This window comes from Cynocephalus volans, chromosome 2 (genome assembly GCF_027409185.1).
Source record: "Cynocephalus volans isolate mCynVol1 chromosome 2, mCynVol1.pri, whole genome shotgun sequence".
NCBI lineage: Eukaryota > Metazoa > Chordata > Mammalia > Dermoptera > Cynocephalidae > Cynocephalus > Cynocephalus volans.
In genome coordinates, this window is record NC_084461.1 from 1,017,471 (window position 1) to 1,086,434 (window position 68,964).

At 57.7% G+C, this 68,964-nt stretch overlaps 3 protein-coding genes across 4 annotated transcripts in view; 2 read left to right on the forward strand and 1 right to left on the reverse strand.

Moving 5' to 3' along the window:
* Positions 1–9,771: 9,771 nt before the first annotated feature.
* Positions 9,772–25,289, forward strand: SLC6A19 (solute carrier family 6 member 19). Its single transcript, XM_063086057.1, has 12 exons — positions 9,772–9,973; positions 15,306–15,446; positions 16,631–16,768; positions 18,761–18,942; positions 19,588–19,698; positions 20,008–20,120; positions 21,974–22,102; positions 22,181–22,337; positions 22,511–22,715; positions 22,832–22,991; positions 24,713–24,875; positions 25,065–25,289. The coding sequence occupies exons 1-12, from the start codon at positions 9,772–9,774 to the stop codon at positions 25,287–25,289; spliced, it is 1,926 nt and encodes a 641-aa protein (XP_062942127.1).
* A 3,990-nt stretch (positions 25,290–29,279) lies between these two features.
* Positions 29,280–48,494, forward strand: SLC6A18 (solute carrier family 6 member 18). The gene is made up of 12 exons (XM_063086058.1): positions 29,280–29,439; positions 36,371–36,511; positions 36,892–37,029; positions 38,558–38,739; positions 40,554–40,664; positions 41,642–41,754; positions 42,636–42,764; positions 45,383–45,539; positions 46,159–46,363; positions 46,723–46,882; positions 47,078–47,240; positions 48,300–48,494. Exons 1-12 carry the CDS (start codon positions 29,280–29,282, stop codon positions 48,492–48,494), a joined length of 1,854 nt encoding a protein of 617 aa, XP_062942128.1.
* Positions 48,495–55,354: 6,860 nt separating this feature from the next.
* TERT (telomerase reverse transcriptase) overlaps positions 55,355–68,964 on the reverse strand; it is a 22,185-nt gene continuing 8,575 nt past the window's right edge. The window contains exons 5-16 of one of the 2 annotated variants that reach the window (XM_063087483.1): positions 68,824–68,964; positions 68,405–68,563; positions 65,043–65,138; positions 64,144–64,229; positions 62,791–62,904; positions 61,500–61,571; positions 59,203–59,391; positions 58,763–58,889; positions 57,986–58,047; positions 57,005–57,129; positions 55,927–56,064; positions 55,355–55,458 (exon numbers count right to left, since the gene is read on the reverse strand). The exon at positions 68,824–68,964 is cut by the window's right edge and continues 39 nt beyond it. In XM_063087483.1, coding sequence (XP_062943553.1) covers positions 55,355–55,458; positions 55,927–56,064; positions 57,005–57,129; positions 57,986–58,047; positions 58,763–58,889; positions 59,203–59,391; positions 61,500–61,571; positions 62,791–62,904; positions 64,144–64,229; positions 65,043–65,138; positions 68,405–68,563; positions 68,824–68,964 — 1,413 coding nt within the window. The remainder of the gene's footprint in view (positions 55,459–55,926; positions 56,065–57,004; positions 57,130–57,985; positions 58,048–58,762; positions 58,890–59,202; positions 59,392–61,499; positions 61,572–62,790; positions 62,905–64,143; positions 64,230–65,042; positions 65,139–68,404; positions 68,564–68,823) is intronic. The other variant, XM_063087484.1, reaches the window with a different exon arrangement.

Genomic DNA, 68,964 nt, shown 5'->3' on the forward strand with positions numbered 1-68,964 from the left:
AGTACCCCATGAGTCTGGCATTGCAGGCTGAACTCAGCAGGACATTGGCCGTGTCCAGGCCGCTGGCAGCACGGGATGCCCTGGAGGTCACCCTGGCCACTCGGTGTGGGAGTCGATGCTCTGGAAGGTCAGGAGGGGCTCACCTGGGGTCCTGACTGCACAGTGCCCAGCACCAGAAGGGGACTGAGGCCGACTGAAGAGGCATGGCAAATGGCAACTCACAAATAGCCAAGAAACATGTAAGAAATGCCAATCTGGCCAGAAATCAGAGAAAGGAAACCAGCGCTGTGGGTGCCGCTTTCTGCCAGTGCTTCCGAGAGCCCGGCGTCCTGGCACAGCTGCCTTCTGGAAGGCCATTTACATCTCCCTTAATCTCATAAGCCACTTCTAGAAAGACCCCTCCCAGGGGCTCCAAGATGGGGAAAGTTTTTTGAACCAAGATGTTCATTGCAGGAATATTTACAATAGCTAAAAATTGGAACAACAGAACCGTCCAACAACGGAAAAACAGCTAAACCCAGGCTGCCGTGCCCGCGCCAACACAGGGCTCTGCGCGAGCGGCTTCGTGGCACGGGAAAGTGCTCACACACGCGACGTGACTCAAGAGCCACGTGACGCCAGTTATGGACACACGTGCAGCGTGAACGCGGACCTGCAGCCGTGTTCTCGTGTGTCGGGAGAGAAATGCCGAATTAACTGCTTATAACTGCCCGTGGGTGGTAAAATCACAGCTGCTTTTCACGGTTCTCTTGAATTTGTATTGTATTTTGTATTTGTTCTGTATTTTCCAAATATGTCACAAAATATATTATTTTCATAATTTCAAAAGTTATAAAATACACATTTGTGCTATTATTGTTTATCTGAAGAGAACGACCTTCTGACGCTTCACCTGACTGAGGACATTGTCTTTGCCCACTTTCCCGGCTGTGGCAAACAGAGCAGAGGGGCTCCGTGCGCTGGACCCCAGGGCTTCCCACCACGTAGGGGACAGGGGGCCCCTGGGAGACGCTGGTCACTCCCTGTGCTTTCTGCCATTGTCACAACTCCAGACAGACAACAACCTGCCCCAGCTCCTCTCTGGGCTGTTCCCTCAGAGACCCCCAGCACAGTCTGCAACAACCGTTCTCTTGATAGCCCAGCAGCAAACAGACTCCCGCTGGGCCAGCAGCCCTGGGCAGGGGTCTGGAGCTGGGGATTCTCTCTCTGTCTCTCTCTCTCTCTGTCTCTCTCCATCTCTGTCTCTGTCTGTTTGTCTCTCTCTCCCCTCTGGCCTCCTGTCCTGGCAGAGATAACGCTGTTCCTCTTGTGCGTGGAACACAAAGGCGGGGGACTCCAAACATGACCGGGCTGACTCCCACATGGGTACAAGGTTAATCCTGCGGGCTTAGCTCTGGGCCCAGAAGTCGATAATCCAGGCTTAGGGGAGGCACCTGTATCCGGTGACTTCCGAGGTGGCTGCTCAGTCACCGGGGCCTCATAAACAAGCTTGGTTCCACCATGAAAACAAACTACCCCCGGAAGACAAAGGTTAATGATCTGCCAATCACGAGGTTCTCGATGGCCTTCCCCTAAGCCGCGTGTGCTCTGAAGCCCGGTGTCAGAGGACTTGAGAGGCGTCACCCGTGATCGTTTCACACCCTCCACACTTTCCTGCAGCTGGTGGGCCCTGTGAAGAGGCCACAGCTCCAGCTTCAAGCTCATCCCACTGCCTCTGTATGCTTCAGACACTGGGGTTGTCAGGGGACAGAACCAGGCCCCCTGTGCCACTGCTGGTGGATGGCTGTGCCTTCCTGCGATTGCTCGGCCACGAGCTGTTTGGACCCGGGGGTTTCATCTCCCCCAGAGCAGCACCGTCCTTGGCCTTCTGTCCACGGCTCCATCACACAGTAATTGTCCCTCTGCAGCGAGAGTGGCGGTCCCTGTGGGAGCACCCCCGGGACGTCTTGATGCTGTCCCAGCGGCTGGCTGGCAGCTCAGCCCCGTGGTTGCTGATTTTCAGGGAGCAGTGGGACGAGAGGGCTGTAGGGTTCTGGGGACATCAGTGGGGCCAGGGCTCGTAGGGGACCCTGGCCCTGTGCAGTGACCATGGGCCCTGCCTGGTGGGTCACAGGTAGATGGTGGCACATAGGTTGGCTGCATTCATCTTCCCTGCGAGGGGCTGGAAGGTTCTGAAAGGCTGGAGCCTCTGTGGCTGGTTTCCTTCACCACCCCACCCAATGGAGGGAAGAGAAACAGGACCACCCAACAGAGTCCCCCAGTGTGTGTGGAGAGAGGATCTAGGCCCCCAACTGCGACCATCAGGCTGCCCAGTGTCCTGGAGGCAGGGAGCGCCCTCTCTAGGGAGCTGTGTCACAGCCCCCCATGTGTCTCCTAAGGGCTGGAATGTCCAGACATCCCAGCCACACTGAGGTCCCTGCAGGGCCTGGTGGTATCTGAATGCTGTTCCTCTATGAGGACTCGATCAGGCTACCGGGTCCCTAAACCTCAGGTCCTGACCGCAAATTTGGGGTGAGTGGTACAGTTTGAGAGATCCCGGCTGGTTCAGGGTGGCAGCTGGGAGGCTGGAGCGGGGGGACCTTAGTGTGCTGGTCAGCAATCGGCCGCCATGGCAGTCCTGGCTGCCTCCTTCCCCAGGCCACAGGGGACCTTCTTGCCCCCTTGAAGGAACAGGGGGATGTTCAACTTGCTGGGGCTGGTAGAATGTGGGCAGAAGGGACTGTCCCTGGGTCCAGCCTTGCCAGCCTCAGCAGTGGTGGACAATGGGGTGGACATGAAGGTGCAGCTGCCCAGGTGGGCATCACAACCAAGGGAATGTTTGTGTGAGCAAGAAACAAACCTTCACTGTCTTGGACCATAAGGGATGTTTGTTACCACAGCGTAACCTAGTTCATGCTAACCAGCTGTCATCTTTTCCTGAACTCGAGAGGTGGGGCATCTTCTTGTAACACCAATGGGTCAAATACGTAAAGCTGAAAGTGTGCCTCACGCTTAGTAAAATCTGATAGACGAAACACAAGATGAATTAAGGAGCAAATCCCTTCTGAAGGGGCTTGATAAGTTCTCTGTTACATTTTAGCCACTTTTTAAAAAAACTTATGAAATTAGTAGAGATTTTAAACTGATGATAATAACTGTTGTTAGTGAAGGATGCGTGGAACACTTGTTTCCTGCCGTGGGAGTGCGGCTCAGCTTTGTGTGCAGCGATTCTGTGATCTATGTGCACTCGAAAGATAGAGACAGGTGTAGCCCGTGCCCGGTCACTCGCCTCCCAGCGACCTACCCCAAGTAAGACGCTGGAACCATGAATCTAGTCATAGGGTCAGGAAGATAAATACGAAAGCTCTAAATTAGTTTGTGGCAAACTGACTCTAGGAGTATACAAAATTGTGCATCACAGACAAGTTGGGATTATTCCAGGAATGTGAGGTTAGTTTAATATTTAAAAGTCCAGCTGTGTAATCATCACATTAAGAGAATAAAAGAGAACAATTTTTAATCATCTCCAAAATGTAGAAAAGAATTTCATACAATTTATCACCCATGTATAATTAAAAAAGAAGCTTCAGGGAGGGTGTTTGGGTGTGGTGGGCTGCAGGGTGGGGGTTTCTCTGGGAAGTGATGAAAAGCTTCCAGAGCCAATCGCGGCGGTAGCTGCACGCCACTGCGAGTGCACCAAAAGGCCATCGAATTGTGCTCTGTGAATGAGGGGACTGTACAGTGCGTGAGTTATACCTCAATAAAGCTGTTACAGAAAATTAAAAGAAAAAAAAGTAAGCTAAGAACAGAAGGGAGATTCCTTAATCTGATAAGAGTCTGTATAAAAATTTCCTTCATTCTCAATGGTTCCAGTGGTGAGACATTGAAAGCTTCCCACAGAATGGCACATGAGGCAGGATGTCCACTGTCAGTGACTTTGTCCAGTGTTGTGACGGACACAGTGCAGTAAGACAAGAGAAAAAAATGTAGAAGGATGGGAAAAAATTTAACAAAACATTTTCAGTCGACATAATTTTGTACTAGAAATATCCTTAAAAACCAATGGATAAAAGTATTAGAAAAAGATTTTGATACAAGGTCAATATACTAAAAGTAATTGTATGGTTATACATGCCAGCACTACACAATTAGACAACTGAAAGACAAACGTTAAAAAAACAATGCCGCTCGCAATAGCATCAGAAATAAACACCTAACAAATAAGTCCAGCGAAAGATCTTCAAGACTTCTGTGCAAAAAACTACAAAACATTGCTGAGAAAAAGAGATCAGTGAAGGGATATACCATGTTTATGGTTTGAAAAACTTAATACTGAAAGATTTCCATTTAAATCAATTTATAGATTATAGATTTGAGCACTTAGTCAAAATCCCAGAAGGCAATGGCAGCCCTGCAGAAGGGGAGCAAGGCTGGTCCTTGGATATCTTCATGACGCTGTGGTAGGCAAAGGCTTTTCAAAGATAGCTGATTAGATCATTCATATTTAAGGGCTTCTGTTCATCAAAAGACGCCATTCAGAGGGCGACAGGCAAACCAGCGAGCAGGAAAAAGGCCTGTGAAGCGCTGGCTTCCAGAATATCCTAACCGTCCTGGGAGTTACCAGGAAGGAGTCAGCACCCCCGCACACAGGGCATGAGAAGTGAAAGCAGCTCGGAGCGATCTACGAAACTCGGGGTCTGCTGAACACGGCAGCCCAGAGAGACAGGAGACCAGCTCCGCCCGTGTCCGGGTGACAGCTACATTTTGCATCTGGGCAGCTGTCTTCAGATTAGTTGCCACCCCGATGAGTAAAAATTTCCTGAATGCTGTCACAAGTTGGACAATGTGACCCTCACCCTTTCTTTGCTGTAAATTCCCGATATTTATGACACAGAGAGCAACGGGTAGCCCATCAGAAGCTCGTGGCATTTTGTGCACTAACACTTATGATCGGCAAACAATGCTGGGACCTCCCCTAACTTCTTTTCTCCCTTTAGAAATTTTTCTACAAGTTTTGGAAATAGAGGTGGTGGAATTCACACAGCATCGGAACGTGACTAATTCCACACAATTGCATGTTTAAAAATGCTTAGAGTGTCAACCCTTATGTGTATATACTTTACCACGATTTAAGAAAACTGGAAAAAAAAAAAAGAGGAGTCTATTTAAAATTGAAAAAAACATCTGCTTACAACTGTTGGCAGGTGGAGCACAAATCAAGGCAACTCGAATTTGTGTTTTCCCAGGCTGCAGTTCTAAACACTGGCCCAGATAAACTCTTCGTTTTATGTATTTTTGCCTCAGGTTCTTCCTTAGGTCAACAGGCATTTCACAGAGGACAGCGGGATGGCCAGTGCATGGAGCGATGCTCGGTCACTGGCCATTGGGGAAACACGAAAGAAGCCACGATGACTCTGTCCCGTGCTTGCCCCATGGCTAACGTGTAAACAGGCAGACAGCGGGCGTTGGCAAGAGCGTGGAGCAGGTGGAGCTCGCCCACATCCTGGGCCAGGCGGGGGGACCTGGCTCACCTGTTCCTGGAAACCATTGGGTGGCGTCTTCTCAGCTGGACTCCCACTCACTGCAGGAGGTAGCAGCCCACTCGGGGTGTGCACCTGCAGAAACACGGACACCTGTGGCAAGAGACCAGGACAGATGCTCACCGCAGCTTTCATTCTAACGGCGCAGACCGGACATCTGCCCATGACGAAGAACGGCACTTACCGGGGACACCACGCAGAGACAGCCTGCATGAAGGGACGCCTCAGGCTGCACCACGGCAACCCCACGAACTGAAGCCAGGAGCAGAGTGTGCAGACCCTGAGAGGTGGCAGAGTTAAACTATGGTTTCAGAACTCGACAGGGACAGTGGTTTCTTTTGGGAAGCAGGGACAGTGTCGGGAGGGCGTGGCAGCTCCTGGGGTTCTGGAACGTTCAGCTCTTGATCGGGTGATTGTCTGTGACGTGGATGTGCTTGATTTGTGAAAAGTCATAAACCTGCAGAAAGACTTTGTTCGAATATGATATTCACAATGGAAAATTACAAACATCAGAGATGTGCTCACTGGGGAAATTTTCTGCAATAGATTATGGTGTACATTCACTGAGTACTTTTGATGTTACACATCAAAAATTACACAGGAAAGAAAAACAATAAAAATTTAATTTAAAAAATAAATAAAAATTTAAATTTAAACAATTAAAAAATTTAATGAAAAGAAAATTCTCAAAACATAAGTAAAAACCATGCACAGACAGCAGAATTTCAGGTAGTGAGTGTGTGAGCCACACACATATTTACAAACTATAGAGCAAAGACCAAACTGGACTGTTTTTCTCTGGTGGACAGTTGAAGATGCTTCAGTTTTCTTTATTGAGCATGTATTGCTTGTGTGGTGAAGAGCTGTTGGAACAAAGCCAGGTGAAGAATAGTGTTCAGAGTGTGGCGCTGGGGGCGAGGTCCTCGGCTGCAGGACGGGCAGGCCACGGATGGTTCCTGCTCTGCGCGGACCCTCGACAGCAACCCCACTGTGCATGTGTAACTTTTCACAATTTACCCCAAATCACCTCTCCAGCCTCAAGGGAGGCATGTGGGCCCTAGACCGCTGCTGTGAGTGGGGCTGCTACTTTTGGGGGCCATCAGAGTTGTAGGACAGGGGCGACGCTGGGGGGTATTGACAATGTTTCGTGGCTCTTAGTGTTTCTGGTTATTTTTAAATACAATCTGAGTAAAAGCAGAAAGTTCACCAGGTGTGTTCATCTATTCCCTGAGCACCCCAGATTTTGGAAGGGAACTAGACCCTGTTGGGAAGACCAGGTTGGCCAATCTCCTGTGGTCCCTGGTGAGCTGGCCGGTGGTGGAACCAGCAAGGGAGTGGTGAGGCGGCGGGTCGGAGGTCCCCTGCCAGGGACAGCGCCCCAGGTCTCCCTGAGGATGTGTGTTGACTGAGGGCTCACGCAGGAGGCTCCAGGCTTATCTGCAGAGGAGACAGAGATCCCTGCCTGGGGCGCCTCACCTTCTGCTGGAGAAGATAAGCAACTGATAAGCTAAATCACCCGTGGGCACATTAGCAGGAAACAGTGCTATGAGAAGGAAGAGTGGGGGAGTGGGCCAGAAGGTACCAGGTGCAGCATTAAGCCCGTGGCCAGGGCCACCTGGGTGGGTCTATGCTGAGACTTGCTGGTAGGAGGGAGCTGGCCAGGTGGGCACTGTGGGAAGAGGGCTCCTGGTGGGGGAATGGGTGCAGGGGGCATATGAGAGGACCCCAGGGGCTTCAGGCAGAGGAGGCCAGAGGTCACAGGCAGGGCAGGCAGGACCCTGCTGGCCACCTGGAGGTTGCCAGCCTTTGCCCTTATGCACACAGAATTCGCATGAGAGGGCCTTGGTCACACTACCCAGAGAACGAACATGTCACCGTGGCCAACAGCCTTCGCGCCTCACCTTGTGGGCCTGTGTCCGGCCTTGGCGCAGAAGAGAGGTCTCCTGGTGCCCAGCAGAGCTGCACCTGTCCCTGCACCTGAGGAAAGTCAAGCCCCCAGGAGGCTGCCAGCCAGTGGGTGTACCACAGCCAGCCTGTGAGACCACATGGCAGAGGGTGGGACTGACCAGATCTCACTTCACGGCCAGCACACGGAGGAAGGCCCGGCCCGTGGCCCTGTGCAGGGCTAGTGGCCGATGCTGCTCGGGTCCAGCTGCAGGAAGCCACGGCACCTGTGCCTCACCTGGGGAGGCCCTCCAAACTGTGGGGGCCACAGAAAACACATGTGGTGGTGACACTGGGACCCTTTGGGTGCCTGTACACAAGGTGGCTCTGGGGCAGGAACCAAAGAAATGCCAGTCCTGGTTGCAGGGTGCAGCTCAGGCCCAGCCTGGGCACCAGGCCTCTTTCTGCCAGAGCTGTTTCCAGATATTTTCTCAGGAAACAACCGAGGAGTTAAATGTTGTGTCTGTCTCCCAAGTGCCGATCGGGGCCTCAGGGCACCGGGAGCTGTGGGGCGGATGGTCCAGGGGTTTGGGTCCAAGTCCATGTTCTGCCACTCCCGAGCTTCTCCCTGGAGGCTTCCAGAGGGACTAGGGTGAGGAGGACACGCCAGGTCTCCCTGAGCAGCCTCCCCCCACGCCACGCCTGGGTGCCTGCCTCTAGTCCCCTGGGGGCTCACTCTGGGCAGGTCCAGGGGGACCCTCAGCCTCTCCCAGCCCACCCCACCCTCGCTCTGCCTCACTGTCGTCCCCAGGCCCCCACCACGTGCTCGGCCAGCCCGCCGACCCTCTGTCCTCTCTGTCCCTTTCTGCAGCAGCCTCTGCCCGGTCCCTGCCCTCCACTCCAGTCTGAGCTCTTCTCGGAAGCCAGATGCTCCTAAATAGAAACACGACCCCTTCCCTCTCGCCCCCTCCCTTTCCCAGCGTTCTGGAGGCAAAGGTCAGGCGCCTGGACTCGCGCGTTCTGGAGGGACGCCCTCCCCTCCCGCCTTCCCCTCCATCCTCCAGCGGGGGTGGCGTGAGCCAGCCCTGGGGGCGGGGCGGCGTTACCGTCCAGCCGCGCAGACGCTGACGCGATAAAGCAGCAGAAACACAATGACAAAGTCCCATCCATTCTGGGAAGGCCACATGGGTGGAAGGAATATGGGTTGGGGGGCAATGAATGGAGTCCAGGTGGCCGGCGGGGGGACCTCCAGGAGAGCTGACCCCACAGCTGCCCTGGAGGGAAAGGCCTGCGGGGAGCAGAGGGGTCTCAGTGCTCAGGACTGTGTGGGTGGGGAGATGTGGGGGAGGCACAGGGGGCTGGATGAGCAGAGCCTGAGCCCAGAGGGGCATCCCCACCCACAAAAGCTCTGCTCTGCCTTCAGACTTGGCTTAACACAACCCCTGGGGGTGGGGACCTCTCCTTGTACCCCCCAGCTTTGAAGACCAGGCTGGGCCTGCTGTCCCTCCAGGCTCTCCAGGCCCCCGTGGTCATCCTGTGGCTTCCCCGTGTCTCCCTGCCTGACCTCTGCTCTGGGCCTCTTTCCCGTCGCTGTCCTGGTGCCCGGTTTGGGGCTGCCCCACACATGAGCCCGTGGATGGACAGAAATTCTGCCAACACAGAGAGCCTGCAGGAAGGAGCTGCCCTGGGGGTGGCCGGCAGTTCTGAGTCCCTGTAATGAGCCCAGAGTCACAAGGGACCAGTTGTATCTCAAGTGGCCCCGAGTGCCCAGGCACTGGCAGCAACGCCAGGCCCTTTGAGGAGCCATTTAGATCCCAGAGCTGGGGATGGGAGGGTCCAGGCTGGGTCGCCCTGTGTGAACGGGCGATGGGCCATCCCAGGACACCAGGATCCACCTGCCACCCCTAGGCTGGGGTGGGACCAGGGATGGCCCAGCTGTCCTCAGAGCAAGCTGCACAGAGAGGGCCACTTCTGGCTTCCTGTGGTGGGGGTGGGGTGAGTGGTGGGCCAGGGTTGGAGGAGCACCAGCACCCCCTGAGCCAGGCAGACACGGTCCATTGGCCTTGGGTCCTTTTTTCCTGTGGCTCCCTGTGGCCATCAGAGCACACGCCCACCGCCCATGGGGCTGCAGCTCACCCGTCTGCGTTTGCACAGGGGGAGGGGCAGGCTCCCATCGGTGGGCGGGTGGCTCCGCAGATAAGGCATTAATAGTCCTGCCAGACTCGCCCCTCGGATCTGCTGACAGCTCCTTTCTGCCCAGGTGCTGGGGTGAGGGGCCAAAGGTTCTCTATAAAGTGCAGGGGCTCCGCACCCAGCCGTTCTCCGGCTCCCGCCTGCTTGCAGTGCCAGGGCCTGCTCCCCGAGCACCATGGTGAGGCTCGCACTGCCCAACCCCGGCCTGGAGGACCGGATCCCGTCGCTGGGCAGGCTGGACACCCTCGAGCGGCAGGAGGCCAGCTCCCGGCCGCAGTGGGACAACAAGGCGCAGTACATGCTCACCTGCGTGGGATTCTGTGTGGGGCTCGGCAACGTGTGGCGCTTCCCCTACCTGTGCCAGAGCCACGGAGGAGGTAGGGGCGGCTGTGCGCGGCCTGGGGGCTGGTGTCACGCAGTGAAGGTCCCTGCCGGGCCCCAGCACCCACTCACAGAGGGGAGAGGAGACACCACAAGAGGAGGGGATATGTCACCCCCTTCCGCTCCTGGGTCTCAGGTTGTTGGAGAAGGAGACTTCCCTGCCTGGCCTGGTCCAGGTGCCTTGTGTAGGACTCCAGGGAGGCCCTGAGCTGCAGGACTTGGAGGTCCTGCCCTGTCCCTAAAGGACTGTCTGATCTGGGGGTGGGGGATACAGAGAAGGACAAGGTCTCCTCCAGGCAGAGCCCCCTGCTCTGAGCAGGGCAGAAGGAGCCTGGACTGGGGGTGGTACGGCCGGCAGGCAGGCACCGTATGGCCCCGTCAGAGAGAGGCGGGGGCTGGGCCTGGGCTGGGAGTGGGCGACCTTCAGCGGAGCCTGGCGGGTGTGTGGAGTCTGTGCTGCCTGACTCCAGGCTGGTGCCTGGCTGAGGTGCACATGGCCCAGAGAGGGGAGCCGCTGCCACCCTATGCTGACGCCTCCAGAGGTCCGAGGGCCCTGCCCTCCACAGGCCAAGGCTGTCCACTCTCCCCAGCTGCAGAGCAGCGCCCCCGAGTGCTGCGTCCGAGCCCTCATGGACCAGTCCTTCGGTCCAGCCTCCTGGTGGTCTCTGACCACACTTCCAGGAGGCTCTGGTGGCCCCTGGGGGCACACCTGCAGTACCAGCATCACACATGTGGTCCCCTCCCTCCCAGTGGCCTTGGACATCCATGAAGCACCTTCCACACTGTCTCCTCGGCCCCAGCCCTGAGGGGCCACTGCACACAGGGTACCCTGCATGGGGATGGCGGCTGCCTTTCCAAACCTGCTGCCCTCTCATCCAAAAGATGGTCTGGGCAGGTCCAGCTCCAGAAACAGTGTCTGCTGGGTGCTCTGGGTGTGTCCGTGGTAGGCCTGGTTGTGTGGGTTTTTAAGTAACCTCCTAAGTGACATGATCTCTCTGATGACATGATTCAGTAGCTGTCATTTTCTTTCCAACTTTGAAGGGCTTGCCACCTCATGCACGGGCTGTGCAATGTGAAAGTTCTAAAGAAAAGCAGAAATGGTCATTCCCGAATCAGCGTTATCCACCCGCAGTGTCGAGGGGTTGCGCTCTGTGTGTGGCGACGTGTTTTGTGCGTCTCTGGTCCAGCTGGGGGGCCCATCACAACAGCAGAGACGGCTGCGCTGACCGTCCCCAAGTCCTGCCTCCCCACCGGCCTTGGCCAGAACTTAGCCGTTGCCTCAGACACTCCTGGTCACTGTCCTCTTCCCTCCCCCAGGGTCCCTGTCTTGCAGGTGGCATCTGCTTAGCTTGTGGGAAGCTGAGCCAGGAGTGGAGCAGAGACCCCGGGAATTTCTTCCCCGCCTCAGGGTGGGAGAAGCCAGCTGCAGGGGAGGACAGGCCAGCAGGGCACCCCCTGCACGCAGGGACCCTGGTGGGGTGCAGGAGCCCTGGGGGGCCACCAGGGGTGGACCCACACTGCCGATGGAGGCGCAGGTGCTTGCCCGTCTGGGAAGAGGGGGTGGGACCCCCTGAGCTGTGGCATAAACAGTTATTTCAGTCTTTCTCAGAAGGGCTATTTCTAAGATCCCGATGGTGGGAATCCGATGGCGGGTCCCAGTACCTCTGATGGTCTCTGCTCAGGCTAGGATGGACAAAACCTGGGGAGCACAGGGCTTCAGGGCCCAGGGGACCTGTCGCTGCCGTCTGTGGACTGTGGCATGTGGTGCCCAGCGGGTCGTGCCACAGACTCGGCCCTGAGCCCGGGCAGCACAGACGGGAGGGGCCACGCAGGCCCTGGACGCAGGCTGCGGTGGGACAGTGGAGCCGGGCCCGGGCAGCACGGGCTTTGGGGGCTCCACTTCAGAGGGTGGCTCCAGCCGTCCCTCCTCCCCTCATCCCTGGACAAGCTGCCCCGCCTCTCTCATGCTCAGACTTTGGGGGCCCCATCTGCTGCAGTGACCCAGGCAGCACCTTGGGGCTCTGGCCGTCCCCACCGGCCTTTCCTGGTCACCCTGTCACATGCCGACCAGGACCCCACACACCAGACAACCAGCCTGAGAGCTGAAGCCCAGACCGCAGTCAGGTGGACCCAGAGCTGGGACAGAGGGACCTGAGCGCTGCTTCCTGTCCCCTGAGGGACGGTTCTGTGCTGTTCAGGCGACTTCTCGCTGGTGCACATGGTTCACGGGGAATTTAATACCTGGGCTGCATCGCTGGACGGCCAGGGGGCGGGCAGCCCACAGGTGAGACGGGCGCCTCTCCTCGTGTGGCCTTCAGAGCAACCATCACAAGGGCTCAGGGGAACACAGGGTCCCCTCTGCAGGCTCCTGGGGGGCGTAAGCCCGCGGCTGCTGCCGGGACAATGGAGCTGGGTGGTGTCCCTGGGGAGCCGCATCCTCAGACCTTCCAGCCTGGGTCATGATGCTGGATTTCCTAATTCGCGCTGATCGCCGGTGCCCACCACACTTGAGGGCAGGCAGCCCGTGTTTCCACCTGGCTTTCTTCCTGGAGCTCAGATGGCCCTTCAGGATTAAAAAAAATGTCAGCCAGAGCATGGTGTTGATAACACCAGGGTCCAGGGTCCAGGGTTGGATCCCTGTGGCCGTCTGCTGCCAAAAAAAAAAAAAAAAAAAAAAATGTACACACTCCTCTGAGTCTCCCAGGCCCACTAAATATTTGCCTCGTGGATGGACCTGGGCCAGGGGGGCAGACTCTTGTGGCCCTGTTCCGAGAAATGACATCCACAACCTGAATCACCCAAGGTGCCCAAGAGAGGGTGAGATTCCACTCACAGCCACAGGGGCCTGCCCTGAAACCACGATTCTCTGCGTGTGTCATTGTCACTGGCCTCGTGCCTCAGCCACTGAGGAGCTGCCCCACAGTTGGTCCCTCGTTGCAGCAACAGCACTGGTGGGGAGGTGGGGTGAGAGGAGCCCGAGGGGCCGTCCCTCTCGAGGAACACGAGGGCGGCCAACAGCCATCCCCAGCTGTCCCCACAAGCCAGCGGCCCGGGCTGCTCAGCGCCTGGTGCAGGGGCTGCACTTGCCTGCCCCACATCTGCTTATTCAGCAAACGTTCCTGAGCATTTCTCTGTGCCGCAAACACTGCCTGCTGGAGGGAGCGAAGGGCCGCTGCTGAGTCCCTGCACTCAGAGGACCTGCAGCTGCCGCCCCCTCCTTTCCTGATTTCTCAAGGAAAGCGGCGCTTCCGAGCAGAGTGTCTCCTGCCTTCTGGTCACTTCCCACGTCACCGCATCCCTGCCCCGCCGTTATCTCTGCCGCGTGCTTCCATCCGTGTGAAGAGCCCACGCCCATGGCTCCTGGTGCAGCACAGAGGTCCGGTCTCTGGGGACCTTTGGAACTGTGCCCTGCGCTGCCCCATCTGGCACGATCTATGCAGCTTTTCTGACACAGACGCCTCTTCTTCCCTGTTGCCCTCCCGCTGCACCTTCACCCCACAGTAAGCAGTAGCCGGGTTTACAAGAGAAAGATTCGTATTCCTGGGGCCTTAATTTGTAAAGAACACTTGGCGTGGCTTGAGTTCTTTGAGAGAGAGACTCCCAGGGGCTGAGCATCCCCTCATCTACCTCAAAGGCCCCGAGTGCTTGCTCTAAGCGGGGCACTGCTCTGGGCTGGGGATACCAAGGGGGGGGCACCCATCCCAGAAGCCCCAGGAACCTCAGGAGCCCCAGGACTTCAGGAGTCCCCAGGCCGAGTTCTGGGCTGCTCAACTCATAGGACGGGCTCCCCATGCGGAGCACGGGAGGCCCGGCTGCCTCCCGGGCACGGGGCTGGGATCTGGGGCGGGGCGGGTGTGTGCGGGCTGCCCGCACCCTCTGCTCACTGCTGACGCTGCTCTGAGCTGAGCCTACCCTGCAGCAGGCCTCGGACAGCCTCTTGCCCCGAGGAACTTCTGGAAGGGAGGGGAGCCGGGGTTAAGGGCAGCAGGGGGAGCTATCCAGGAGGCAGGACACAAGTGGGGGTTTTAAGGATGAGTAGGATGGCGGGAGGCCGGGCTGTTTAGGATGGGGACATGGAGTGGTACAGGAGGGAGGAAAGGACGGAGACTGGGGCTGCATCAGGGCCGAAGGCCAGGAACTCCTGGAGACAAAGGGCGCAGTCACTGCCGCTGGGTGTAGGTGTGAAGACAGGGTGCCAGGACAGGGAGACCTGCGAGCCAGGTCCAGGGGCACAGCCAGGGCCGCAGGCTCACCTGCAGGGACCCTGGGATCTCAGCAGAGCCTGCTCATTAGGTTAAAATAGGGAGAGATTTTCCCCTCTAGTTTTTTTCTAGGAGCTTGATTTGAAACTCTTCTGGGCAAAACCACCAGGAAGAAAACAAGTCTGTGGTTTCAAAATGTCCTTTCTTTGAGCTCTTAAGGCTTAGGCGCAGCTGCTGAGTGTCAGTGACCTCTGGGGCCACAGGTGTACAAGTCTCTGCCGCACTGTGCTGGAAGGACCGCGCCGCTGCTGGAGCGCGCTGGACTCTGCCTGCGGCCCCGAGTCAGGCAGGCGCACCCCCAGCCTCGGCCAAGCCCTTAGTGGTTGGCGCCTTCCCGCACTAAAGTGAGGGGGTCGGGAGGAGAGGGAGGGTCCCAAGCGCCAGCCTGTGTACGTGGGGTCTGCAGCGTGTGGTCTTCACCCCACATGGGATGGTCGGTGTGATGATGGCGGCGTCCACATCTGTGCGACGGCTGCTCTGTCCCCGGCCCCCACCTGTTATTGCTCCACTGGCAGGTGTCCGCGGGGCTCCCACTGCAGTCAGCCACGTGCTGGGCCCTGGTGCCACCTTAACTGAAAGAGTGAGGTCTCCCTTGAAGCCGCACGATCCCTGGCAGGGCGCCCGGCTCACGTTCATACCGAGTCGGCACAGAACGTTAACGTGCTGCTTTGGGACAGCGGCAGGTGCAGCTGTGGCAGGCAGTGGGAGCGCCCGGCTGATAGGCACGGGCTCTGCGGGCACCACTGCACTTGCCTGGTGTGGGTCATGGTGCAGCGGCACTGATTCTCGTCACTTATGACCACAGCTTCCCAAGGCCAGGCAGGGGATAGCAGCCCATTTGGCGGTTGGGGGTGTCCAGCCATGAAGGGGTCCTTCCGGAACGTGGAGTTGGCTCCCACCCCAAACCAGAAGACTTGCTGGGCAACTCAGTCCCGATCATGTCCAGCGGCGTTCTGTGGTCATGACAGAGTTCTGCAGGCCCTTCCTACAAATGCCTCTGCCCCAAGGGTGGCCTTTGGGCTCTGCTGCAGCCACCCTGAGGGCTCCGCTGTCTGCTCTGTTGCAGGGGCCTTCATGATCCCGTTCCTCATCCTGCTGGTCCTGGAGGGCATCCCCTTGCTGTACCTGGAGTTCGCCATCGGGCAGCGGCTGCGGAAGGGCACCATGGCCGTGTGGCCCTCCATCCACCCTGCCCTCAAGGGCATAGGTGCGTGTCCAGTGCAGCCCCTGCCTGGGGCCCTCCTTCTGTGCCTTCTCTGTCCCTTTCTGGGGAGGGGAAGATCTCAGGTTCGTCTGTCCCTGAGGCCTCTGGAAACTTCATTGGATCTATGATAGTGGACGTTGCAGTGCCCAGGCTGGCCACACCTGGACCCCAGGAGCCACCTGGGCCAGCAGAGGCCGTCCGAGTCCCCGCAGCCCAGGACATGGGAGGGGCTAGACACTGAAGAGGGCGGGTGCCCAGCTGCTCACCCGGGGCGGGCTTTGCAAGGGCCAGAGGCTGGAGGTGGCGCCGGCCACACTCTCTCCCAGACTCCGCTGTCCGTGTACCCACACTCGTGAGGACGGCCCCGCACTGTGTCCGGCTCCAGCTGTGGTCACTCATTTACAAACTCTGTAACCCGGGGATCACCCCAATACAGCCTCACCAAAGGGACACGGCTCATTTAGACCTCAGAATACGGGTAGTGGTGAAAGGTCTTGAGCAGAAAGAGGAAAGGCAGGGTCCGCTCACAGAAAGGGACTGTGAGTCCAGGAGGCGTCTGCCCCTCGGAAGCCAAGGCCGTCCTCGCCCGCGCTCCCGGCTTCTCCTGCAGCTGCAGACGCCTCTCCCGGTCCCCTCTCCCCGTCCCCTCTCCCCATCGCCCTCTTTTCTGCACCCCCATTCACACTCACAAGTTCACACGCACACAGCTGGTTTTCAGTTTTAAGTTTCAGAAAAGTATGTCCACGAAACACCTTTCTAATCCTGCTGAGTTGTCTCCAGATAAGTGAGAACATTTCCCATGGTGATTTCTTCTCCCTGTCTCCCCGTCCCCCCCATTAGTTCTCAATAGAGAGGCTTTCCTGAAGCTCACCCACCTGTCCCTGGCCACCGGGGCTCCCTGGCTGGGGCTCCCTGGTTGGGGCTGGGCCCGGTTGGCAGCCCCCTGCCCATAGGCAGAGCCTCGCCCACTGAGCACCTCCAAAGCTCTGTGCAAAGGCCCTGCGGCCACCTGCCTGGACTCACCAGTGAGCAGCGCAGGTGGGGGTGGGGATGGGGTGACGAGACCCCACGCTCTGGGTTAGTCAGGTGGGCGGCTCTACCTGCAAGAACTCAGCCCCCTCATATTCGGGAGTGGCTTTCGTCGGGGCAGCCCCCGCACGGGTGTCAGGCCAGCCCTCACCCCCCAGGCCTCGCTTCCATGTTCGTGTCCTTCATGGTGGGTCTGTACTACAACGCCATCATCGCCTGGGTCCTGTGGTACTTCTTCAACTCCTTCCAGGACCCTCTGCCGTGGAGCCAGTGCCCGCTCAACGACAACCACACAGGTGAGCCCCCGGCCGGGCCAGGGTCTCGGAGCCCGGACAGTCCCCCAACCCTCCTCTCCCGGCACCTTCTCAACAGGCAGATGGACACGCTTCAGGAGCACTGACACTCTAATTTCCTAAAGTGTTTCTCGGTCAAGTTCGGCAGAAGCCAGAGCACCTTTAAAGCAACAGGGCACCCAGCCCAGCAATGACCGAGCCACCCCTGCAAGCCCCCCGGTCTCCCCTGCGGGAATGAGGGAGTGCCACAGGCCTCGACCCCACCCCTCCTGCTTCCTCCGTCTTCCATCCCATTTCCTTCCCCTTCCCCTCTACCCCTCCCTCCCAACAGCTCCATAACAGCATCCTAGAATGCAAAATATATATATTAATAAATAAATTTTTTAAAATAATTTTAAAAAATAATAAAACAAAAGCCCCCAAAAATCATAGTGCAGGAAAAAGCCCTTGAAAGGGTAGCTCCTAGGTCAGGTGGCATGGTGGTGGCGAGGTGGTCAGGGCAGGAACTCAGGGAGCTGGGGTGGGCTCGTGCCACCGCGAGGGCTTCAGGTCACCAGCTGGGGCTTGTGGGACTTTCTGGGGAATGCTGCCCCTTGACACCTATAACAGAAATGATGTTGGGACTGACCACCTTCCATCCCCCGCATTCGCTGAGCCTCTATCTGCACAGATGGAGCTTCCTGCTGACCTCTGAGGACCCCTTCACTCAGGGAGGGTGAGTGGGCAGCCCCTGCCATGGCCTGTGGAGACGCATGCTCAGCTCACAGCAGCTGTCACAGCTGCACTGGGATGTGGATGGCCTGTTCCCTGACCTCTGATCCAGCCAACAAAGAGTGACCAACGTGGTGTCACTGCATGACCCCTCCAAGAGTGGTGGGGTCAGCCTATCAGGATGGGCCCCTCGGGATCAGAAAAGGACAGTCCCCATCCCCCAGCATCCCTCATGGCAGTGCAGACACTCAGGGCTTTTCCCACCTCTGTGTTGGGGGATCCTCTAGGATTAGACCTCTTCTCCCTTATAAGGGTCTCATTGTGGTCCATGAGCCTGGAGAAACCCATGGGGTAAGAACCTGTGAAGCTGGACAGTCATGGGCAGGGACCTCAGCCAGGGAGCCCCAAAGACTCCACAACTTCCTCAGTCACTGGGCTCCTTGCCTAGAGACACTGCTTCCCACAGTGTCCAGGGGCGAGCGGAGGCCTGGGGTACAAAGAACAACTGGGGCTGGTGTCTTTTAGCAAGCTGCACATGTGTGGGCATGTGCACACGGGTGTGTGTGTGCATATGCTCACCAATGTGTGTGTGTAGGTGTGCATGTGAACATTCAGGCAAGTACATGTGCATGTACGCGTGCACAGTGTGCATGCATGCCTGTGCATGTGCTCACCAGTTCGTGTGTGCGTGTGCTCACATGTGCATGTGTGCATGTGAGCATGCAGGCATGAAAGCGGGTGCATGTGCGCGTGCACATTGTGTATGTTTGCATGCTTGCCTCTGTGTGCTCACCAATGTGTGTGTGCATGTGTGGTGTGCATGTGAGCATGTGGGCATGCAGGTGAGTGCATATGCATGTGCACACTATGCCTGTGCATGTGCTCACCCGTGCATGTGTGCATGTTTGTGTGCACACTGTGTGTGTTTGCCTGTGTGTGTGCTCACCAATGTGTGTGTGCGTGTGTGGTGTGCATGTCAGTGTGCAGGTATGCAGGTGAGCTCATGTGTATGTGCACTGCACACTCTGTATGTCTGCATGCATGCCTGTGTGTGTGCTCCCCAACGTGTGTGTGCATATGCGGTGTGCGTGTATGCAGGCAAGTACATGTGCACGTGCACACTGTGTGTGTTTGCACGCATGCTTGTGCATGTGCATGCCTGTGCATGCCCCTGGCTGGCGTTTCCTCCAGCTCAGGACCCCATGGTGCCTGCCTTCCTCCTCTCGCTGGCTCATCCTCTTGGTGACCCATGCTCTGAAGTGTGCATATGGCTGCCTCCCCCAGGCTACGTGGATGAGTGCGCCAGGAGCTCCTCTGTGGACTACTTCTGGTACCGCGAGACCCTTAACATCTCCAGGTCCATCAGCGACTCGGGCTCCATCCAGTGGTGGATGCTGCTGTGCCTGATCTGTGCATGGAGTGTCCTCTACCTGTGCACCATCCGTGGCATTGAGACCACTGGGAAGGTACTGGGTGGGTCCTGAGACTGGCCACTGTGCTCGAGAGGATGGGGGGCCCATACCTGAGTCACTGAACCACTTATCTCAGCTCTGAGAGTCTCGGGGCTCTCCCCGAGCGGCTGCCTCTGCCCTCGGGCTGGCACCCATCTGTCTGGGAGGGGCCCTCTGTTGCCCTCCTGGGTTTGCTGAATCACTCAGAGCAGAGGCCCCGGAACTGGGTGCTGGCCAAGATGGCTTCAAACATAACTTAAAAACTTTGTGCCAGGGCCGGCCCGTGGCTCACTCGGGAGAGTGCGGTGCTGATAACACCAAGGCCACGGGTTCGGATCCCATATACGGATGGCCGGTTTGCTCACTGGGTGAGCGTGGTGCTGACAACACCAAGTCAAGGGTTAATATCCCCTTACCGGTCATCTTTTAAAAAAAAAAAAAAAACAAAAAACTTTGTGCCAGAGTAATACAAAGTATCCATCTGATTGGAAAGAGTTAGTAATAACAACAACGTGAAAGTGGAAGACGAGAGAGGGAGGCTCAATCTTCCCCACTCGAGGAGCGTGGCGCCCGTGACAGAGAGGAGGGTGGGATGTCCCGTGTGGCCCGGGCTTCTCCCTGCCGCCACTGAGCCCGCCCGTCTCGGCGCTGTGCCTGCAGGCTGTGTACATCACGTCCACGCTGCCCTACGTGGTGCTGACCATCTTCCTCATCCGAGGCCTGACGCTGAAGGGCTCCACCAGAGGCATCATCTTCCTCTTCACACCCAACGTGAGTCCCCGTGGTCGCCCTGGCTCCCATCGTCAGGGAGCAGCTGGCCTGTGCCAGGCCTGTACTGTGGCTGAAAAGGCTGACTGGGGCTGGGCGAGGGGGCGGCCTGTCTGTGGGCCCCCGACACATGCACACCACGGGGGTTGTTGTCCGTCCTGACCACCGCCTGGCGGCCTCACCAGGCCAGGGCACATCGCCCTCCCCTGCCTGCCCACGGAGGCTCGCGTCTCCTCCATGCACCTCCCCTCCTTGCCTTCCCACGGACCCCGGGCCACACGGTGCACAGCTGAGGGTCTGTGTCTGGCGCAGGTCACAGAGCTGGCCAACCCGGTCACCTGGCTGGATGCGGGGGCCCAGGTCTTCTACTCGTTCTCGCTGGCCTTCGGGGGTCTCATCTCCTTCTCCAGCTACAACTCTGTGCAGTGAGTGTGGGAGTGGGGAGGGCCGCACAGGGTGCAGGGGCGCTCGGCGGGGCCAGCCCAGGACGTGGTGGGGCTGGGGCCTCTGACTTTCTCGTGGCCTGGACAAGATGGAGCTGAGGGTGAATTATTTTTATAACAGCTTTATTCAGATAATTTACAAACTACACAATTCACCCATCTGACGTGTACAATTTAGTGGTTTTAGTACATTTACAGAGTTGTGCAACCACCACCTCTACCTAGTTCCAGAGCATTCTCATCACACCAGAAACCTCATGCCCATGAATGGTCACTTTCAAACGCCCTGACCCTGGACCCTGGCAGCCGCTGATCTGCCTTCTGTCTCTGCGGCTGTGTCGCAGGCACGTGGTCGTTTGTGTCTGGCCAAGCAGTGGTCTCAAGGTCACACTCTGCGGCACAGGCAGCCTGTGCCCCCTTACCCGCTCATCTATCGACAGACGTGCCGGGTGTCTCCACGGGCTATTGTGGATTATGCTGCTGTGAGCACTCGTGCAGGGGCAGGTTTGGGTGGACGTCAGTTTCATATCTCCCGGGGGCACGGCTGGGAGTGGAGCTGCTGGGCTGTAGGGTAGCTGGACGCTCAGCTGCGTAAGGAGCTGCAGGACGGTCTTCTGTGGTGCTGCATCACTGACGTTGCCACCAGCGTGGTAGGACAGCCCCAACTGCCCCACACTCCAACACTTGTCATGGACTTTTTTAGTCTAGCCATCCTAGCAGGCGCCGTGTGGTGTCGCCGTGGTTTGGTGTGCGTTTCCCCGATGGCTGACACTCCGGCTTCTGATGGAAACGTCTGGAGGATGGCGTTAGCCTCAGCTGGATGGGAAGGGTGGGGGAGCTGCCGGGGTTGGGTCGGGGGGTTGGGGGCTAAGCTCAGGCCGTGCTGAGTGGGGGATGCCTTTAGGAGACGGGGAGTCCTCAGCCTGCGGGCAGACAGGACTCCAGGGACTGGGAAGAGTCATCATACAGAGTCCGGTCCTGGTAGCCCGAGGCCGAATGTGGCCTCCCCAAGCACAAGGATGGAGAAGGGACGGGAGCCCTGGGCTGCAGCCGAGAAGTCTGGGGGAGGCAGGGGCAGCCAGGGCACGGCCTTTGGGGAGCCCCTAAGCCAAGGCAGAGGCCAGACCTTGGTGCCCACACCCGCCTGCCTCCTCGCGGTCGTGAGCAGGCAGCTCTGTGCACAGGCCTTCGGCTGTGCCAAAACTCCTACCCGAAGCAGCACAGACCCTGTGCCTCCCCAGGCCAACCAGGGATCCACCCAGAGAACTCAGGGTCTGGAGAACACCCTCCTGTGCTGTGGATGGCTAAGAGTCCTAGGGGCAATGCTCTTCAACTTCTAGAACTTTCCCCTCGGAACAGACTGTTGGGCAGTGCCCTCGAGGCCAGGTGCTGAGGAGGCCTCAGGTTCATGGGGGTTGGAGCCGAGGCGCCTGGGTGGCTGCACCAGAGGCCAGGCGGGGTGAGGGGCCCTGGCAAGGCCTCCTCCTCACGGCCCCTGGTGGCTCTGCAGCTGCGTGTGAGGACAGGCACAGTCCTGACCTTGTGGGCTGACTGTTCGCTTGCCTGAAGCCCGAGGCAGATGTGGCTCAGCTGGGATTTGAACCTAGGGCCTCTGGCTCTGGAGCCAGGGGCAAGAGCTGCTCTAGGGTCCCTGGGGCTTTATGGCGATGGGGGGTGGGGTGTAAAGTGGTGAGAAGGGGGGCAGTGAAGAGTCATTGCTATGGGCTCTGGAGCCCAGGATGTGGCCTTCTGGTCACCTTTGTGTCCTCAGCCTGTCACGGCTGGGACTGTGCTCTGGACCTGGACCCACCACGTGACGCCACTGTTGTCCACAGCAACAACTGTGAGATGGACTCGCTGATCGTGTCCGTGGTCAACGGCTTCACGTCCGTGTTTGCAGCCACGGTGGTCTACTCCATCATCGGCTTCCGCGCCACCCAGCGCTACGATGACTGCTTCAGCACGTGAGTGGCCCATCCTGGTCCCTCAGGTTGTGGCCAGGTCCCCGCCAGTGCCGGCGTCAGTCTTGCCGTCCTTTGCAGGAACATCCTGACGCTCATCAATGGCTTCGACCTGCCCGAGGGCAGCGTGACCCAGGAGAACTTTGAGGAGATGCAGCGTTGGTGCAATGCCACCGACCCCACCGCCTACGCGCAGCTGGAGTTCCAGACCTGCGACCTCAACACCCTCCTCTCCGAGGTAAGTCCCCGTGGGCTCCGGCACTGCTGGGCCTAGAGACGAGGTCTAGTCATTTCATGAAGGTTCTTGGACCCGCCTGGTCCTGGCTTGCTGTGGGCTTGGGGGACAGGAGAGCAGCACGGTGGGGCTGGGCAGGCAGCCCAGTGACTGTGCCGCCACCATGCACCATGCAGGGCGTGGAGGGCACGGGCCTGGCCTTCATCGTCTTCACCGAAGCCATCACCAAGATGCCGGTGGCCCCTCTGTGGGCCGTGCTCTTCTTCATCATGATCTTCTGCCTGGGCCTGTCATCCATGTTCGGGAACACAGAGGGCGTGGTTGTGCCCCTGCAGGACCTCAAGGCCATGCCCGCCAAGTGGCCCAAGGAGCTGTGCACAGGTGCGTGTGTGGGGCGGCCTTGGGCACCCAGGGGAGGCTCTGGCGTGCTTGTCCTCCCCGCCGCGGTGCAGCCCTGGGGGCTCTGGACCGCACTGTGCTCTCCACCCGGCCCGCAGGCCTCATCTGCCTGGGCATGTTCCTCCTGGGCCTGGTCTTCACGCTGAACTCTGGGCAGTACTGGCTCTCCCTGATGGACAGCTACGCTGGCTCCATTCCCCTGCTCGTCATTGCCTTCTGCGAGATGGTGGCCGTGGTCTACGTGTACGGCGTTGACAGGTAGGGGAAGGCGGCAGCGGCTGTTTCTGATGTGGGGAAGCCAAGTCATGGGAGAGCTCCTGCCGAGGGATGAGCATTCAGGGCACGCAGGGAGATGGACGCGGGGCCTGTGCACAGGACACCCAGACTGCACGCCCAGCTTCCAGATGCTCTAGACAAGCGTTCACAGCACGGGGCTGTATAGTAACTTAGGGTGCAGGAGGGAGAAGATACCACCACCACGAATGAAAAATTTATAGACAACACACCGTGAGCTGTCAAAAGGCAAATAATGTGCTAGAAAACCAGTGTGAATCCACACAGACAGAAAGCTACACCTCGTCAGCCGGGGAGCCCCAAGAAGGGCTGAGGCGGGAGTGGCTGTGCAGGCAGGTCACAGCTCATGGCCAGGAGACGTGGCAGCGCGAGTGTTGAGGGGGCTCAGTGTTTCTGTCTGGGTCTCCCAGAAGCAGCCACTGTGGGCTTGGATGCGAGCAGGAGGATTAAGGGCCGGGGACAGGGGGAATGAGATGGGAAGGGGCATCGTCTGTGGGTGACACGAACTTCCTGCTGCCAGCAGGCAGGTACCCCGTGGGACCTGGGCCTTAGTGGCCTCCTGCCCCAGGAGGGAGCTGAGTGTTTCACACCCATTCCAGGGTCCCCAGTCAGGGATGTGCCGTGTGTGTGTGTGTGTGTGTGTGTGTGTGTGTGGTGTGTGGGGGGACATGCTCCAGGCCTGCCTAGGAGGAAGGATGCTCTGGTAGCCAGACAGAGCCCCAGACAAAGAAAGGCGGGGGAGTGGGCACGTTAAGAAACCGTGTCCCTTTCAGCCGTCCACTCAGCTAACATGTCAGGACGTTTTCACCTGCCTTTGCTTGGCGGGGATCTGGTAGTGGGCACCACTGGTGGGAGACAGATTCACAGTGACTTTCAGAAATAATCTGACAGTGTCTATTTAAGCGTACACAAGCCCTGTGTCAGGGGCTCCTACTTTGGGAAACCTGCTCTGAATCACTAAGAGCACGAGTTTGTAGGGTCCTTGGGTGGGACGCACTTCAGCTCGAGGTGAGGGGGGACGGAGCTTGAACCAGCCCGGGGGGCAGCTGTGGGGTGGCCAGAGAAGAACAAGACGAAGGTTTGGACCGAGGCACGTGGGCTTAGCTGCAGGCCTGTGCTGCAGGGCTGTGCGCAGCAGTCTCAATGTCGCACAGGGGCCTGTGAACGGCCCGAGGCCGGCCCGCAGTCAGACACCCACTGCCCAAGGACAGGATGAGAGGCGGGTGCTGGAGGCCCTGTTCTGTTCTGATGTCCACAGACAATATCTTCTTTGTGCAGGAGAGATGTCCGCACAGTGGGCACAAGCCACAGGAGTGGTGGGGACATGTGCTTGAGGGCACAATGGCTGGGAGGGTTCTTGGTGGACTTCTCTCCCCCTGTGTCCCCAGAAGTACTGACCCCTCATTCTACATCAGTGAGTGCCCAGGACATGGTGAGGACAAGGGCCCCTCTGAGGTCAGAGGCTAGGGTGGTGGCATTGTAAGGCAGACAGAGGAGGTCTTCCTGGAGGCGTCAACCCTTTGCCTGGAAGGCTGGACAGAACTCTGCTGAGCAAGGCTGAGTGCGGCGTCCCAGAATGACACCATTGGTCCAGGCTGCAAGAAGACTGGGCCATCCTTTGTCTCAGTGAGGTTAGAGTCCTGGCGGGGTTACTGGTGACACTCTCTCTGGGCTTCTGCTTCCAGGTTCAACAGGGACATCGAGTTCATGATTGGCCACAAGCCCAACATCTTCTGGCAAGTCACGTGGAGGGTGGTGAGCCCCCTGATCATGCTGGTCATCGTCCTCTTCTTCCTCGTGGTCAAGGTCAACGAAGATCTGATATACAGCGTCTGGGACCCCAGCTACGTGAGTGCAGAGACGCCGGGCTGGGCTGGAAGAGCAGCCTGTCAGGCTCCCTGTGGAAAGGCGTGGGGGGTGGGGCGAGGGGTGCACGTGGCCATCGAGGGGAGCCCTGCATCTCCCCCCAGTCCCACAGGACCAGGAGGTGAGTCCTGGGCTCCTGATGTGTCTCCTCATCCCTGTGCCTCTCCCCAGGAGGAATTTCCCAAATCCCAGAAGGTCAAGTATCCGAACTGGGTGTATGCGGTGGTGGTCATCGTGGCCGGGGTGCCCTCCCTCTCCATCCCTGGCTTTGCCATCTACAAACTCATCAGGAACCGCTGGCAGAGGCCAGGGGACCAGCAGGGGCTGGTCAGCGTGCTGTCCACGACCTCTGTGAATGGGGACCTGAACGGCTGGCCCAAGAGGGCAGTGGACTGAGTTGGGGGGAAGAGGAACTGGCAGCACCCTGGAGTGGTGACCGGCTGCACATGTGTGTGCGAGTGTACATTCATGTATGTGATTCCGTGTGTTGTATGTGTATGTACATGCATGTGGGTGTGTGTTCATGCTGTGCATATATGTGTACGTGCATGCATACATGTACCTACTTGTGTTTCTCTGTGTGCATACCTGTGTATATGTGTGCATATGTGTATGCCTGCTTGCGTGTGGATGAGTGTGTATACATGTGTGTATGCATTACACATGCACATGTGCCTACACATATATATGCACGCACATGCGTTTCTATGTATACAGGTGTGTGCACGTGCATCTTCATGTGTATATGTGCACACATGCATGTGTGCAAGCACGTATGTACAGACATATGCATGCATGCATATCCAAATGTGTACACACATGCGCGTGTACACACACATGTGTATCTATGCAATGCATATGTTCATGTGTGTATACAGGATTATGTGTGCACACACATGTGTGTGTTTGTGTGCACATATGCACACGTGTGTATGTTCATGGCACACATGGCCATCACTTGGGCCTGGCTGCTCACTGTCCTCACAGACTTGGTGTGGCGTGTGCTGTGGGCCCTGGAGCAGACCCAGTGGGACCTTGCCACACCCACACGCCCTGTGGAGAGTCAGCCACGAAAGGCAGGGAAGCCATGCCTGCTGCCGTCATCTGTTGTGGACAGTGAGCAACAGGGTCGTGTGTGCTGTCTTGGCTCCTTGGAGTGATTCTCCCCACACCACCCCGTCCCTGTGGTGTTGGCCCCTAGACCAGGGACCACGGAGGTTGAGGACTTGTACCCCTTGACAAGGAGCGGCAGCTCAGAGGCCACGCTGGCCTCCTGGCCACGTCCTCCGGGTCCCACAGTCAGCCAGCCCTCACCGAGTCTCGAGTCTTGGCAATACTGTGGCTAAATGAATGCTAACCCATTTAATCATTGCTTCTGGCCGCCCCAATAGGTGAACAGTTAAATAAAACTCTGCTTGGCGCTACTTAAGGCAGAAACCACCCTGTGTGTTTTCTTAAGAGGGCATTAACTGTGTGAATTTTTAGCCAGATGTTGGAAAAGATGGGTTATACGGTAACTCAGCCTTGGCCACCATCGCTGAGGACATTCCATGTGTCCTAGGCACCCTCAGTGACCGTGACGCCCAGGCCACGCTCTCCCTTTCCCAGCACCTCCCGTCCAGCGGCGACCACAACTCCAGCTGTTAGCCCCCCAAACACTGAGTCTGTCACTGGTGATCCTCCACTCACGCCACTGACCTTTGTGCACCACAAGCTGCAGAATCCTACAGCGAGAGGGTCCTACATGTGCCACGGCCCCAGCCCGGGCGTGATGCTGCGCCCGGGCACGGCACAGAAGGCTGCAGCCACAGCTGCCGATGTGAGGCCCCACCTCATATTCCCTGAGCCTTTCTGACTCTTGACTGGGAACACACTGTCCTCTGGACCCCTGGCCCTGAGGTCCCCCAGGTGTGCATCGAGGGGAGTCCCCGTGCCCACGGGTGTGCCATCCACGTCATTTGGTGTCTCTTGATGAGTGTGTTGTTTTACAGGTTCTGGTGTCTTTGTGAATGTGAATGAAAAGCAGGGTTTGTGGGCATACAGTGTACTTGTTAAATAAACCACCTCTATTTAATGTTGTCGGGCTGCAAGTGGTTGTCTGGGTGTGGAAGGGTGCACAGGCGAGCAGCTGAGCCCAGGCCTCGGGAGACGGACACTGCAGGGTCCTGCTCCTGATTCCTCCTGTGGGTCTGGTTTCCAGGGGCTTTCCCTCAAGGAGTCTCGATGCTGTGGACCTGTGGCCCCCACCACGGGGACCTGGCTGCTCAGTGGGCTGGACAAGGCCAGGGTGTGACAGGTGGCTGGTGCCGCCCTCCCTTGCCCAAGGCACCCTGCGGCCCTGCCTGGCTGAGCTGAAGCCACAGGCAATGGGTGGGCCCTCGGCCTCAGGATGCAGGGGCTGCGTGAGGTCCGCTGGGCGCAGCGGTGGGCAGGGAAAGGGAGGTGAGAAGGACGGGGTCATCTGAGAAACGGCCGCGCGGGTGTCGCCCCTCCCCGCCCCTCACCTCTCCCCCTCCCCCTCCCCCTTTTCATCTTTTTTCTTTATCCCTTTTCTCGTTTTCCGTCTCATCCAAAAAGAATCTTTCCTTTAAAAATTCCATCACTTATTTATTGAAAGAACGTATTTTTTTTTTATTTGGCACACATTAATTGTATGTATCCATGGGGTACAGAGCTACGGTTCAATACGTGTGTGCAGTGTGTGATGGTCAAATCAGGGCAGTTAGTACACACATTTCCCCCAAACTTGTCATTTCTTTGTGGGGAGAACATCTGAGCACCTCCCCAGCCCTCTGAGCACACGCGTGACTCACAGTGAGCCGCAGATTCCTGGGCTGGCCGCAGCCCGTCGATGCTCTTTCCTGTGCAGCTGTAACTCGCTGTCCGTTTTTTCTTTTTTTAGCTCCCATTCTTTTTAGCATTAGAAAGAGTATTGTTAAAATGGTCCCCGTGGGGCCCACCCTCCTGGGACTTGTATTTGGAACTGTGGCCACAGGATGAGAGACTTGGTGGCTGGGGGAATGTGGGAACTGCAGATCCCGGGACACTTGCCCTGTCCTGGCAGAAGTGTCTGGAGTGAGAGTCCTGGAGTCCAGGGAGCCCCTTGAAGCTGAACTCATTCAGTCCCTCACAGTGGCTGCCACCCAACCCTGACCGCTGGCCGAGGACAGCTGTGGACGCAGCTGGCTTAGTGGGGGGGGGGGGCTTCCGAGAGCAGCTCAGCCAAGAAGTCCCCCATGCCCACCCCCCCTCACTCCTCCATGCTCCCCGCTCCATCCATGGTGGCCGGTGCCTTGCACTCAGCGGGGGCTCCTTGGCGTGGGGTTGGGATCTGGATCAGGTGCAGGCCCTGGGGGAGGTAGGGTGGGGTCTTTTCTGGAAAACTTCAGAGGAGGGACATCTAGAACCAGCTGGAAAGTTCACATCCAGACAATTTGAGAAGTTTGAAAAACAGATGTGGCTTGAAGACTAAACGTAGCACAGCATGTGAGTAGCAAGCACAGCCCTGGGCACCCCCTGCACGACGTGCAGCCGCGTCATGCACAAGCCTGTACTCGGATCTATGCAGCAGCTGTGTTCATAACCACCCCAAAGTGGAAACAGCTGGCGTCCTCAGTGGGAGACGGTCACCTGGACTGCTCAGGGAACACCGCTCGGCAAAAAGAGAAACCCAGTGTGGGCGCAGAAACAGCCTGGACGAGCATCTGCGTGGCAGGAGCAAGAAAAGCCAGCCAGAGGGCTGCGCATGCGTGACTGCAGTCACAGGCCCTCCAGCAACAGCAGAGTCACAGCGGCGGGGGCTGTGAGCAGGGCTCCTCCTGGAGATGGAATATTCTGGATCCCGAGGTATTCATGTGCACACCCAGGCCAAGGCTGTCCTAGGTTTTGCAAGATGTTGCCATTTTGGGAAACTGGATAGAGGGTACATGGAACCTTATCTGTGCTGTTTCTTACAATGGAATGTGGATCCACAATTATTTCGAAATCAGAAGGTTAATTAAAATAAAACAAAACAACTATACGTGCACCAGTCTCAAGAGTCCCAAGTGTCCCCAACAGGGAACTCGTGGCTGTTACTCATGTTGCTGGTGGTGGCCCCAGGCCAGCTGTTTGTGTGAGACACAAAACGTGGGAGAAGGGCTGGCGGATGCAGGGGGCCTTGTGCGGGCCTCGGGGAGGCACCGCTGCAGGTGGAACAGAAACCTGGCCCTGAGTTACCGATTAACCTGGCTCTCCTGGCTCTTGTTTAAACGGATGAGAACATACAGCTGAAGGGCTGTCTGCCTGGGCTTCCAAATTCCAGCAGAGGCTCCAGAGGGCTCCACGGTGCTGGGTGTGGAACGTGCCACCGGCCTCGCACCTGGCACTCCGGAGTGACTCGTTGGCATGGCCCTCGTCCCGGGACTCGGCCCGCATGTGGACGACCGTGGGGACGAGAGACCCAGGTGGGACAGCAAGTCACAGTACCTGCTGAGCTGCCTCGGGTTTGCTGTGGGGCTGGGGAACATCTGGAGGTTCCCGTACCTGTGCCAGGCCTACGGGGGAGGTAAGCCTGCCAACTCGCACAGGTGCACCCCACGTGCGGGAGGGCCGCCCCACTCTGATGTTCCTGGTGTCTGTCACCTGTCCCAGTCCTTAGGCAGGGGTTGTTCCTCCCAGGAATTTCCAGTGTGCCTTTATCCTAGGGAGAGCCAGTCCCTGGGAGCCCGTCTGATGGTGTCTGGGCCTTCAGGGACCTCAGGGCAACCTCAGGCAGGTGACAGAGAGCAGAATAGAGACACGGCTTGCCACTCGCCATTCCTCTATGGCGGGGCTGCTCTTTTGTCTTGAATGTAGTCGCTTCTCGAAGAAACCAGCCTGTGGCCATGGTTTTCCTCATCACCCCCTCAGCGTGTCCAGGCGTGCCCTCACCAGGCTGTCCCCCGGGTTCCTAGCATGACAGCGGGTGTGCCCCTTGCTTCTCCGGCTTTGCTGGTGAGTGATCCCAAGGCAGCGGTTCTGCTCGAGGATCCAGCGCTGGGCCGGGAAGCTCAGACCCGCCAGTTATTTTGTTGTTGGTTAAACACGTCACCCACAAAAGTGTGTTTGTAGAGGAAATGGGCACCCATGCCCTGGGGGCCCATTTCTCATTCGATGAACCTGTTTCTCTCACGTCACCGCAGATGTGCGTGGTCTCACTCTGCGCTGTGTGCTGGGACACGGGAGCTGAGCCGGAACATCACCCGATTCTGTCCCCAGGGGCTGCGGCCAGCCTTGTCCTGTCTGGGGCCGGGCTGGGATGCGGTCGACTGGCCTGCGGGAAGCGCTCTGCTCCTGCCAGCCCCGGGCTGTCCCAGCTTCTCTAGATGGGAGCGTGGGGGAGTCTCCGTCAGGGCATCCCTCCGGCCCTGCGCCCAGGACATGCACAGGAATGAAAGCCTGTGGGCGCGGTTTTTCTGACTGGGGGGTGGTCCTTCCGCCTTTCAAGGACAAACCTCCTGGCCATGGGCGACGGGAGGGGAGGGTCTGCGGGGTTGATGTCGGCTCCCCCACGCTGAGCAGCAAGAGGTAAAAGCACTTTCTGATGGCGCGTCCCTTGTTTTAAAGGTACCGCTTCCTTAAAAGTTTTTTGTTTTCCTTATTAAAAAACATTCATGGCATACAGACAATTGGAAATTCAGAGAAAAGGAGAGACAGGAAAGAGTCTCTTGTGACTGCTGCCCCAGGGGCGTCAGGGTCTCTGCAGGTTTGGGGTGAGGTGAGGGCTCGTCAGGCCTTGGACCTCTTCATCCTGACAGAGCCCCCTTGAAGGCCTTTTGAAAAGCACAGAAAACCCTACAGCAGGATGGAGGGTCCCTGCATTGCTCTGGGGTCTCCACTGCCTCCGTGTGCTCTGTCTTTGTAGAACGTCACCAAGGCGTGGAACAGGGACGGGACTTCATGCAGCACCCGGGACATTGGCCTGCTGCTGAGATGTCTGTCACCATTTTGCTAACCATGACCAGGTTACAGATTGTTTAGCGCCTGCTGTGCTGGGCAGCGTTCCGGGAATATACCTTCTCTAATCCTCATACCTGCAAGGCAGTGAGGTCACTCTGCGCCTCACGGAGGAGGCTGGACGTGGATGGCACAGGCTTGTCTCCCCACCCCCATGGGGCACTCCTGAGTCAAAGGGCAGCCTGTCCTGCCGCTGGCTGTGCTCACGGGCTGTGCAGGGGGAGCTCTCTTGTGAAATACTGTAGCATCTGTTTCCAGATATGAGATCACTTGTTCGAATGTCCCTAAAGGCTTTGCCGATGGGCATTCTAACCCTATATGTGAACCCCACCCCTCCTTTTTTGGTCTCACTTTAACCACCATTGATTATTCTGAAGATAAGACACAATTGTCAAGCAGATAATGTCTGGTATTTTAAATTCACATAAACCCATTACTACCAAAGGTCAGTATCATTTCCTTTCCCACTGGTAATAACTCGGCTTTATAAATTTTCTTTTCAAAGACAAGACATTTAAAGCAACATTGTAACAGAATGTAGTAAAACATTTAGACAAAGACAGTGATTTTATCACATAAATGTCATTTCATGGCGAGCTGCTTTTCATGTATTTAGCACCATTAAATCAGAGGATATAGAACCCATAAATACTAAGGGGTAGATTTAGGGTAGCTGCCTGGGGTACTCTTTAAACACTTGCTGTGTTTAAAGGTTTCAACCTAGGATGTTCTTACGACCATGCCATGGCTCTGGCTGGCAGCTACGGCCCAGCTGCACACTGAGATCATTTACTAAGCAGTCCATCAGTTCCTACAAGTTCTACAAGTACTGCCTTGTAGGTATGTCTGTCCTGGATCTGATTTCTGTATCTTACAGACTCTGTTGAGATATATGGATTCTTGCACCAAATTTACACTGTATTAATCACTGTAGTTTTATAATAAGTCTGAGCAAGTCCTTTTAGCTTATTCTTCTTTTAAACTTTATTGGCTATTTGCTGTAAAGCCACCACCAAGACCCTCACCAGATGTGTTCCCTGAACTTTGGACTTCCCAGCTTCTGAAACTGTAAGCAATCAATTTTGTTTTATTACAAGGTATCCAGTTCCAAGTATTTTGTGATAAGCAACAGAAACAGACTGATACAGAAAATTGGTACCAGAGAAGTGGGGTGTTGCTTATAAGAAATACTTGAAAATGTGGAAGTGGCTTTGGAACTGGGTGTTGAGGAGAGGCTGGAGGAATTTGGAGGAGCAGGCTAGAAAAGCCTAGCTGCTGGTGGGAGTTTAGAAGACAGGAAAACAGGGAAAGTTTGGAAATTCTTAGAGACTGGTTATGTGGTGGTGAGCAGAATGCTGATAGAAATGTGGACAGTAAAGGCCATTCTGAGGAGACCTCAGATGTAAATGAGAAGGAGCTTGTTGGAAATTGGAGCAAAGATCACCCTTGCTATGTACTGGCAGGAACTTGGCTGCATTGTGTCCATGCGCAAAAGTTTTATGGAATGTGGGATTTAAAGGTGCTGACTCAGGGTATTTGGTAGAAGAAATTTCTAAGCAGCAAAGTATTAAGGAAGCGGCATGGCTACTTGCAACAGCCTATGATGAGTTATGGCAGCAAAGGCATGACATAAAGCTGGAGTTTAAAAGAGAAGCAGAGTGTAAAGATTTGGAAACTTTGGAGCCTGGCCATGTGGTAGAGAAGCAGAGAGCATTTTCAAGAGAAAAATGCAATGGTGTTAAGATTAGTGCAGAAGAAAAGGATTATCAAGAGAAGGGGGAAAAAGCCCTGAAGGCATTGCAGAAGCCTCTGGAGCTGACCCTTCCATTTCAGGCCCAGAGGCCCAGAGAGACAGAATGGTCTTGGGGAACAGGACTGAGGTGCCCTCCACAGATTCGCTGCCCAGGACCACTCTGGGAAGCTGCTTCCAGCACCAGCTCCCCAGCTGCTTTGGCTGCTCTGACTGTGGCTAAATTGGCCCCAGGTGTGGCTGGATGTGCAGCTTTGGAAAATACAAGCTGGAAGCCTTGGTGGCATCCATGTACTGTTAGGTCTGCAGGCTTGCAGAATGCCAGAGCTGTGGAGGCTTGGGAGCCTCCACCCCAGTTTCAAAGGATGGATGGAAAACCCTGAGGGTCCAGGAAGAGATCTGTCACAGGGGAGGAGTCACCAACAACCTTCACTAGAGCAATGCCAAGTGGAAACGTACAGCTGGAGCTGCAGCAGAGAAACCCATCAGTGCCATGTGTAGTGGAGCCATGAGAGTGGGACTGCCATGGAGACCCTAGACCTGTGGAACTACAGAATGGAACAATAGCCTGGGAGAGCTGAAGTGTGGCCAGAGGCCAGGAAAGCCACAGGAGCAGAGCTGCCCAAGGACTTGGGGACCCAATCTCCACACCAGCATGTAGAATACATGGAACATGGTGTCAAGGTACATGATTCGCCAGCTTTGAGATTTAATGCCTGCCCTGCTGGGTTTTGGACTTGCTTAGTGTAAGAAATGCCCTAACTCATCCAGTGCCAAAGGATGGACATGGAGACACGAGGTACAGTGAAGCGGGACTTTAGTAGCAGCCTTGCAAGTCCAGGTGTCTGTGAGTGGGACAGGCACACAGAAAAGGGCTGTAGAAAGCAATTTATTCCCTAGTACGCACATCCCTGCCCCCACTTCCTCATTGGCTGAGTACTACGGGGTGCACAATCTTCTCAAATGACGCCTAAAGTGTATTACCCTCTTGCAAGGAATTCCTTTGTCTGGGGGCTCAGGACAAGCTTGTGAAAAAGGCCCAAGGCCCACTAAAGCCCCGTGAAGGGAGAAACACCAGGGACTGAAGAAAACAGTGGGGCTAGTAACTGGTCACCATCTCAGGACAGCCTTATCTGTTCAGCGACCCTCCGGGAAAATGAAGAAAACAAAAGGGGCTAATAACTAACTGCCACCTCAACAAAACACCTGTAGATAAGTCGTTCCTGAAACGGAGCACTCAGGTTATTTTCTCACACTTAGGACCTGTCCCCCTTTCTTGTGGCTTATTTCTCCCTTTTTGAATAGGAATATGTACCTCTGTTTGTGCCACCACTGTATCTTAGTAGATAACTTATATCGATTTCACAGCTGGGACTTTGAACCTTGGACTTTTGAGTTGAAACAAGTTAAGCCTTTGAGGATAAAATGGATACATTCACCTGTGAGAAGGACGTGAACATTGGGGGCCCGGGGCAGAAAGCTGTGGATTGATTGAATTGTGTCTCCAAAGTTCATATATTAGAAGCTAAATTTCACTGTAACTGTTGAGGGTGGGAAATCTTGTTATGGTAATTGAAAGGGGGAGGCCTTGAAGAGGAGATTAGATTGTAGGACTGTGCTGCAGTGACTGGAGTAATAATGGTGGTCGTGGGTGTGGTTCTGAGGGCTTTAAAAGAAGAGCACGTGAGAGTCTCTCTCTCTCTGCTCTGCCATTTTCTGCCATGTGAGACCCCTGCATTGCTGGAAAGCCATCGCCAAAGAAGACCCTCATCAGATGTGTTCCCTGGGATTTGAACTCCCCAGCCTCTGAAATAAATTTCATTTTCTTATAAATTACCCAGTTTTGGGTGTTCATGTTACAAGCAACAGAAACGGACTAATGCACTAGCACTTTTCCATGTGCACTCTTTAGTCCAGTTGTCCATTTCCAGGAAAGATTCTGAGGGTTCTGCGGGCATCATACGGACCTTCTACAGGGATGTGGAAAGGGTTTCCACCCTGACAGCCATGGCCACCCACCGTGAGGACAGCACAGGGTGATGGAGACGAGGGTCTGGAGCATCCTCTCAGCCCCTGCTGTCCCGCGTGGTCTTCACTTGGCCTGCGTGGATTCTCTTCGTAGAGGTCTGTGTGTGTCTGGCTCGGCAGGCTTTCTCTTTCTTTGCGACATCTTGTGAGTGGGCTGCACGGATGTGCTTGGCAGTCAGCAGCCTCCATGCGGGGATGTGTGGGCTTCACCCAGATTCACCACACTACAGCTGCAAACAGTGGTCAGCCATCCACAACACCATGACCCCTTCAGTGGACGTGCCAGGTGTGTCCTCTGGCTGTCTGAGGCTCATGGAGGACTGCACTGAACTTCCCCTAAGTTGTTCCACAGAGGTCCTTCTTATCATGCAAATTAACCCCTCCTGTCTTCAAATTCAGCAAAAGACACTCACCAACCAACCCCTGCTGTGCGTCCCGAGAGGAGGCAGCTCGGCCACAGCAATGCCCGCACTGACCAGAGCAAATTCCCTCAAAGCTGGGCTTGCGCTGCTCAGCCGAGCCTCCCCAACAGCAGAACGCTTTGATTTATTATGTAATAAAAGTAGTAAAGCAGAGCTGTTGAGGGACGCTGGAGAGCCCAGAGAGGAGCACCACAGATGGCAGATCATTGCCCGTGTAGGTTGGCATCTCGGGTCAGACGCCAGAAGTCAGCACTGGCCAGGCAGCTGACGCCCGGGACCTGTGTGCGCAGGTGGGGAAGACCTGCGAGTGGAGCCCCACAGACCCCAGGCTCGCCCAGATCACAGCCAGCTGGAGGGAAGAACGCAGCCACCAGGAGGGCTGAGACACTGACAGTGGCCTGGCGGTGAGGGGCCAGTTCTCCTCGGCCCCACGAGGCAGCACAGACCCGCCGTGCCGGGAGGAGCAGCAGCTCCCTGCAGGTGCCACGGCAGAGGCTGGGCAAGAGGTCAGGCTGCAGGTGCCGACCCTGCTCAGCCCTACCGTGGGTCCCCGAGGGTCTGTGGGCTCCGTCCTTGGCTCCCAGTCCTGCTCTGCCATCGCTGGCTTGTCCTGCAGGCGGGTGCGGCCATGTCCTCTGCTAATGGCTTCACTGGTTCTGGGAGCCGAGTCTCCCTGCATTCTTGCCCATCCTGCCATTTCTGTGGGCGGCTGTTCAGGGCTCCCAGGGGGAAGCGTGACGGACGCTGAGATGGCAGCAGAGACCCTGCGCAGGCGTCACAGGTCCCGGTCCAACAAAATGGCCCATTTGTTATATGAATCGAACCCGGGACCCTGGTGTTCCAGCTCCAGCTCTGACCAGCTGGGCCGACCAGTCAGCCCTTGGGCTGTTTCCACACCCGCCACAGCGTCCTCCCACGGACTCGAGTCGTAGCCAGTGGCCTCAGGAGCTCTGAGACGATGTCAGCAGGCACATCTGACAATGAACCTTGTCACAAACTCTGAGTAAAAGGGGGGGTTTCGATCAGACTTGACGTCCTGACTCAGGGGACAAGCTGACTCTGAGTCCCCCGGCCCCCCCCAGGACCTGGCCCAGGGCCTCGCGTCCCACCCCTGCTCCTGCAGTCACCTGATCAGTGCCACACCAACTGACCAAAATCAGATGCGGGTCTGGGTACCAGGCAGCACCTGCGGGTGACAGCAGGTCCTGTGTCCCCTCTTAGGAAGAGCATGGTGGTCCTCTCTGCCCCACGGCACCACCCGCAGCCCAGGTCTGGCGGGCACTGACCCCATGTCCTTGCAGGGGCCTTCCTCGTCCCCTACTTCATCGCCCTGGTCTTCGAGGGGATCCCGCTCTTCCACATCGAGCTCGCCATCGGCCAGCGCCTGCGCAGGGGCAGCGTCGGCGTGTGGACGGCCATCTCGCCCTACCTCGGCGGAGTGGGTACGCCAGCCCCGGCTCCCCGGGCGGGAGGGGGCACAGCCGGGGGCGGCCGCGGGAGCCCTTGGGTGTGTGTGAGAGGCAGACGAGGACGTAGGGAGAGTGACAGTGAGGCGTGTGTGGAAGGGCGTTCTGGAAGGACAGGAAAGCTGTCGCTACAGCTCAGGGGCGCGGAGGCCGCAGCTCCCCCCAACCTTCCCCCCGTCTCGGCCCTGATTTCTTCTGTTTTGTTTAATTTTACATTTTATTTTATTTTGTTCCGTTTTACCTTTTACTCTGCTTTATTTCATTTCATTTTTTTATTTGATTTATTTTAGCTTGGTCCTGGCCGGGGGGGCGGGGGTTGGGGGCGGCGGGCCTGGCGCTGAGGCCGGTGTCCGCAGGCCTGGGCTGCCTCCTGGTGTCCTGCCTGGTCTGCCTGTACTACAACAGCGTCCTCACGTGGGTGCTCTGGTTCCTCCTCAACTCCTTCCAGCAGCCGCTGCCCTGGAGCTCCTGCCCGCCAGCCCTCGACCGGACAGGTGAGGCTGCGGCCAGGGGGCCGGGTGCCACCCGCCTGTGTCCTGGCTCCCTCGAGGGACGCGGAGGGGCAGGTGCTGTGTCCCCAGGGCTCGCGCCGCCCGCCTCGCCCAGAGAGCGCGTGTGAAGCCTCGTTCTCTGCCTCCGCCGAGGGCCTCTGGTTACCGGCCAGACCCCGGGCCCACGGAGACCTGTTTGTTCTTGGGACGCCTCTTGGAGCCGTTTATGAGGCTCAGTTGTGGGAAGGCGAGTGGGGATGGGGTGGCTGCTGCGTGGAATTTAAGTCTTTAGGTGCAATCCTCAGCCAGGGCTCCACCCGGGGAGAGCTTCAGACGTGGATAAGTCGTATTGCCACGGCTTGCCCACGGAGCAATGCTCAGACCCTCGCTTCCTGCACGCCTCTCGCTGATGGGAAACCGGGTTTGGCACATGCTCAGCAAGGACAGCCTAGGAGACAGACGGCACCAGCAGCTGCAGTCACCTGCTCTGTCCTTCCTTGAGGGGCTCCAGCAGGAGCCCCAGCATGTGTCATCTGCAGCTGAGCACCTGGGCAGCTGTTTGTGAGGCCCGAATCCCTCCCACCCTGTCCCGGGGATTAGCTTTGGGGCCACTTAGGCAAACCCCTTGCCTTTTAGGCAGGATCTGAGGTCTAAAAGGGTTAAGTCCTCACCTGATACACATGCAGTTGGCAGGAGGGTTGGGCACGGCCTGGGTCTTGGGCCCTCCATCCAGCATCTGCCCCATAACTGCCCCCACATCTGTCCACATACCACCGAAGGGAGGTTTCCAAGAAAGGTGCCCAGAAAGTCCAGGTCTACCTCAGCCTCCCCCAGCCCCTCTAGTGCGACAGCACTAGAGTCTCCAAAGGAGCTCCAGGGCCAGCAGACGGTGTGGAGGGTGGAGCCCACAGCCTGGGGGCAGCAGTCACATCAGGGTGTTTGTGGTCCTGAGACTTTTTCCAGAAGGGGACCCAGCATTTCCCTATCACATGCCATCTCTGGCTCCCTGAGTCAGCCTGTGATCTTTTTGAGGAGGTGCAGGACACAGCAGGACAATTTGTTCCTGCCACAGCCTTGCTTTCTCTCCGAGTGCCAGATGACCCCACGTCTGACACGTGCAGCCACTACCACTCAGTGGTTCTGCACTGGCCTTGGGGCTCTCGGGTGCAGTGTTGAGAGGAAGGGAGTGGGCCTGTGTGCATGGTGGTGGTGCATCGGAGAGGCTGTGGGGCCACCTGGGCCCAGCCAGGTCGCGACTCTGACAAAGCTGACCTTCCCTGCGAGGTTCGTGTGGCCTCTGCATTTTCACAGCCATATCCATTCTCTGTCTCAGCCTCAGGCCCAAAGAGAGGCAAGAGCGGTGCTTGGGCCTGATGAAGGCAGCTGTGAGAACCGACAGGGGCTGCCGGGCACAGGAGCAGCTCAAGGGAAGGGCTGGCTGTGTGGTGCTGCTGTTTTGTGGTGGTGCTTGGAGCAGCAGCATGGATGGGCCTGAGCCTGTGGCCAGCCATGATGGGTCCCCTGATTCCAGGGTTTGTGGAGGAATGCGAGGGTAGCAGCACCGTGAGCTACTTTTGGTACCGGCAGACACTGAACATCACGGCCGACATCAGTGACAGCGGCACTGTCCAGTGGCGGCTGCTGGTCTGCTCGGCCGCCTGCTGGGCGGTTGTGTACCTATGCATCAGCAGAGGAATCGAGTCCACAGGGAAGGTGAGAACCATGGGCTGGACCCCCTCCCCAGCATCCTCCAGCTGCGAGGACTCCTCCCCACCTGCCAGTGTTTGCTATGAGCCTGCAAGCTCTGTTACAAGGAGTGTAAGCCTTTAGGATCACTGTGTCTTCTTAGAGAAGTGATCCCTTTATCTCTATGAAACAACCTTCTTTATCCTGGTGACATTCTTTGCTCTGAAATAGAATTTATATCTAAACAGCCACTTCAACTTTCTTTTGACTGTGTTAACAGTGTTTTTTTCATCTTTTTTCTTTTAACCTCTTTGTGTCTTTACATTGATAGTGTTTCTTGTAGACAGCATATAAGTGGATCTTGCTCTTTTACCCAATCTGATAATCTCTGCCTTTTCTTTGGGGTGTTTTGACCATTTACATTTAATGTGATTGTTGATGTGCTTGGGTTTAGTTCTATCGTTAGATCTGTTTCTACTGGCCCCACCTGTTCTTTTTTCTGGTTTCTCCTTTCTGAGTATTTTTTTTATTCCACTGTATCCTCTTTATTGGCTTTTTAGCTCTAACTCTTTGCTTTGTTACCTCAGCGGCTACTCTAGGGGTCACGGCACATGTCTGCAATTGTCAGGGTCTGTCTTCAAGAGAGTTGCACCACCTCATGTGCAGTTTAGAACCTCATTGTCTTTTACTTCCATCTCTTCCCTCCCAGCCTTTGTGCCAATGTTGTCATACATTTTATTTATAATATGGTATAAACAGCAAACACATTGTTATCAGTTTTGTTTTAAACAGGTGGTTACCTTTCGAAGAGACTTATATCGTGAGAAAAGCTGTGTTGGTGCACCCAGTAAGAGGGGCTCCTTGCTATTCTCTGGGGTCAATGTTGCATGTACATAGAATCCTTTTTGGTGGCAGCACTAAGTCCATACACCCCGGACCTGCCTCCTGACCGTGGGTTGCAGAGCCTTTGCATAGGATCTGAGTGCCGTGTGTCCTGTGCCTGTCCTGGGTTAGGTACCGAAATCACAATTCCTCTCCTGGAAGGGTCTTCACGCTTGAGTGGATTGGAAGGACTGAATTAGACCAAGCAGTCAGTAGGCCCAGCAAGCCAGCCAGAAATTCCAAATAATCCTATTATGGAAGCCCTTAAAAATGCATCCCAGGTGACTCTGCAAAGCCCATCTGTATGGGGGTATGGGGGTTATTTGTAGATTTTTTTCTCATGAACCCCCCAGCATGCAGACCTCTGCCACTCTGGACCAAGAACTGGGGCTGGGCCTGTGTGGGGAAGAGAGGAGTGTGTCCCCTGCCATGCGGCCAGCTGAGGACACCAGGATGGAAGGAAGAGGACGTTGGGGGCTTAGCAAGGGCTGTGGGCAGAGCAGGAGGGAGGCTGGAGGGGGCTGAAGTGGAAAAAGGACACGAGGTCAGAAATGAGGTCACCTAGGAGAGAAGAGAGTGGAGGCTAGAGCCGCTGGGGAGGGGAGGCCGGGAGCAGAGAGGCCAGCGGAGGGAGAGCTGGGGAGGGGGCACAGCTCAGGCCCCCTCAGGGGCCCAGCCCCTGTCATCAAGGAAGGCTTGCCCAGATGGTCAGTGCCCACCTTAGCAGACCCTGCAGGGCCACAAGCGTGTGATGAAGGGACACACACATGGCTGTTCATAGTGAGCCCCAAACACTCTGAGTTCAACTGAGCCTGCACCCCACAATTCCCCAAAGTGCCCCGTCCCATCCCGGCTGTGTTCTGGATGAGAGACTGTGCTCAAACACTTGGGACCCTGCTCTCTAAAGGCCCCTCTGTGTGACGAACCCTCTAAAGTCTGACACCTGCTCTCTTTCCAAGGCCATCTACTTCACAGCCTTGTTCCCGTACCTGGTCCTGACGGTCTTCCTAATCAGAGGGCTGACGCTGCCCGGGGCGGCAGAAGGGCTAGCCCACTTGTTCACTCCCAATGTAAGTAGGTCTCGTCGGGGTCCTGGGCCTCCAGGAGACACACAAGTCGGGGGCGACGGCCCAGGCTCGTTTCATCCCCTCGAGGTGTGAGTGGCTGAGCCATATGGCAGCTGCCATGCAGGGGCCAGAGACAAGGCCGGCCTGGGAAACGGTGGGGTGAGGGCAGGAAGGAGGGTCGTGAGGGTCTCGGGAAGGCCAGGTTTGGACTTGGGCACCTGTGGGACGTCCAGGTGGAGACCGACGTGGAGACTGAGATGAGCGGGGTTGGGGGACTAGGGCTGGGGTTCAGGAGAGAGGCTGGCTGGGACCAGACACCCATCCTAGATCAAGTGCTGGGCCCCTGACCTGGACCCCACCCCACTGGAGGCCTCTCCCAGTCACAGCCTCTCAGGGAGCCATAGGACCAGAGGTGCTGCCTGCACCCCTCCTAGACCATTCTGTACCATCCAGGATCCTGGCACTCCCTGCCCCATGTCCGGAGCTGTTTCCAGGGGCTGTAAAACACACCCCCCAGGCATGAAAAGGACACTGTGTGTGGTGTATCTGCCCAGAGACCTGGTGGGAGCCAAGGGAGGTGCGTGGGTCTACAGGGTCCCTGTAGCAAAACAACCAGGGCTGTGTGCATGTGGTCCCAATCCTTTGGATCAGCCAAGACCAACAGGTCTGAGAGAGCAGAATAAACGTTCCCAAGCAGGAGTCGGCTCACACGCATTGCCAGCCCTGAAAACCTGTGCCTGCTAAGTTAGCACACGGGCCTGAGCCGTGGCTTCTTCAGCCGCAGCACAGCAGGGGCGCCGTGGTGGCTGTGGTCAGAGCCCCACTCCAGGCCCGCTCCCTCCCGCATGGCGCTGACCAGTTCCTGGTGCTTGAGCAGCTCACGCTTCCCAAAGGAAGCCTTGGGAACACTCTAGGACAGTCAGAGCTGCCGCTGGTGAGGCTTGCCTGCCACACATCATCGCTCTCCCTACATGTTCCAGGTGCAAATTCTCCAGAACCCCCGGGTGTGGCTGGATGCGGCCACCCAGATATTCTTCTCTCTGTCCCTGGCCTTTGGAGGACATGTTGCCTTTGCGAGTTACAACCCACCGAGGTAGGCAGCAGGCTCAGGTGTGGATTCCTTTATAGCTGCGGTGCCGCCCCCATGGAGCTGTGGAGAGATGTGCAAAGCACTTTTTATCTCAGGATCACGCTGTGGGAAGAGGGGGCTTTGTGCTGTGTCATGGGCTCCCAGAGACTGGGGTTTCTGCAGTTACCAAGTCACCCCCAAGAGGGGGAGGTCCCCTGAGGGCAGGCAGGTTAGGACCCTCTGTGGCGGCTGCAGGAAGAGCCAGACGCTCAAACGCAGGATCGAGGCTGTAACTGGGTGTGATGCTGACCCCCACGTGTGTAACGCATGAGGACTTAAAGCTGCAATACAGTGTGTGTCAGCCTTGACAGTCACCTGAAATGGGTTCCAGGTTGCTCCCCCATGCAGACGCGCACACAGGCTGCTTCTGTGAGGGCCCAATATACACGAAGCTCTGCAAAGGGCAGTTCCACCGATCATAAAACACGTGGCCAGAACGCACAGTGGTAAACTCCAGACAGACCTCATTTCATGTGGCCTGCGAGGTGGGAGGCCGTGGTGGGCTCTGAGTGGCTCCACCTCCAGCAGCCTGCAGGGCTGAAGTGTGAGCTGGGCTGGGGGTGCTCTCAGTGTCAGCCACACCCCACGCCCAGGTGCTCCTGTGTGCAACTGTCCTCTGGAGATCCTCGAAAACACACTGTGTTCCAGGCCCTCTACCACGCCCTGCCCCTCAGCCCCCTGTCACCCCCAAGGCCTGTGAGGTGGCCTGAGTGTTTCAGACCCCAGCAGGCCCAAGGTCATCCCAGGTGGGGAAGGGCCAGGGTAGGATGCCCCTCCCCGCTTCCTCCCCCGAGCGAGGCCTGGTCATGACCCACGAAGCCCTGAGATGGGTGTGCTGTGCCCAGGAATGACTGCAGGAAGGATGCCGTGGTCATCGCGCTGGCCAACAGCATGACATCCCTGTACGCATCCGTCACTATCTTCTCCATCATGGGGTTCAAGGCCACAAAGGACTACGGCCGCTGCCTGGACAGGTGAGCACCGTCACTCCACTGGGCTGTGCAGGGCACCGCTGCCCGATGGGTGCCTGCCCCTAAAAGCCCAAGTCCACCTGGAACCCCAGAATGTGACCTAATTTGAAAAAGGGTCTTTGCAGATGTAGTTAAGGTAAGGATTGAGCTGAGAGTATCTTGGGGTAGGTGGGCCCTGAATCCAATGACGGTGTCCTTATAAAAGACAGACCAGGACATACAGACACAGAGGAGAAGCCACAGAGGGAGTGTGGCCCTGCCTCACCTTGATCTCAGACATCACAGCTCTCCAGAACAGTGAGAGAATAAATCCCTGTTGTTTTAAGCCCCCCATTTATGGTCATTTGTCACGGCAGCCCCAGGCGCCAGTAGTTAGGATGGTCCTGCACTTGGAATTACAGTGTCACACGGACAACGTTGTTAAGGCTCTTGGTCACTGCGCAGGAATGGACTTCCAGGCGTGTCTTACTGACAGTCCACCGGGTAGACAATCACGGTCCTCTGACATGGGGCGATTCTGCCCCCCACCAGGGACATTTGTAACGTCTGGAGACAGTTTTGGTTGCTGCTGCTGGCCGGAGCGGGGAAGGGGACACTCCGGGCATCGGAGGGTGGGGCCGGGACTGGCGCTGCACAGGACGCCCCAGAGGGTGGCCGCCCACACGTCCACGGCACTGCGGGCAGAGGCAGTGGTCTAACCACGCACGTCAGCAGAGGCAGGGCGGTGACGACGGACAGCCGCAGCCCACGGCCCCGGGCTGCTGAGCGCACGCGCACCTCCTGGAAACTTCCAGTAAACAGCAGGGCCCCACTCAAGGGCAGAAGGGACGGCTCTTCCAGCTTCTTTGGCTGAGTAAGGAGTCGGGATGGGGTTCAGCGAGAAAGCCCCTCTTCTTTCCTCGCGACGTAAATGCAAGGAGCACCGCCAGGTGGTCACATCCCAGCCTGGCCTGTAGTGCTGCGCAGAGCAAAGCCAGGGACTGCCACACCAAACCAGGGTACAGTCCATTCCCGTTGTGCACGGTCCTGTGTCCTGCGAAGTCCCTCAAACACTGAGTCAGCGAGTGCTGAGCCTTCACTCCAGGGGGACACGGGGTCGGTGTGTTAGTTCATTCCTGGTGCTTATAACAAAATACCTGAAACTGGGTAATTTATAAAGTAAAACGACATTTATTGCTTACAGTTTCTGAGGCTGGGAAGTCTAAAGTCCATCTGGTGGTGGTGACAGTGACCCAGGGGTTTCACATTGCAAGATGGTGGGAGCAGAGAGAGAGAGAGAGAGAGAGAGAGAGAGAGACAGACAGACAGACAGACTCTCCTCTCCTTTTAAAGCCCTCAGAACCACACCCCTGACCACCGTTATTAATCCATTCACTACTGCACAGTCCTACAATCCAATCACCTCTTCAAGGCTCCACCTTTCAATGACCATAATAGGATTTCCTACCCTCTTAACAGTCACAGTGGGGCAAGTTTCTAATACATAAAACTTCTAATACATAATACATAATACATAAAACAATTCAAGCTTCAGTGAGTTTTGGGGGACATAATTCAATCCACTACAGTCAGGTCCCTGCAAGCCTCTGGTCACCGTTTCAACCAAACAGCACACAGCCTGGTGTCCGTGTGCTGCTGCTTAGAGACGCCTTACCTCATACGAAGTGTTGACTCATTAACCCTGAACCCACGGCCAGCAGCGCCATCCCTCACGCCCTGACGAAGTTTATCTGACACGTGGGCCTCCTCCGCCATCACAGACCCTCTTGCACTGAGGAGCACAAGACAGCACCTCAGCACTGTGCTTGGGGCCGTTTTAAATGGCAAAGTCACCAACAGAAAGCGCAAAAATGTGGAAACCGTGGCACTCCATAGACTGCAGCAAGGACACCTATTTACAGTCAGAGCTGAAACAGCAAGGCCGGGCATGGCCTTGGGCAGCCTCAGCCGGGAACTGCATGTGGGTGGCTCAAATTTCTTGTCACTCTTTGGATGTCTGAGAAGGATGCACAAGCACACCGGTATGGATTCGGGGTCATGAGCACATTCTGGTGAGTCATGAGGACCACCTGTACGCACGACCTGCCCCGCTCCACGGAGACCCCCAGCTGGCCATGCAGCCACGTGAGGCTGGGGATGGGGGGTGCGACCTCTCTCTTCAGGATTGTTGTGGGGGAGCTGTAGCCCCCAAAAGGCATCTGCTTGGGGTTGATTTGCCCTGCCCTTGAGCACGCTCCCGGGGGTTCCTTCTGCCCTCGATCCTTGGACAGAAGGAAACTTGGACATGGAGGAGGGCAGAGGGGATCCAGGCCCAGGCCCTTCCCAAGAGACCTCCAAGAGCTGGTGTCCCCCCAAGTGCCACCCCTCAGTGCCACCTTGGGACCCACAAGTCAACGAGGCCAGGAAGCTGCCACCACTCCATCTGCACCCACAAGGGAGACTCCCTGCCCCAGAGCGCAGGAGAACCTAGGTGTCCCCACCAGATGCTGGACCTGCCACGGTGGGCACATGACCGCCAGCCACGCTGCTGTTCCTCCCGGCACCAACTGAGAAGTGTCCCTGGATGTGTCTGTCTCCAGCTAGTGCCAAGTGCCCCCCACCAGCACCCTCTGTTCCTGCAGGAATGTCCTCGGCCTCATCAACGAGTTTGACTTCCCAGAGCAGAGCATCTCCAGGGACGACTACCCGGCTGTCCTCGCACACTTGAACGCCACCCAGCCAGAGAGGGTGGCCCGGCTCCCCCTGAAGAACTGCCATCTGGAACACTTTCTGGACAAGGTACCCATGCACCCAGGCAGGCCATCTGGCCCGTCCACAGGAACTCCATGGGCAAGATGGGCTGACACCTCGCTGCAGATAGCTGCAAACATTTCCCACAGGCCTGGGGGGCAATGACAAAGGCTCCTAGTCTGTCCCTGTGCCTTGGCTCGCCAGGGCTCCCAGAAAACTCTGCAGCCTCACAGGCAGCTGTGGCCAGCTGAGCACCTGCCCAGTAGGCCTGCGGCCCAGGCTGACCCGAGAGGCTCAGCATTGCACAGACCCCGGGAGAGAAGGGGTGGCTAGAGCCAGGCCGTGGCTAGAGTCCAGCCACGCTCAGGGCCAGCTGATGTTCGGGGCCCAGGCACCAGGTGGGGGATGGGCAGCCAAGAGGCAGGTCCTCAGGCAGCACCTCGAGGGTGCCCGGCCCCACAGCCGTGGGTTCCACACTTGCCTGCGTGCTGCGGGTGTTAAGGGGGGAGTTCCCTTTCCCGCAGAGGTACACCTGCGGCCTGTCTTCCCAGCGGGGCAGGGCCAGGAGCCTCAGCCCCTGACACCAGCGGGGTGGGGTGCCTGCGTGTGTCTCATGGGCACGTGCATGCACACGCGTGTCTCAGCATGGGGGCTCCGTGTGCTGCAGAGCGCCTCGGGCCCGGGCCTGGCCTTCATCGTCTTCACGGAGGCCGTCCTGCACATGCCGGGGGCCCCAGGGTGGGCTGTGCTCTTCTTCGGGATGCTCTTCTCCTTGGGCCTGTCGTCTATGTTTGGGAACATGGAGGGGATCATCACACCACTCCTGGACCTGGGGACTGTGCCCAGATGGGTCCCCAAGGAGGCCCTGACTGGTGAGTGGACAGCTTGGCCACCAGGTGGCCGTCCCACCGCCCGCAGCCTCACTGCCCGCTGTCCTCTCCTGCCTGCTGTCTAGATGCCCCTCCTCCGTGAAGTGCTTGAGGGGCCCCATCTGAGTCCCCGTAGAAGGCTGGGCCCGGCTGAGTCCTGCGAGTCCGGATGGCCACCGTGGGGAGCCATGGGGAGGGGCGGGGCGGGGCCAGGGCCCCCTCCCTCAGCAGGTCCTTCCTGCTCTTTGGGCACAATGGAGGGAAGAGACCGGGGAGGACAGGGACTGAAGGGGAGGACAGGGAGACCTAGAGAGCCAGGAGCTCGGCCGCTGTGCTCCCCGCACCTGCCACTGTCCCCCCAGGGCTGATCTGCCTGCTCTGCTTCCTCGCTGCCATCTGCTTCACGCTGCAGTCTGGAAACTACTGGCTTGAGATCTTTGACAGCTTCGTGGTTTCTCTGAACCTGATGGTTTTAGCCTTCTTCGAGGTGGTCGGTGTCATCTATGTCTACGGAATGAAACGGTGAGCGGTTTTCCACAGGACCCCTCCTCTGGGACCCCACCAAGGTGGGACACGGGGCAGGTGTGGGCACACCACAGCTGCCTGGACCCCCGTGGGCGCTCTGCCCTGGGGCATCTGTGAAGGCACCGAGGTTCGGGCTGGGGTCAGGGACCATCAGCGGCTGCCTGGGGGGAGCCTGAGCCCAGGTCTCTGCAGGTTCTGTGATGACATCATGTGGATGACCGGGAGCCGGCCCGGCCTCTACTGGCAGGTGGCCTGGCGGGTCGTGAGTCCTCTGCTGCTGCTGGCCATCTTCCTGGCCTACATCACCCTCCTGGCCCAGAAGCCACTGAGCTACAGGGCCTGGGACCCCCGACACGTAAGTCATTCCAGTGGGACCTGGGAGCCCTGAAACTTCGAGCTTGGCCTGGCCCCTGCAGTGCCATCTGGGGCCCAGATGACCCACATGATGCACATTCTTGCCCTAAGTGACAATGTGGCCTGGTCACCTCTGCCTGGCAAACTGGGGAACTATGGATATAAATAAGACGGTCTCCCATGGGTCCCTGGAAGTATCACAGATGACTGCTGCCACTCCGGGTGACCTTGGGCAAGGGCCTTGGTCAGTGCAGTGAGGTCCCAAGCAGTGTCCCTCCAGCACCTCCCTCAGGGACATGGCCTTGTGGCATGTTTCCTGTGTGGTATGGGGACAGGCAGCCACAGACTGCCTGTTCCCAGTCCATGACAAAAGGAGTCACTGGCTCAATGGTCAGTTTGGCTCGAGACTGCTTCTGCGCTGTGACCGCACTCTGCCGCCAGTCCCTTCCCTGCCACGGGCGGCCTCTGAGCGTCACCAGCTCCCTCCCAGCCGTCTGTGTCCTCGCCGGTGGGAGGCTCAAATCCTCGCATGCCGCCCCCTCCTCAGGAGTGTGGACACAATTTACTTCCACCTTCTGTTTAGAAAGGGGAACTCCCCCAGCAGAACACCAAGGCTGCGAAGGAGAAAAGACACTGTATTCTTGGAGGAGTTCTCAGAAATATTGTCCTCTTAGACTCAACACGACTTCCTCATTTTGCCTCACAAGAAGTGCCCAGGTCAGGTGGGTGGTGTTGCCCCACCTATAGAGAAGGAAGTTGGGGACACAGGGTCCGACGATGCCCAGTGGGTCCAGAACACGATGCCCAGGACCGTCTCTCAGTGGTTCCCCCGTCCTCCAGGAGCAGCTCTGCCGAGGCCCCGGGAGTAGCCATGAGCGGCCACGCACCGTGGCCACATGTCCCGACCACGCCATTTCTATCTTCATCAAGCTTAGAACGCGTGAATCTTGCTCCCGCCTTTCAGGGTCAGCCTCCCTTGGTCCAGAGTGGCCATGGTCCGAGCGAGGCTGCCCTTCCCAGGACGGTGCCCAGCTGACCGTGTGGCTCCCGTGTCCTGCAGGAGCAGTTCCCCCTGCGGCCGGAGAAGCTCTACCCGGGCTGGGTGCAGGCCACCTGCGTGCTCCTGTCCCTCCTGCCCGCGCTCTGCATCCCGGTGGCTGCACTGGCCCAGCTGCTGGCCCGGCGCAGATGGAGGAGGAAGGAAGTGCCGTCGCAGGACACGCACCTGAAGCCACAGGACGGCGGGCCCTGCTGAGGGGGCAGCTGTGTCACTCGCGGAGCTGGCCCCATTATATGCTTGCCTCGCTGACACCACGTGGTTGTTGCTTCCTCGTGCCGCCCTCATGCCAGCCCCATCACCAGTGCCCATGCTGCCCTCCTAACCAACGGGACACAGAGAACCGTCCCAGGAAACACACAGGCCCGGTGCTGCACGTGGTCACCCGACCCCTGAGCCCCGTCTGTGTGGCCACTTGCTGCCCCCACCAAACCCAGGCTGACTTGGGTAGCTGTGAGTGGTCTCAGTTGACAAAGTTGCAGGCACGTCCCCCGGCCCAGTGGGCCGGGCAGCAGGGTCTGGGAGCAGGCCCAACGTAATGCCCTGGTCAGGAGTCACAGGAACCCAGCCCCAGGGCTGGTCTTCAGGGAGAGACGGCCCTTCCCTGGCTGAGCTCAAGGAGGGAAGCCCCCGCCAGCCCCCTTTCTTCCCCAAAGCCCTCTGGGGTCGCAGGAGCAGCCCGTCACCACACACATGACATGCCCACAGCAGGAGCACACATCTCCTCACGGAACCCAGGACAGGGTCACTGGGTGTGTGCCAGCCAGGGCAGGGTGGGGTCTGGCTGGAGCCACACTGGGAGGTCGGCAGGACTGGTCTACTCTTCCTGACGTGATTTCTGAGGAACACTGCCCCTCGCTGTTTTATTTCCCAGGGTGTCAAATCTGTGTTTGTTAAGAAGGCACAAAATGCTGATCAGTCAAGGCTCCTGTGATCTTGGGTCAGAGAAACAACACTCACTCAGTCACCCCCACCTCCTTGGGTGCGCACCTGCCCACCCGCCTCCCTCCGTCCCTCCCTCCTCCTGCAACAGCACCACAGAACCAGGACCAGGTCTAAGGCGTTGGGCCCTGGACACACAAGTCCATTTCTGACTTGCCACACAGGGACCGTGTATGCCTTGGCCTCCTGCTGCAGGAGCAGACCCCCGTGGAGACCCAGAGCCCCTTCTTCTTAGGGCCCTGTAAACTAGTGCCTGGTCAGGAGTGCTGTCCATGGTGCTGAAACTCCCAGCAAGAAGGCATCCTAGTGGGTTATAAATGGCCTATTACACGCATATGTGCTGGGAGCCGTCCTTGCCCCGTAGCCAGCCTAGGCCCCAGAGTAGACAGAGGCCCTGAGTACAAAATGTGGAATTAACGCCCTGAGCTCACAGTAGGGGAGAGTCCTCTACTGTCCTCCATCCTGCCATCATGATGCCTCCCACACGTCTCACGAGGTGGGAAGGGCTCAGGGATGCACCTGCCGCAGGAGGGTCCGCTGCTGGTGGAGCTACTGCACCGCTGGTCTCAGCCTCCCAATCCATGTGAACCTCACTGCAGCTCCCCGCCTTATCCCTACTAGTCCACCTCTTTTCCTTGTGACCACCACAAAATGCAGTCAAACCAAATGGCGTTCACTGGCCCTCAGAAGTGGCTAAGTGCAAGGGTGGGCTTCAGGCCCTGCTAGATCCAGGGGCACGCAGGATCCACAGGACTCTCTCCACCCTTCAGGCCTGCCTTCAGCATCTCAGGCTTATCTGAGGTCGTATTCTACGTCCAAACCACATTTTGAAAATAACTAGAGCGCCAAGCAGGTGCCCCCACTCTCCAGCCGCTTTCCTCCTGGCCCTGCTCCAGCTCTGGTCTGAGGCTAGGATTGCATCCGGGGTGTTGACCTTCTAATCCTTGGGGTTAAGGTACTTCTGTATCTCAGCGGCTCCCAATGGAGACAGCTGGCTGCAAGCCATTGAGGCAGATGGTGTCCCTGCCTACTTGTGCGAGGAGTAGTGGGGTCGGCCGTCCCATGAGCTGATTCCCAGTGGAGGGTGGGCCAGGGCTGAATCAGCTGGTCATTGACCCCGAGGATCCAGGGAGCATCTGACAGAAAAGGGAGGCTCAGGGGCCAGTTCTCAGAAAACCAGAGGGCCTTGCCCAGTGGGGGCATCAGTATATGGGAGACATAACAAATGTGGAGAAGGGGAGGTGGGAAGGCTGCGGGGGTGCAGCTGGAAGCAGCCCCCCCCCCAAGTGTGGGCCTGGGTCTGCACAGGAAAGACCCCCCTGTTGTGGCCAGAAAACTGGGGACTAGGAACATGCAAGTCCAGATGGTAATCCAAGGGCTCTGTGCCTTGCCAGAGAGGAAAAAGCAAGCTCCCAGCCCCCACCAAAGCTCTGCTCTTCCACGCCTATGAGGCTAGGAAGAGAGACCCAGGCCCCACCCTGACACTCTCCAGGGCTGCAGGAGGGCGGACTGTGGAAGTCGTTCATCCAGATGGCAGCTTGGAGATGTGTCAGACCATCCACCAAGCCCCAGCTTGCCGGACACCACGCTTCACAAACCCAGCTGTGTCCATAGCCGCCTCAGACCCTGGTCACAACTGGTCCAGACTGGAGAGGCTCTGTCCCCACCTCTCAGCATGAGGACTCTGCCCAGCAGCGCCAGTCCATCAGGAGCTTGATATTGCTGCAGAAGCTCCACCACCCCAGACCTTTGATCAGCATCTGCAATTTATCCAGTCCGCCCCCAGCCCCAACCCCCACCGAGCAATGAGGGAAGAGCCCTGCTGAGGCCCTCAGGGCACCTGCCTGCCTGTGCTGCTCCCCTGGGGAGATGTTTGTTTTCTATTTGCCTTTGTAACCAATTGCCAAAACTTGGTGGTTTAGCACAAATGTATGGTCTTGTATTCCGGAGGCCTCCTCTGGGGGCACTGTCTGCTTGGCCAGCTCGCAGCTTCTGTTTGTTCCTGGGCTTGTCCCTCCCTCCACCTGGAACCCAGCAATGGCTGGTACAGTCCTTCTTGTGTCCCCACTCTCTGGCTTTCTCTCCTGCCTCCCTCTCCCATTTTAAGAACCCTCGTGATTATATCGGGCCCACCCAGACAATTCAGGACGACCCCACCTTCAGGTCAGCTGACTGGCACCGCAATTCATCTGCAGCCTTAGCCACCAGCCACGCCGGGCAACACACTCACAGGGTCCAGGGATTAGGACGTGGGCATCTTTGGGGCTGGTGTCATTCTTCTGCCTACGACAGTGCCTGGGGGATTCTAAAGCCCACTGAGGTCTGGGAAGCCCCTGGCTCCACAGGGTCCTTCCCAGGTATCCGGCCGGCTGGCCGAGCCAACGCCGAGGGTCACGGTAGGCGCGGGAAGGGCAAGGATGGGGCAGAGGGAGAGAAACCACTCACTTTTTTCGGGGGGTCCTGGCTGGTTTCCCTACGTCCACTTTCCCTCCTGCTTTCTTTTCACTCCTTTCTACTTAGAACCCCACCTGCTCCGCTCTGTGGAGCGTGCGGGCAAAGGAGCTGCATGGAGAGCTGGTCCTTTTCTTTCCTCTGCCCCGAGGAGACTGGACAGTCTACACAGTGGTTTTAAAAAGGGATAAATCAGAATAAGAGTGCTTAGTGAGTTAAGCTGCATCCAGTCTACACCTTTTTCAAGGGTTAGGGTTTGACATGTCGGTACAAATGTGAGTGGCCCTGGGTGATGTGGCAACAGGGACACGGCATTCCAGGGCCTTGGGGGAGACCTAACTGAACAAGACCTAACCCATCGGTCTGCCTGTCACTGAGACATGAGAACAGGCCCAGGTGTGGCCGCGCCCTGCCCCTGCAGGTACACCCAGCACGGGCTGAACTGTGGCCTCTGCTCCTGTGACTCCCGTCCTGTTCTGTCCAGCCTTCTGGCAGCGTCCTCCATCCTGGGGCGAGGGCAGCCCTGTGCCTGCGATAGTGACGGCCCCACCGGGCTGGCTGCCAGCACGCGTCATTGTTCACCTCTCCTGCGTGGAGGCTCCAGGCGCCCGTGTGCACTTAGGACGCGCTCCGTGGACTTGGGTCTGCCATAAACACATCAGACTGACAGTGGGATGGTCTCCACGGCCACAGCAGTGAACACGGCAAGATCCAGTAGCCATAAACTTCAATGCAGGCACATCTGGGCTGTGTGAGTCCTGGAAACCCCATCCAAGTGCACTTAGTGGGATCCAGCCACGTTCCCCACCAGGGACATCCTGGAAGCCTCTGGAATTGTTCACAGCTGTTGAAATTTCATGTGCCGCTGCAGCTAGCTGAGGGCTTCACACTGCCCAAGCTAACTCCTATGGTGGGGGCTGTTTCTTTTCAAGATCACACCCTCTGAGCTGCCCCTCCTGCTCTCTGTGAGGTCCTTCTGGCTCTTTCCGTCAGTTGAAGGATGTTTGCAGCTGGCCCGTCATGCAGCTGGTGTCCACCCCAGGGGCTGCCATGTTGGCAGAGAGGGCTCCCCGTGTGTGCTCCGGGCACACTGCGTGTCCTCGGGGTTCGCTCTGTGTGCTCTGGCCTCCCTGTGTGTGCTCCAGGGTCCCTGCATGCCCTCTGGCCTCCCTGCGTGTGCTCCGGGCTCACTCTATGTCCTCTGGGCTCCCTGCGTGTGCTGTAGGCTCGCTGTGTCCTCTGGCCTCCCTGCGTGTCCTCTGGGCTCGCTCCGGGTTTGCCCCCAACCTGCTCTCCAGCCTCACTTGTCCTCCCCAGCCCTAGCTCCAGACCCGGGCTGCTGCGTCCCCACATCCCTGCCCTCCTGAGGCCCCTCCACCCACCTCCAAACTCCTTAGCAGGCTGTGGACAGAGCTGCCCCCAGTCCCACAGCCCCCAAACTCAGCAAGGCCTCCTGCTGTACCCCCAGCCGTGGTCCTCAACGTGCCCCTCCCCCAGCGGCATCATCACCTGGAACTTGTTAAAATGTAGATTCCCAGGCCCCACCCCAGACCTGCTGAACCTGACCTGAGGGGTGGGCCCAGCCAGTGTGATTCCACAAACCCAAAAGACTCTGGAGGCTGAGGTCTGAGACCCCGGTCTCACACACCTCCCAGGTCACCTGAGGGGCCATCTGCCCTCCCCCCTCAAGTGGCCACTGAGATCTGCTGCCTACCAGGGGCTGGCCATCTCTCGTCACGCCCATGAGGGTCCACCTGTTCTCCCTGTGGTATTCAGTGCAGCCCCTCCAAGGCCGTGACCCTAAAACTCAAATCTTTGCAGAGTCCATCCCATCCACCTCCCGTGGATCCTTCCTCTTCAGACTCCTCTGATGCCCCCACCCCAGTGGGGAGGCCCCACTGTGGGTCTCAGGACCCTGCCCAGTTCTGTGAGCAGGATTCCACCTCAGCCCCGTGGAGGGAGCCACGACCCTTCTGGCCGGTCCAAGGACTCCCCCTTGGGGACACAGCTCTCCCACCAGCACCCCTCATTTCCATAACACTGTCCTGACACATCTGCCTGTGTCCCCTCCCCAGCACCCGGCTCCGCGCCAGGCATGGGTCAGGCATACCAAGCTGTCCCCTGGGTGGACAGCAGCAGCATGTGGGGACCTGCCCATTCACCACACGTTGCACCTCCACCTGCCCTGGTGTCCAGACCCTGGTGACAGAGGCTGGAGACTGGACGCGGTGGTGGGCTTATCAGCAGGACCCCACTGCATCCATGGCCCTCCACTGCCCCACCCCACAGAACCCTCCAGAAAGATCATAACTAGTGGCCCACTCTGAAGGCCAGATTCGTGTGACTTTTAACCTGCACTGAGGTGCTCAGGAGAAATGTCAGGTTTTGTGAGACAGTGCCCCCACCCACAGTCACTCACTGACAGCCCTGGGGGTCTGCAAGAGGGAAGCCCGTCTGGACCACAGATTTCCTGCCCACCAGGGCACAGAGCTCGGCCACAGGTCACCTGCAGGCAGGGTGGAGGGCCCAGGTCTCCTCCCCCAGGGGACCCCTTGCCCACCTGCCACCACCCTCCATCCCTCATGCCTCAGGTCACCACCACCAGAAACCCCCTCAGACAGCAGCCAGGCCATGGGTCTGTGGTGACCCCAGCCCATGTGTGTACTGCTTTTATAACTGCGTGCAACTGTGCTCACGTGATGCACATTACAATTCAGAGGAGACATTTTTAAAAACTGAAAACAGAGATTCATTATTTTCTTTCTGCAGACCTCCACGGGGACCTACCATGGAGACCCCGCCAGGTGCAGGGTACTCACCATGCACAAGCCGCACCTACAGCCACCTTGACATTTTGAGAGCTCCCCAAGTCTTCACCGGTGTCTCCACTTGGATCATGGGCAGGGAGCACACGCCTGGGGGTCTGCTCACTTGGCAGAGCCACAGGACCCTGAGCTGGAGGGTTCCTGGGGTGCTGGGGGGTGAGGGGTAGGCAGAAGCCAGCTGGGAAGTTGGGCAGTGAGAGTGCAGGGGTGGGCGCGGGTGCTGGGGTGCAGAGCTGGCATGGAGATGTGGTGCTTGGGGCACGGCTGGGTGGGGCCGGGGCCTCAAGCTGACCTGGCCCTTCGCTTGCAAGGAGAGCTTGATTAGAAGTGGACTCTGGACGTGGATCAGGGTGGGGTGCAGCTTCCAGGTTAGCGGGAAGGAACCCACACCCGCTAGGCCTCCCCGTGTTCCACACCAGGGGATCATGATGGGGTGTAGAGCAGAGTCCTGAGATAGCCCCCACTGTGAGGGGTGGGGGTCATAGCTCCTTGACACCGAGGGCCAGGGTGGATCCTCACACTCTGTCCAGACAGGCCCAAAGCACCCAGCCAGGTTCGCCCGCCTGGCTCTCCCGGGCAGTCAGTGGCTGAAGGATGGATGCCCCAGGTCATGAGGATCTTGGTGGGCAGGCTCTGTTTCCCTAAGATCACCAGGAGGGGACCAGCCCCCACCATGGGAAGAAGTGCATTGGGACAAGCTCCTGCCCTGCAGCTCAGGACTGGGGGTGTTGGGGAAGTGGCCAAAGCCTCCCAGTGGCACCCCAACTCTTCCCTCGGACGCAGAACCAGGCACAACCGGGGCTGCTGGTGCCCGAGTCCATCCAGCTGGGAGAAAGGCTGTCAGTCCAAGAGGGTCTTGAAGTCTGTGGTCAGGGCTGGGTTGGCCGCGGCCTCGAGCATGGCCTTCGTGGCCTCAGGAAGCTTCTTGCACAGCCGCATCTGGGCTGCAAGAGAACTGGAAATGAGACCCGCTTCCAGGACAGACCGGAGAGAAGGCACTTCAGCCTAGTGTCCAGGGCACACGCGGGGCCAGGCTGGGGGAGCCCCGTGAGCAGTGGACACCCCCCACTGCTGGAGCAGACGAGAAACCCAGCGAGCAAAGGAGCAGTGCGGCAGGCGCGGGCGCATGTTGCAGTAAACACTTGAGGCCCCGGGCAGGCATTGGGGGGCATTGGGGTAGCAGCCAGGGCAGAGGCTGCGAGGGACGCAGGTCAGGAGGCACAAGGTTCTTGAGGGCTGGCACTGCCCCACTGGCCTCTCCCGAGATGGACGGCATTAAGTCCGAGGCGAGAAGCAGAAAGTGGAGACCCTGGGACTCTGTCCCCTGCCATCCGGCTGCCAGTGGGGACTCCCCACATCCACTGCAGCACGCCACCCAGCAGCTCTCCCGGCCTCACCTGCACCCTGCTTACCTGTCCTGAGTGTGCCCAGGAGACACTTGTAGGTGACAGGGTGATGCGTCAGCTTGAGCAGGAAGGCTCGATGGCAGAGCCAGCACACAGCTTCGCGGGGAACCGGGCCGGAGGTGCCCTTGGCCCCCACTGACGTCCCTGGGGAGCACACTGAGGCTGAGGACCCCGCTCAGCCTCCAGCCCCAGCTCCCCTCCTGAGAGACGCCTTTGCTCCCTCAACGTCCCCGTAGTCCAGGCCCAGGAATGAGGTGATTCCACTGAGGGGCTGCTGCCCCAGCCCCAGCCCCATGGGGTCCTGACAGCTGAAACGTCTTCAACTTCTCCAAAGGAAATTTCCACAAAATAAAATTCACAAAAGTAAAATCTGCTGAACTCAGGATTTTCAGACTGATCAGAAATGCCATGACTAGGCCATGGAGAGGGGTGAGCGGGCCAAAAGGAGGTCTCGGATGAGACGCGGATCTGGAGCACGGTGAACACAGAGCAGAGAAGGCAGGCAGCTCTGCTGGGGGTCACATGTCACTGCAGGCCCCTGCGATGGGTCGGGGGCGGCTACAGCACTGGTGCTTGGGGCCCAGCCTCCTTCTGTCCACCTGGCCTGGACTTGTGCCAGGGCCCCTAAAATGCCATTGAGGGAGGAGGCTTGGTCCCCGTCTCGGGACAAGCAGGCGGACACAGGTGAGACCCTGCCTGGTGTCCTCACTTGTGGTTCTGACGACACTTGGAGAAGGCCAAGTGAGGCCAGGAAGGACATGCGGCCAGTTTGCGATGTCCCCTGGTCACTCTCATCACAGTCCTGCACTTGCACTGCTGAAGGTGGCCGAGATGAGGTTTGCAAGCGGTCAGCAAGTTAAACCACTTCTGGATGTGAGGAAATCGGGAGTTTCCTAATCCCCGGTTCCCCAAGTCTCCTGACGCCCTCAGCGGGTGTTCACGGGGCACGTGGCAGGTTCGTGTCAGAGGCTCTTGGGCAGCCGCTCATTCCTGAGCATCCCGGGCTCTGCCAGCACCTCAGGCGGCACCACATACCCACGAGCAGCATGCTGGCGTGCAGCGGGCAGGGTCCACCTGCACGTACCTGTGTTCTTGGCTTTCAGAATGGAGAAGCAGCGGGAGGCAGTGTCAGAAATGATCCGCAGGAAGAACGAGGGGTTCTTCCAAACTTGCTGGTTGAATGGAAGCTGCAGCACACATGCATGGAACCTGAGGGCGATGGACGCTACTAGAGGATTGGCCCTAGTTAGGATGTGCTCAACACATGTGCACCTGTGCATGCGTGTACGTGAGGGCATGTGCATGTGTGCATGGGTTTTGTGTGCACACCTGCACATATCAACGTAGACATGTATCTGTGTGTGTGCATTGTATATGCACATTCATGCACATCTATGTGTGCACGCACACGCCACCATCCGACGCAACTCCAGGCAGAATGGTGACTACCGACGTGGCCTCCACAGGGCAGCCCTCGCTCTGCAATAGTCGACGGAAAGTGAGCTCCCATCCCAGAGCTGCAGGGGGAGGTCCCCGCTGCAGACCGCAGAGAACAAATATTTACTGTGCGTCCCCACAGCCAAGGTGCAAAAGTGACCTGCCTGATGAATGACCCAGGCCAGCTCCCAAGGGAACGAAACAAACCTTGGGTGGAACTATTTTCCCATCAAAGACCCGGGAAAGCGTGGACACTGACCAGCCCACCCCACATGGTTCCTGCTCACCCCCCAGTTCTTGGCAAGTGGCCTCAGAACCAGCCAAGGACAGGGCACCTTCCAGAAGCACTGTTAGGCCTGAGCACCTGCCCAGGTGGGAGCAGGGAGGGGCTGGGCTGCTCTGGGAGCCATGGTACCTTCCTGGGGCGTGGGGCCAACAGCCCTCGTCTGCAGCCACCTCCATCCTCTGTGCTCCTGGGGTCCCTGAGCCCACTGCGGCGTCCACTGATACCCCCCCCCACACACACACACCCGGGGAGAGTTTCAGCAGGAAGCTCCTTCCAGGCCAGGGTGACAGCCACAGGTACCCGGCATCCCTGGCTGAGTGCCTCCCTCTGGTGGCGGCTCACCTGTAGGCCTGCAGCAGGAAGACCTTGTACACGTTTATGAAGACCGTCTGGAGACTGTTCACCTAGAGTCATTCGGAAGGAAAACTGTCAGAAACATCTCTGGGACTTTAAGTCTTTACTTTTTGCTTTATTATCTAAATGGATAAGAAACAGGGCTATTGATAAGAAACCGTCCCTGTCCCATGTGGAATGCAGCCAGGTGGCCATGCATCACCCTCTGTGGGGCTTCAGGACTTGGTGGCATCTGCCTGGTGCCAGGGCCCAGGGTGAGAACGGCAGAAACCAGCAGGAAGGTGCAGAGGTGACACCCATCACCACGGCCTGGCCGGCCATGGGGACAATACCCTCAGGTGACACGGCCCACAGCCTGAGGCTGCTGAGGCCTGGGACCCTCCTCATGCATAAGGGAGGGTCTGCAGACCCAGCTGGGGTGAATGACAAGGGGTCCTCGATGTACACATGTGCATGCATGCTACTTGCATGCACACCCACATACACCTCACACGGATGCATGCACACCACACTCGCTCACACACACCAGCACACGTGTGCACAGGTTAGATGTGCATTCACACACATCCATGCTCCCACATGCCTGCACCCACACATATGTTCAGTCATGTGCGCACACATGCACACATGTGTATATGCCACGCACACCTGTGCATCACGCTTGCATGCACACGCTAACACACAGGCACAGACGTGCACACACAAGAATAGGGCCCGCACACCACGCAGGCCTCACGGCAGCTGCCTTCTGCAGCCTGCGCTCACCTGCAAATCCAGAAAGAGGCCATGACACTTCAGCCGCAAGACCCCAAAGAGCTTGCGACGCATGTTCCTCCCGGCCCTGAAGCCGCAGTTGAAGGTGAGACTGGCTCTGATCGAGGTCCGGGCGTAGCTGCGCCGGGGAGAGGGCGTCAAACGCGTGTGCCCGTCCCTCCCCCGAAACCCCTGGATTCAGATCCAGGCTGCCCCTCTCAGGACATGCCGCTGCCCCGCATCTGCCGCAATAGCTCCTTTTACCAAAACAGCCCAGAAAACCACCCGCCTGGCAATTCCTGCCCCTACAGAAGGACATGCTCCTGTCCACTCCTGTATGGGAAGGGGGTGCACGGCGAGCCGACTTTCTGGGAAGCAGGAACAGGAACGGACCTGTCTGCAGCGCCGTCTGCTCTGACAAGGGCACGGCGCCCCGCCCAGCCGGGGCTCACCTGGAGTAGTCGCAGAGCACCTCCAGGGTGCGGGTGTCCAGCAGCAGGCCACACCAGGGGAACAAGCAGTGCGCAGGCAGCTGGAGGACGGCCGCACCGCCCAGGGCATCGTCCTCCACGGGGAAGTTCACCACTGTCTTCCGCAAGTTTACCACGCAGCCGTACTCAGGGACGCCTCTGACCAGGGTCCTAAGTCAGAGAGCAACACGAGCCATGGGATGAGAACCGTCGCCCAGGAGAACCCCGAGTCACTCGCTACGTTCCACGTAAAACCCCAGAGAGGCAGCCCCAGGAGCAGAGGGTGCTGGGCCCACAGGCACCCAGCAGGCACCCCAGCGGCAGGGTGGACAAGGCCACGCTCTGGACTTTGGGTGCTGGTCCTGTCTTATGGGGTACAGGGGAACCGCTGAGTATGGGAACCCAGCTTAGAACTGGGACAGCCAGGACTGTCCCAGTTATCCAAGCAAGCTCTAATCTGCTGCCACTGCGAGGTGTTCTGCAGGTGTGGTCGACACCCAGTCGGACGGCCTAAGTAAGGGAGTTTTTCCTCACTCGTGTTGCAGGAGCTGGGCTGAGCCTTCCCTGGGAAGGGAAAGTCCCCTGTGGACTTTCCTCGTCTCCTGCCCAGCGTGCAGACTGCCCTTCCTGCCAACCGCACCAGGATTGCAGACGTGCTTGATCTGCCCCCTCCAGAGCCTCAGCCAACTCTTTGCAGTGTCTCCACATGTGCAAGTCCACGTGTCCATCTCCAAGGGGACCCCGATATACACTCCAAGCCTTCTCCCACCAAGACCTCGGAGCAGAGCCGTCCTGCAGAACCCTCCACAACAGGGGCAGTGTCCCCTGTCTGCTTGTCCTCTCCAGCAGCCACTGGCTACATGTCACTTCTGAGTCTTCAGGTGTGGCCAGTGCCACCAAGGACCTGGGCTGTCCTCTGACTTAGTTTTAATGAGTTTACATCTGCATGGCCCATGGTGCTCCAGGCTACCGAACCGCATGGTGCAGCCCCATTGCATGAGGCCCCGCTGGGAAGACTCGGGTGGGGGACCACGTCCGGTGACCACAGCCAACGATCGGGAAGCCACCTCTCAGGCTGCAGCGTTTTGTGATGTTTGGTTTTCTGTCATCATTTCTCTTCCCTTGTAACATTCTGCTTCAAAACAAGTCCACAGACCCCACAGCATCCAGAGAGGGCCCACATCCTATGAACACTGCTCCAGGACAAAGGTCCCAGTGCCTGATTTCAATGCAAGCCACAAATATCAACTTTAAGAACAACCCCCCCCCAATCTGATCCCCAAGCCTCAACACACTGTCACTTAGCAAGTCCGAGTTCTCCAGTCCCTCCCAGATAATCCTATAAAGAAAAGTGACTCTGGGAAGTAGGCGCTGTGCTAAGACCTTCCACGACTGTCTCTTTAAAGCCCCTTTCCAGAATCATCTACGCTTTTCAGCTGCTGTGGTCTGTTTGTGTCCCCTCAAAATTCATATGTCGAAGCCTAAGCCCCAAGGTGATGGTGTCAGGAAGTGGGGCCTTTCGGAGGAGATCTGGTCAAAGGGCTCTGCCCTCATGAATGGCATCGGTGCCCTCATAAAGAGGCCCCTGAAAGACCCCTGTCCTCATGCCACATGAGGACACAGCTGGAAGGCACCGTCTGTGAACCAGGAAGCTGTCTCTCACCAGACACTGCACCTGCCGGCCCCTCGATCTTGTAGAGCTCCAGCCTCCACAATTGTGAGCGACATGTTTTGTTGTTTAAAAATTTAAAAAAGGGAAGGGAAGTGACTGCAGTGAAAGTTGCAGATGCTCAGTGCCTCCCTGTTCTTCGCATGCACGAGGCCCATCTGGCACTACCATGCCCAGGACACGGCATGCCTCCCAGGCAGCAGGCAGCAGTCACGGGCCCCGTGGCCCCTGCACAAACCCCTCTGGGGTCTCAGCTCTGGGGCACAGGAGTCATCACTGGCTCACATGTGGCTGCTACTGGCCAGCACATCAGTGTGTGTGTGACTCCCAAGAGCTTCAGCGGGCTGAGCCTGCCTGGCTGCAGGGCCATGCTCTCTCCATGTGGCACCCACTGGGGTACCCGGCCCATCTGCACAGCTGGGCCGCCTCTGCTCTCGCAGATCAGCATGGAAGGAACGGTGACCAGAGCATGCCACGTGCTGCTCAGCACTGATGCACAGTGGCAAAAACATGCACTCCAGGTGCAGAGAATTACTCTTTAAGGGCACAATCATGCCCGTCACGGGTAGGCCGTGAAGCACCCACAGAGACACACGTGTGAGGGACGTACCTGAGGAAGGCTTTTGCATGGGTGAGGTGAGGCGTAACCAGCAGGAAGTCATCCACCAGACGCAGGAGTAGCCTGGAGTCAGGAAAGACACGGGAGGTTCCGTGACACTTCTTACACAGTATCTGTCTAACAGGGATGGAGTGACAAGAACACACGGCGTTCTCCAGAGAGGGTATACACCAAACTCCACGTCCTTCTGGCAGAGCCTCTCCCTACACTTGACCGCGAATGCTTTTGGAAACAGGCGCTGGGGCTGGCACAGGCTGCAGGGCTCCGCGCCGGCTGCAGGTAAGCAAGCCAAGGCTCTGCAGGGCGCCGTGGCGCGGACTCCCAGACTTGGAGGGATGACTGCAAGTGGCAAGTGCTGGCCCTGAGCCTGGTCCTCCTCTGAGCCACATGGTGCCCGTCACCAGGCAATGGCAGCCGCGGCTCTCAGCCTTTGCCCAGGGCCCAGAACCCACACCGCGTACAGCCTCAGGGACCCCCAGCCCCGAGCCCTGGGGTTGTGGACGCACTGCGGCCTTGAGCCCTGCAGCTGCCCAAGCTCTGGCAGCAAAGGTCAAGTTTTGTTTCTTCCAGGTAAATTTATTTCAATCCAGAACTTCAACCTTATTAAGAACAAACTGGATCCACTGTGAATGTGCTATAATTAGAACAAGGTTTTTAAAAGACGCATCAGAAGAAAAACCCAGAGACAGCGCGGTCAGCAGCTATGTGGGGCAGACGGTGCCGGGCAGGACGCTTCCTCCTCCTCTGCCTGCCGGCTCCTCTCTTGGGGATGTTATTTGAATAATGAAGAGTTAACTGCCGTCAACCAGAGCCTGCTGTGAGCCCAACCACACGAGGCTCACCGATGCCAAGCAGCGCCACACCTGAGGCCCCCACCCCCGTTCAGACAGGAGGCGGCTCTGTGGGCGCCGGGGCGGAGGCGCAGCAGGAGGGGATTCGTCTTCGTCAGTCCCACTGCCCCAGGACCTTGAAGAGTCGCTGAGCGGTGTGGACAGGTGCATTCTGCAACGATCAGTGCGGACGTCCGCGACTCAGGGAACTTTCTGCTACTTGCTGGGCTTCCACGGGGGCCCCTGAAGCACCGCATACCCGGCCCGGCCCACGGCAGACACACACGCAGTTCCATGAACGGCTGCACGATGCCGCCTCCGCAGCTTCACACCAGGAAGGGGCTGTAACCTTGTCTGGTTCTTTAAGACAAAATGACCTTAACATCTCGAGCACCAGAAACACCAAACGAGTGGAGAGCGGGTCAGCCCCACAGGCCCAGCGCAGCCCTTACCCGTCCTGCTGGATCCCAGAAAACAGCTTGTTCTCCATGTCCCCATAGCACAGACTGCAGAGCAGCGTGGACAGGACGGAGCCCTGCGGGATGCCCTGGCACTGCACGTAGGACCTGGGGGGCGGCAAGAGGCAGTACAGGCAGGTGGCCACGTGGGCTTTGTGCTGTTTCACACACATGCACACGTGCATGTCACACGCCACACACACGACACATGTACAGACCACACTACACAGACCACATGCATACATACACACTCGTGTACAACATGCACAACACACACCATGCCACACACAAGCACACAGACACAAACCACACTACACACACATGCACATATGCGTGAATTCATACACACCACACACACATAGATCACACACATGGCATTTACCACTCTCAGTCTGCAAACACCTAAAACTCACATCAAATGAAGCAGCACTTGTACTCCTACCACCCCGTCCCCTCCTCTCACTGTGACCTGGAATGGTTTCAGTGGATAGAGTTAGGGTGTGGAATACCCGTTCCCCGATTAATCATGACTTCCATTAATTTTTAAAATTTCAAGCAAGAAGTATATTTCAACTTGCCCACGAAGTGCTGGATTTTGTTTGTGTGACTATAAAAACCTATCTACCAGCATGTAAATGCCAGAGGGCCTCGCGGGCCGCAGGAGTCCTGGCTCTGTCATGCCAGCCAAGGTTCCGCTGCCCTGGCACCCTGTGAGCTTCTGCTGCAGTGGGTCTGGTTGTCCCCACCAGCAGCCGGGCAATAGTGGCTCCTCCAGGCGGCCCACGACCCATCGTGGATCACACCCACCCGCTCTGTGGCCAGCACAGGTCCCACGACCTGCAGGTCGCTGCTCTATTCTCCAGACGGGAAGCCTAGGCCACAGATACTGGGGCCTGCACCCTTGCCAGGGGGTATGAGACTGAATAAAAAGTCAGTTGGAAAGCTCAAGTGAGAGGAAGCCGGAGACTCAGGTGTTCAGCCGTGGTGGCCACATGGAGCTTACAGACTACAGCCCAAACACTGGGCTGTACCTGTGACCCCGCACACCAACACCCCACACCTGTGCTGGCTCAGCTACATGACTGCACTCAGCACGGAGCAGGCCTGAGCTCCCTCGGGCCACGTCAATGCCTTGCGGGTCCCCTGGTGCCCTGGGGCTTGGGGTGTGCAGCCTGGAGCCTGGGAGATTCCCAGGGGGCCCAGTGGGGAGGGGAAGCAGAGAGAGTCAAGGGGAGTGAAGCGGCAGGGGCCAGTCAGTGGATCTCAGCAGCTCATGCCACCCGCCTCTGAGTAGCCGCAGCCCAGCCGGCACAATCCAAGATGAATCCAGACGACCCGTCGACTCACCTGCCCCCAATCCTGATGATGTTGTCATGCACGAAGTGCAGGAAGAAACTGAAAAGGCTGCGGCTGGTCTCGTTCAGAGAGGAGCTCTGGAGGAGCGAGCAGAGACACAAGCTGGGTGCACGGGCACGAGGACGCCAGGAGGCGGTGCGGGCCCTCACATAAGACCCATGGGGTGAGTTCTTCATGGGGGTGAGGGGCTGGGTTAGCTGCAGGCCAGTCTAGCTAGGGCCGAGTCTGCGAAGGCCGATGGCATTTGCACAAGGCTGAACGTCACGTGTGTGTCCAACCGGGCTCAGACCCCATGCTCACCGCAACCCAGACAGTACTTGCTATATAAAATGCACCTGCCTGGCCCCATGGCACCGGATCTGGGTGCCTAGAGCCCACACCAGCCCAGGACCCATGGGAAATTCATCCAGAAGTCTCGGAGCATCACCTCGTGGACACAATTGTCCCCTAACCAGTATAATCACTACACAAAGATTCTGCAAAGGACCACAGAGCACGTAAGGAGATTTGCCACTGACAACCGGGCCTTGGCTCCCAAGGAAAATGGATTTTACACGTGGCGAGGCAGGTTGAGGGGGGTCTACAGGTCGATTCCAACTTGCCCTCCTAAAGGAAGAGGACACTTTCTCCTTTGCCTCCAGATCAAAGTTGAGGGAGAAGCATCTCTAGCAACCCCCTAGGAAAGCAGCCACAGACAGCAGAGCAGCCAGGCGCAAAGGGAGAGCGTGTTGCTCCCACGGAAGCGGTCCCCACCACGCAGCACAGCTAAGTGGATGCAGTGGGGACCCTCCCGCCAGGAAAGCAGCCTCTGTCAGTCCCTGCCTCGCTCCTCCCGATGGGAAAACAGTCCATCCAGCGCAGCGCCCAGTGGCCCGACCCTCACCGGGCACCTGCTCAATGACGACGGCGTCCCTCAGCGAGCCTGTCTCCTGCAGATGCTCCACAAACTGCTGCATGTACGGCTGGAGATCCGTGAGGGTGGAGACCTGCTGGCAAAGAGCAGAAGAGGATGGAGGGGCTGGACGCCACCCTCTGTGGCCCGAGCGGGGCACACGGCTCTTCCAAACAGGACACCAGCAGGCGGAGGTCGTGCCACAGACGTCCAAGCCAGACGACTGGAGCAAAGCCTGGGAAAGCCCCACTATGAAGCTTTGGGAACAGGGGAGAGAAGCACGGGGGGCAGAACAGTGCCACAGGAACACCGGGGACTGCCCATGGTCACCCCTCATCAGAGCAGCTGCTACCGACTGTCAGGAGCAAAGCACCACCAGCTTCTCCCTGAGGCCTCTCCGACCCCCAGCGGAGGCAGGGCGCAGCCACGGCACGCACACGGGAGGCAAGGTCTAGGAGGAGTGGGAGGGGGACGGCCCCTCACCTCCTGCCTCACAGAGACGCTTGCTTTGTATCACAGTAACCGCAAAGCCCAGTGTCCCCAAGACAGGATGTCACCCAAATGAATGCAGCAGAATGCCACACAACATGAAGCTCTCAGCACGACTGCCGGGCTGGGGAGGGAGCCCACGGATGTGCAGGCTGGCCGTCAGCTAGAATATTCCCCGGGCCTGGTGAGTCTGCCGCAGTGCCGCGGTCACACTCACGGAAGGCATGACTAAACTGCAGAGGTGACCTGGATAGCGGCCACAGAGACACGTGGAAGCCCCTCCATTGTTAATAATCATGCCGTCACAATATACTCCTAACCCATGGGTTAGCAAAATCATGACAAGAATTAGAAAACATCTTGAACTGAATGACAATGAAAAGACGACGTGTCACAGTACACGAGATGCTGCTGAAGCAGTTCTAGGTGAAGTCTGTAACTTTAAATACTTATTTAGAACAGAAAGTTCAAATATCCACAATCAAAGCCTGTACCTCAAGAAGCTGGAGAAAGAACAGTAAATTAAACCTAAAGAAAACAGGAGCAGATAGTAAAGAGCAGAAATCAATTAAGCAGAAAACAAACAGTAGAAAAAACTAACAAACTCAAAAGCCAGCTCTTTGGAAATATGAATAAAATTGAAAAATCCCTAGAAAAAGAAAACAGAAACCATCAATGAAAACCAAGAGTGAAAAGGGCGTCACAACAGATACCACAGAATTTAAAGAAAGTAAATCTACAGCTCACGGAGAAATTCCAAAAACTGAGCCCAGCCAGGGCACCATCGAGGACAAAGAACACAGCTGCAGGACAAGGAGGCCCCGCCCGGTCGCCTGCAGGTCCCGGTCACGTGCAGGACGGCCAGCGCGTGGACACAACGGATGGGAGCCCAGAAGGGACCCCGTGCTCCTGATTCACAATTCAAGGGAAAATGTGGTCTTATCAGGAAAGGGTGTCGGAGCAACCATGTACCTACATGGGGGAAAGGTCTACCTTGACCTCTGTCTCACGCCACGCGCGAAAATGAACTCAAAACGGATCCTAGCCCAACTGTGAAAGCTAAAGCAATGGACGTTGTTCTAAAAGAAAACGCAGAAGAACGTCGTCACAACCTAGGGCAGGTGATTTCTCGAGCATAACAGTTTCTGCCATAAACAATAAAGTGGGCTGCATTAAAATTAAAACTTCTGCACAACACGTGCATTCGACGATGGCCTTGTGCACAGAACATGTGAAGAGCTCCTAGAAATCACAAGAGAGGCCGCAGCCCTTACAAACCGGGGAAATGGCTTGAACAGGCATCTCACAAAGAGGATGTCCAAGCTGTCGCACACACGGTGGCACTCAGCGTCCTGGTCGTCAGGAAGATGCTAACGGCCATTCACAGGACGGCTCCAGCACTGTCAGGTGCACTGTGGCCTCCAGGGCTCTCGCTGCCGAGTGTTGGCGAGTGCGACCCTGCGACTGTGCCAGAAAACCCTTGGGCAGTGTCACTAAAGTAAACAAAAGGACGGCTGTGGCCTAGCAGCCCCACCCCTGGGAGTCACCCAGCAGTGAGGGCTTCTGCCTGATGACACCAACCAAGAATGTTCACAGCAGCATCGTTCAGAACAGCCCAAGCCCAGAACCACTGAAGCATCCACTGCCACGGAGCTGCACACACAGGACGCCACTCTGGAAGGCGGGGGCCACACACTGCCGCACGGCCGAATCTCAGACTCTCCAGAGTTAACAACCCCTGACCCCGAACACCATGTGCCACCCAATTTCACGCATGTGGAGACAAGTAAAGTGTGTCCACGGGGAGGGAGGTCAGGACTGGGGTCACCTTGAGGAAGGGCTTTAGCAGGGGGGCAGTGAGGGGGTCTCCTGGGTGCTACTAGTTCTCTACACCTTGATGCAGGTGCTGGCCACCAGGTGCCCACAAAGTTGCGTGGGTTGTACAAATGATTTGATAATGATACCTGCATAAGTCTTGATTCAACAGAAAAGAAAATAAACACATCCCTGTGGGATTTACCTGCCTCTCCCCAGACCTCAGGCTCCAGGAACATCCTTCCCCTCTGCACGTCCCCCCTCCCCACCCGCTGGGCACAGTGCTGAGTCCCCCTACCCCAGGGTGCTCACAACCACTGGCCGGGAGCCCAAATCCCAGGTGCTCTGCTCAGCTCCAGACCCAGTTGCCCCGGGAGGGGCCCTCGAGCAAGCGACTCCCTGTGTCTTTGGCCCTCCCCGCCCTCATGGAACTGGCACGGTGCACTCTCAGCCCCTCTGCATGGCACAGCTGGACATGGGGCTCCTAGGGAGGATGGCTGTGGGGGTGCCACTGTGGCCCTCCTCCTTGCCTGGACCTGGCTTGCAGAACCTGAGGCCCTGGTGCTGGGACAGAACAGGAGTCACTGGCCAGGGGAAGAGAGGACCTTAAACGCATAACTTGCCACACAACACACAAATGCCTGCAGACAGGGGCAGAGGCACCTCCCAGCAGAGGAGGCTCTGCTCAGCACCCACCGGGCAGGCCGGGGCTGCACACCATGAAATGGACACGCCTACACCACAAACACACACATTATGGACATGCATGTGTCACAAACATGCCTAAATCACACCCACCCACACCAAGGACATGCCTGTGCCATGCATACACATATGCCAGACACACATGCCACAGACACGCCAACGATGCAGACATACCTGAATCATGGATACAGATGAATCATGAACCTGACCATGTCGCGGACCCACCTGCATCATGGACACACGCCACAGCCACTTCTATACTGCAGACACATCTGTACCACAGACACATCTGCACCACGGGCACACCTTTATCACGAACATCATGGAACACACGCCTGCCATGGGCCTTACGTGTCTCCTGAAGACCTTGCGGACGTGCCCGTGGGCTGTTCTCTGTACCACAGCATACCGGCGCACGCAGTATGTGTTCTCCGGGGGCTGCATGATGCTGGCGATCACCTCCACAAGCCTGTCTTGGGGGATGGTGTCATAGGCCCCTGTCACATCCACCTGTGTGAGTTGAGGTGAGGGCCATCAGCGAATTATGTCACCTGGTCCCCATGAGCTCAAAGCCCCACAGTTCTGCTCCCCCCTGAGCTTGGGCCCAACCTGTCTATAGCAAACCCTGAAGTGAATCAGATGCAGGAGGACCAGGGAGACCCTGAGCCCCCTGCCTGTGCCCCATCCTGGCTGCACACACCCATCCACTTCTGGATCCTGCTGACCCCCAGACCCCAGACCCTGAGGACGTGAGGGCAGGGCAGACCCACCTTGACGAAGTACAGCCTGGGTGTGGGGTCCTGGGCCCGCAGGCGCAGCACGAAGGCCCGCCAGGCCCTATAGATGTCATCTATGCCCAGCACGGAGGCCCCCAGGAGGCCAGGCCGCCTCCCCCGCTCGTAGTTGAGCAC

Coding starts and splice junctions, on each gene's coding strand:
- SLC6A19 (XM_063086057.1), top strand. CDS start 9,772: ATGGTGAGGCTCGCACTGCCCAACCCCGGCCTGGAGGACCGGATCCCG. Junction 15,447..16,630: donor CCCTGCCCTCAAGGGCATAG/GTGCGTGTCCAG, acceptor CTCACCCCCCAG/GCCTCGCTTCCATGTTCGTG. Junction 16,769..18,760: donor GCTCAACGACAACCACACAG/GTGAGCCCCCGG, acceptor TGCCTCCCCCAG/GCTACGTGGATGAGTGCGCC.
- SLC6A18 (XM_063086058.1), top strand. CDS start 29,280: ATGGCCCTCGTCCCGGGACTCGGCCCGCATGTGGACGACCGTGGGGAC. Junction 36,512..36,891: donor GCCCTACCTCGGCGGAGTGG/GTACGCCAGCCC, acceptor CGGTGTCCGCAG/GCCTGGGCTGCCTCCTGGTG. Junction 47,241..48,299: donor GGGCCTGGGACCCCCGACAC/GTAAGTCATTCC, acceptor CGTGTCCTGCAG/GAGCAGTTCCCCCTGCGGCC.